The 72089-nt window shown below is 36.1% G+C and overlaps 1 protein-coding gene and 1 long non-coding RNA gene across 2 annotated transcripts; one reads left to right on the forward strand and one right to left on the reverse strand.

Moving 5' to 3' along the window:
* Nucleotides 1-17911: 17911 nt before the first annotated feature.
* Nucleotides 17912-30058, reverse strand: LOC101257977 (uncharacterized). Its single transcript, XM_004242906.3, has 3 exons — nucleotides 29354-30058; nucleotides 20200-20387; nucleotides 17912-18905 (listed from the first exon to the last, which is right to left on the reverse strand). The coding sequence occupies exons 1-3, from the start codon at nucleotides 29877-29879 to the stop codon at nucleotides 18450-18452; spliced, it is 1170 nt and encodes a 389-aa protein (XP_004242954.1). The 5' UTR covers nucleotides 29880-30058; the 3' UTR covers nucleotides 17912-18449.
* An 8930-nt stretch (nucleotides 30059-38988) lies between these two features.
* LOC138337164 (uncharacterized) lies at nucleotides 38989-51806 on the forward strand. The gene is made up of 2 exons (XR_011210648.1): nucleotides 38989-39275; nucleotides 51535-51806. It is a non-coding gene; the product is annotated as an uncharacterized lncRNA (long non-coding RNA).
* The last annotated feature ends 20283 nt before the right edge of the window (nucleotides 51807-72089 follow it).

The following is a 72089-nucleotide window of genomic DNA, read 5'->3' on the forward strand; positions in this document are numbered from 1 at the left end:
TAATAAGGGAATTCATGGGAGATATATATAGGAGATATAGGAAGGAGTACTAATCCTAATAGGACTAGGATTAAGGAGTACTAATCCTAATAGAACTAGGATTAGTACACAGTAAATACTAATACTATCTGTTATTATCCATGATGCAAAAAGTACTTGAATGTAGTTTCAACCAACTCTCTTGCTATTTGTTGGAGTAAATTTAAGTAGGGAAAGATGAACTGATGGAGGTGTTAACTGCCAACGTTTTTATGATGCCTTAATAGTAGCCTAGATTTGTTCCAAAGTTCTTCTTTTTGTCTTAGGTACCATCTTGATAACAACTTAAATTGGTATTGCATTGACTATAGCATACAGAATGAAACTACTTGCAAATAGTGAAACTAATGATGAGAGTTGAAAATTTTGATTGGATTTCTCATTTTTTTTCATTACTTTAGAAATGATATTTGCGACGACTTCTTACCAAAAAAACTTTTGGTCATTTGGAAGTTGAAAATATAGGAGCACCACACTCATATCCCAAACTATTCACTAGATACTTATAGGATATATATGCACGAAAGACAATTCTTAGAACCCTCGATACTAGATTAAGGAATATGATAGGTGAAAATCTAATACCTTGTGAATCTCTCTTGTGAAGGAACTTGAAAATGTAGTAGTGGTCTAAATATAACCCGTTAAACTAAGGATTCAGAAAGTAGAAACTATTAAGTGAAGAAATTTTCAAATAATATCTATAACTAGTCAAATAACTATCTAACTTATTAAGGTATCTTGCTTCTTAATTAGTACTATGTATTAGTTGTTGCAAATTTATTATTTACTTTTATAAGGTAATTTGATAACTTTCTAATAACATGGTAACTTTCTTAAATAACTATAGCTCAATTATTAAACTTGTAATTATTCATGTGTAGTGAAAAAGTTTGAATTTTTTATATTGATCTCTTCAATGAAAAGAAGAGTCAAAGTAGAAGTTGGTGTGTCAAAGACAATCACCTCAATTTTATTCCACAAAACAGGTCAGTGTCATCTTTTTTCCCTCTTGAAATTCGAGAAATGCAAGTGTATTTATGCTCCTATAAAGAACATGAAAATTTGTTAATTGTCATTCATGGGTGATTGAGAGTAAGATGATATGATTCAAATACTCACAAAGATATTAATGTCGATTTTGATCAAATCGTCATTGTTTTTCATTAAGTAATATGTGATTAACATCCATGTCTAAATTGATTAGTTTTAAGGAAATTGTGGTTTGATGCATCGTTTTTTTTATGGTTATGTGGTTTCATTTATGTTACACACTTAGAGGTCATTATTTCAGAAAAATGATGTGCTCTTGTTACTTATTTTTTTAGAAAAGATTTAAAGTCATAAAATGAGTTTATAGTGAGCTCTTGAGCTTTACAATCTTAATGTTATGAACCCCAAGAATCAATAATTTTAAATGAACTTCATCATTTAATAAATATGAGATTGTTCTTGATTGAGTTCAATAAATCTCTCTGTCTTTTATATTTCGAACTTCATACTTAAAATATTCATTTCTTTACTTCAAAAGGCAGCATATGCCTATATTTAATCAAACTATGAAATCATCTAGATTTGTATGTTTTAAAATATTGTCTAACCTCCGATGAATTGTTTTGATCTTGTTTGAAAATTTTGTGATATCCATATTGTACATCAAGAACACTTGAGTGCACGAATTCAAAGTCTTGGAGAAAAAAACCAGTTTTAACTTTTAAAATTGTCAATTGTTGTATTTAGCCATGGTTCAAAGTTTGAGTTCTCTAGTATTTCAAGATATATATGTTGGCAAGTTTATTTGTGTTTCCTACTCCATCTAAATGACAATATTTATACTAATGAAGTTAATGTCTCGGTAAGTCTTGAAAAAACTTAAAACATGAATTTGTCCTTTGATTTATATTAGGAGATAGCATAAGCCTTGATAAATCTCAACACTGACTTGCATACTTTATCATTGTTTTAGAACTGTTTTAACTTTCCTTATTGTGCATATCACTGTTTGTTGTAAATGCCTTATTAGTTGAAGTTCAATTATAAAGAATGTAGTTGGAAAAATTACTTCTTAGAGTTTATTAATCCGATCCACCTATGTGTAGTCCATGTACAACTATATACAAAAGCCCTTAGATACTTGGCATCTCGTTTAAAGAGGGTCAAATGAGTGTCAAAAATCAATACAGTCAAGTATTTCTTTAGAATTAAACACCAATTTGCACTTGTTCTGGCAAAGGTCAAATTAGACCTTGAGTATTTGTTTGCGAATGAGCTAACTCATGTGGTGAATCAGTTTTACTCTCCATCCAGCGAAGGGTGGTTCAGTCAACCTGAATTTTAATATAATATATACCTTCTATATTTCATCCTCACAATTTTCATTTAGAAATAAGCATATTGAAGTCCATTAAATAAAGTAGTACAAATCTATAATCTATTTGAAGTGGCATCACTTATAATTTTCTCCCCACCTAAAACATACGTATTGGTGCAGTATAACTCTTGTATATATAACTTCACATAAGATTCTTTTAGTATAAAATATGCCTACAAAAATGGTACACCTGCCGGTCTTGAACTAGCTGGAATAATTTTTCTTAGTTGAGTGTTCACCATTCACTTCAGGTTATAAATTACTATATTTGTTTTTAAATTTCAAGTGTTGAACACATGTTTTATTATAAAAACTTATTGTTTGTGCAGATTCTTTTTTAGATGGCCAAAAATTATGTGTTGTGGAATTAGAAAAGGCCTCGACCAAAGGTGATCAACGAGCAAGCAGAAATTAAGTGCAACTATAATTATCTTGACACTTTTAATAGTAAATAGAAATGTAAAGATAATTCATGGATAGAAGGACTGTATAAATAGAGAAGCTACACACATAGAGGATTTAGCAGGCTTGTTGGAAGAGCTAGTTTTTTGTTGCTTAAATTGTAACTCTTTTGATTGTTGTTTTAAATATTGTGTTTGTTGGACCAAAAAATTATTGCTTTACGAGGTTTATAAATTATTTGATTTTTTGTATCTCTATTTTGTAGACAAATAATTAGTACAATTAAATTAATATAATTTTCTATATTGAACCATTGTAATATGCCATTTTACTGTAGCAATAGTCTACCAAACTGTTGTAAATGGTTCAAATATCCATTGCAATATGCAAGTTGAACCGTTGCTATACCTTCAAAATCGTTCCCTAAAATGTCATTACAACACATTAGAAACCATTACATTTGGCTAAAAATTTGTTGCTATAGATTGTCCTATGGAATCGAGTTCACATACGTTGCAATAGAGAATCTATGGCAATAATTTACCGATCGTTGTACAAAACCGTTATAATAGATCTATCGTAATGCAATGAAATGGACGATCCCTAAATCGTTGCCATAGATCTATTGCAACTGTTATCTTATCTATACAACGGTTTTAGAATTGTTGCCATAAGACTTCTCCTAGTAGTGACATAATATCGTTAGTGAACTACTATCTACTGGAATTGAAATGATTGACTATGTAAAGTTAAAGGATAATATATCGGATTCACATACAAAAAGCCTAACTAGTGAGGAAGTTGATAGATTATCAAAAGGAATGAGTCAATGGCTGAGGACAAGTCATTGTAGCAATAAATCTACCTAGAAGACTGGAGATCCCAAGATCTAGGTTCAAGGAGATCAAACAAAGTCATTGATGATGGTTCAACGTTGTCAAAATATTTTTATGACCAATTCTCATGATAAGACAATGTTCAGTTAAACAGATAAAGGCATTGGGACTTTTAAATGGTTTCTAAGTTCGATACAAGGTATATCAAATGGTGTATCTACGAAATAACACATTTAGAAATATTTATGTAAGTGTGAAGTGTAAGTCGCTTTAAGGAAAATTTGGTAAGGCCTATTTCTACGCACTTATAAATCAAGACGTGTTCATGACTGAAATGAATAAACAATTAGAACCAAAAATAGCTCAAGGATTGATTGTGTGACTTGTGTATACACCAAAGCTTGATGATTGAAATATATCAAAGCTATCGATTGATAGAGTATATATGATATATGTTCACTATGGAAAGTTCAAAGGGCTCCTATCCAGATGCAATCATCCTTACTTGCGAATCACGAGATTTTTCATGCATATGTTTTAACAATAGTCATTCCTTATTCATGCGGGGAATTGTTGAATTTTAAAGATATTAACATAAATGAATAGTTGTGACTTTGTCAAAAGGTTGTGACCTTTATGAAAGGTTGTGTATTTTGTAAAGGGTTGTGACCGATTGAAAGGTAGTGCATTTTCAAAGGGTTGTGACCTTTCAAAAATGTTGCGTATCTTTAAAGATTTTGTAACTTTTATCCTTTATTGACTATAAGTAGAGAGGCTTCCTCATATTTTTCTTCACTGAATTGTTTCCTTCTTCTGAATACATTTCTTACAAAATAAAATCGATCAATCGTGTCTATGTGTATAATTCACTGTCATTTTGAGTAGTGAAATTATCAAAGTTTGAGATACCACTACTTGTTTAATGATTAATATGTTTTATCTTGAGAGGAATTAATCTACAACCTCAGTTATTTGAGTGGATTAAATTTTTTAAGGACAATGAATCATGTGGACTTGAATAGTTCTTTTCTTTTTATTTTCATCTTTTATTATTTCTGATTTGATAATATGAATATAGGAGTCAACAAACAGGTGTACGTGCACCCTCAAGGACACGTATGGGTCCACCTCTGTCCGCAAAAGACATGTCCATGCATCATATGTTATATAAAAAAGAAAGTCGCATGCTACATGACTTACAGATTACTCACTTTATAGAACACTTGATCATAAATATGTGAACGTTGAGATTACCTCAGCAATCGAGTCACGTATTCTCACAAGTCATAACAATATGATAAAACTACGGACACATTAAAAATGAGGAAATAGATTCAAAAGAACAAAGAGACCATGTTGGATATTATAGAGATTGCGTAGTGGCTATATGTTATCAAATAATCAAGTTCAAGGAGATAATTAAGAATGTGACAATTTTAGATGTTCAATTAATAATCTCTATTCAAAGGGTCGTCAATGTGGTTTCAAAATTAAAAAATTATATATATATATATATATATATATTATAAGAAATGATATGGAGTACGATGATCCCACTACACAATAACAAGGGGGGCATTAAGAATTGTAACAATTATAAGGATATCAAACTGCTAAGATATAGTATGAAGGTCTGGGATAAGGTGGTGGAGATAAGGGTAAGGAGAGGTGTGTCTATTTAAAGATTCAATTCAGTTTCACGTATGAAAGTTCAACTGCAAACGTCATTTATCTGGTTAGGAGACTATTGGATTAGTATAGGGAGAAGAGGAATCTCCACATGGTGTTTATTGACCTAAATGGTGGAGGATAAATGAGGAAAGCGAGACTAGGATAAATTCGAGCAAGTGAAGAGGAGATGCACGGGTGCCTTAGTGCGTTGGTGTGAGAGTAGGCAAAAGAAATAATAGAGAAAGGCAATTAGATAGTACATGACACAATTTTAGCTTAACGAGGATATGACATTAAAATACGATATCATGGAGGACACGTATTAGTGTAAAGGGTTATTTAAATAGTTGAGAGTCATCTCACTTATTCATTCAAACTAGCAGTCTTAGTATAACTATTAGAGTTTCTTGTTATTCCATCTTTGTTATTCTTTATTGTTTCTTGCATTTCGATTATCGTATTGTTTACATGTTTTTATTTTGCATTTTTTACTTGGCTTCTTCTCTCTCATTTTTTTTATTTTTTCAAAATGGTTTGTTATGTTTTTTCTTGAGCCGATGGTCTATTGGATGCAACATCTCTATCTCCAAACGTAAGTATAATGTGTGTGTAAACACTACCCTCCTCAAACTTCACTTTTGAGAAATTTTGTTGTCCAAGTAGAGAGAATTTTTACTTACTTAAAATACTTTTTAGTTTGAAGTGCAACAATAAATGATTACCTATTTGTATCATTAAAAGTGTATATGTAACGACCCGTTTAGTCAATTTGAGCAACAGACTTCAATTCTGGAAAAACTGGCAGAAGCGACGGACCCCACGACGGATCGTCATGGGCACGCCGGACCGTCGAGGGGGTCTCGTCCCAAAATACTTAGAAAACCTGAAATTGGGTACGGAGGATCAACTCTCTGAACTTTGTGACGGAATGGCAGGACGGACCGTCACAGATGTGACGGACCGTCACAGACCCTTGGAGGAAATTTGGGTCTCTGAACTCTGCGACGACCTGCAGGACGGACCGTCGCAGGCACGACGGCCCGTCACAGGTTACGCAAATCCCAGGCAGAGTCGGATTTTTGGTGGAGTTTTAAGGGACGTTTTTGGACTATTCTTTCCTTAATTATAGACTTCGTGGGTTTATGTTAATAACTCATATTCTTGAGGGTTAAAAGAGGTAACCCTAAGCTAATTAGTGGGGTATTATTGCCACCTTTTATTCTTAGTTATATACTAATTAGGGTAAAAGAAAGAGGGGGAATAAGAAAAATAGAAAGAACAAAGAGAGACAGAGAAAGAGAGAGAGAAACGATCGAGAAGAAGAGGGAAAACGCCAAGCTTTGAGGATTAACTTGCTTGATTTCAATTCTTCGGTGGAGGTAGGTTATGGTTTTCATGCTTTCATAGTAAACTCTTAATAGAGAATGATATGTATTGGTAGTATTGTAAACCCTACTATATGCTTAATTGTATGTTTGCATGAATATGATTGTGTGATTGTGATAAGATAAGCATGATCAAAAATATTGAATCCCAAATCTTGAAAAGAAACTTTAATATACATTATTAATGATGATGCCTTGGTATAGAGAAGGCTTGATGATTTACAGAATGATATTTAGTGGATCGGAGTGTCACGTTCCGACACATAGATTTAGTGGATCGGAGTGTCACGTTCCGACACATGTAGGGGATCGGAGTGTCACGTTCCGACACATGTAGGGGATCGGAGTGTCACGTTCCGACACATGTAGGGGATCGGAGTGTCACGTTCCGACACATAGAATTAGGGGATCGGAGTGTCACGAACCGACATAAGAGGAGGAAAGATAATGAATCTTGAAAGATGTTAATATACTCAATCTAACGAACATGATTCCCAAATGAGTATGGTAGTGGGGCTTGAGTCCTCATGTGTGAATTTGATGGTACTTATTGATGATTATAGTACTTGTTGTTGTTACATGTTGAGTTTTATAGTTGATTTATGATAATACTTGATATATACTGTTCCCTATTTTGAGTTGGCCGATGATATCTACTCAGTACCCGTGTTTGTACTGACCCCTACTTTTATTGTTTTCTTCTAGTTTAATTGTGGAATGCAGCAAACGTGCCGTCATCTTCGACTCAACAGTAATTCAAGCCAGTCTTCGTCACACCGGATCTTCAGGGTGAGCTAACACTTCTAGCTTGGACTGGATCTCCTCCGTCACGTCTTGATGCCTTGAACCTCCGGCACGGACTAGCTTCTTATGTATTTTTAGCTTTTAGAATACTCTTAGTTTAGTCATTTGATTTTAGATGTTCTTGTGGTGATGACTTCCAGATTCTGGGGATAATGATAAGTTTTTGAGTTATAGAAGTTGATTATTGATTTTACTAATGAGTTTAAGTCTTCCGCATTAGTTTCTGTTGTTATTGCATTGAAATGTTAAGGTTAGATTTGTTGGTTCGCTCACATTGGAGGGTAGGTGAGGGTGCCAGTCGCGGCCCGGTTTTGGGTCGTGACAAACTTGGTATCAGAGCATTAGGTTCGTTGGTCTCATCACACAAGAACAGGTCTAGTAGAGTCTTAAGGAACGGTAGGGGGACGCCTTTACTTTTCCTTGAGAGGCTATAAGACTTTAGAAAAAATTTCACTCTTTCATTCTTTCTTTCGTGCTACTACTCGAGTCCAATTGGTATCTAGGCGATACGAATTGGTATCTGACCATCTTCACTCTCTTTCGCAGATGGTTAGAACTAGAGCAACGACTACGCCAACACCAACATCGGCTAGACAAGAAACAACTGAACCAGCCACTGGGGCTGTGGCTCGAGGAAGAACAGCGACAAGGGGCCGTGGTAGAGGTCGTGGGAGGACGTCCTCTAGAGGAAGAGAACGAGCACCTAGCCCATCTGATACTAGGGCAGTGACTCCTCCACCGACTGAGGAAGTAATGAGAGAAAGGGAGGATGGGGAAACTGAACAAGTGCGAAGTGAGGAATTGCCACCCCAACCTACCCCAGAGATGATCAATCAGGTTCTCGCCTATCTCAGTGGGTTATCTGATCAGGGCCAGACACCCCCAGTGTTCTCTGCACCAGCACCTTAGGCTCCGGAGGTACAACATGCGGCTACTATGGCTCCCCGCATGGATGTTCCATTGGAAATAGGCACGTTTCCACGTCTGACTACTGGGCCTATAATGACAAGTGATCAGCATGAACTTTTCAGTAAGTTCTTGAAATTGAAACCTCCGATCTTCAAGGGTCCTGAATTGGAGGATGCTTATGATTTTCTGGTTGACTGTCACGAGCTACTAAACAAGATGGGTATAGTCGAACGGTTTGGTGTTGAGTTCGTGAGTTATCAGTTTCAAGGGAACGCCAAAATGTGGTGGCGGTCACATATTGAGTGTCAACCAATAGAGGCACCACCTATGACTTGGGCCTCGTTCTCTAGCTTGTTTATGGAGAAGTATATCCCCCGGACTTTGAGGGATAGGAAAAGGGATGAAATCCTGAGCCTAGAGCAAGGTAGGATGTCGGTTAATGCTTATGAGGCTAAGTTCCGTGCACTATCCAGATATGCCACTCAACTCTGTTTCAGTCCTCAAGAGTGGATTCGCCGATTTGTGAAGGGGTTGAGGTCAGAATTGCGGATTTCGGCCTTACAGGTAGCGGCAACGGCAAAATCCTTCCAAGAAGTGGTAGACTTTGTGATAGAAGTGGAAGGAGTGAAGCCAGACGACTTCACCACAACACCAACATCAAAAAGGCTTCGAAAGGGAGGTGAGTTTAATGGTTCTTACACTAGAGGACAAGGTTCGGGAAATTACTCAGTCCAACCAATTCAGTCTTCACTACAGACTGTAGTTGGGGGACCACCTCAGACCGGTCAACACTTCTCCGAGGGGCCTAGGATTGACTCCAGAGAATGTTATGGGTGTGGGGAGATTGGACATATTAGGAAAAATTATCCTAGACAAAGTTATAGACCCCCAATAGCTAGAGGTAGAGGTGGTCATGGTAGAGGCCATTTTTCTGGAAGGTGTGGTGGTCGAGGTAATGGTGGTCACCAGAACGGCCGAGGTGATGGGCAAACTAGAGCCACCACATCACAACATGGTAGGGGCAACAGACAGACGAACGATAGGGCCCATTGTTACGCTTTCCCTGGGCGGCCCGAAGCGGAGGCATCTGATGCGGTCATCACAGGTAATCTTCTGGTTTGTGATTGCATGGCTTCTGTATTGTTTGATCCTGGATCCACGTTTTCTTATGTGTCTTCCTCATTCGCTAATGGTCTAAATTTACATTGTGAATTACTTGATATGCCTATTCGTGTTTCTACTCCGGTGGGTGAGTCTGTGGTAGTTGAAAAGGTATATAGGTCTTGTTTGGTGAACTTTGTGGGGAGCAACACTTATGTAGATTTGGTTATCTTAGAAATGGATGATTTTGATGTAATTCTGGGTATGACTTGGCTTTCTCCGCAATTTGCGATCTTGGATTGTAATGCTAAAACGGTGACGTTAGCCAAGCCTGGGGCAGATCCGTTAGTGTGGGAGGGTGACTACACTTCCAATCCGGTCCGCATCGTCTCCTTTCTTCGTGCTTAGAAAATGATTAGTAAAGGGTGTTTAGCTTTCTTGGCACATCTCAAGGATGACACTACCCAAGTACCTTCAATTGAGTCGGTTTCGGTAGTTCGTGAGTTTTTGGATGTGTTCCCTGCAGATCTTCCTGGTATGCCACCGGATAGGGATATTGACTTCTGTATTGATCTTGAACCCGGTACTCGCCCCATTTCTATACCCCCTTATAGAATGGCTCCCGCGGAGTTAAGAGAGTTAAAAGCACAACTTCAAGAGTTATTGAACAAAGGCTTCATTAGACCAAGTGCGTCTCCTTGGGGTGCTCCGGTTTTATTTGTAAAGAAGAAGGATGGGAGTTTTAGGATGTGCATAGACTACAGACAACTGAATAAAGTAACTATTAAGAACAAGTACCCTCTTCCCCGCATTGATGACTTGTTCGATCAGTTACAAGGCACTTGTGTCTTCTCTAAGATTGATTTGCGATCCGGTTATCATCAATTGAAATACGGGCAACGGATGTGCCAAAGACTGCTTTTCGAACGAGGTATGGGCATTACGAATTTGTGGTAATGTCCTTTGGTCTAACGAATGCCCCTGCTGCGTTCATGAGCTTGATGAACGGGATTTTTAAACCATATTTGGACCTCTTCGTGATCGTATTTATTGATGATATATTAGTATACTCAAAGAGCAAGAAGGAACATGAAGAGCATTTGAGAATGGTATTGGAAATGTTGAGGGAGAAAAAGCTTTATGCCAAGTTCTCTAAGTGTGAGTTTTGGCTAGATGCAGTGTCCTTCTTAGGACACATGGTTTCTAAGGACGGAGTGATGGTGGATCCTTCTAAGGTTGAGACAGTGAAGAATTGGGTGAGACCTACTAATGTGTCAGAAATAAGGAGCTTTGTAGGGTTAGCTAGATACTACCGTCGATTTGTCAAGGGATTCTCTTCTATTGCTTCCCAATTGACGAACTTGACTAAGCAGAATGTTCCATTTGTATGGTCGGATGAGTGTGAGGAAAGCTTTCAGAAGCTCAAGACTTTGTTGACTACCGCACCTATCCTTACCTTACCAGTAGAGGGTAAGAACTTCATTGTTTATTGTGATGCATCCTATTCGGGTTTGGGTGCAGTACTAATGCAGGAGAAGAGTGTGATTGCTTATGCTTCGAGGCAATTAAAAGTGCATGAACGTAACTATCCAACCCACGATTTGGAGTTGGCTGCGGTAGTATTTGCATTAAAGCAATGGAGACACTATTTATATGGGGTTAAGTGTGAGGTCTACACGGATCATCGTAGCCTTCAGTATGTCTTTACTCAGAAAGATTTGAACTTGAGACAGAGAAGATGGATGGAACTACTGAAGGACTACGACATCACCATTTTGTATCATCCGGGGAAGGAGAATGTTGTGGCGGATGCTTTAAGTAGAAAAACGGGAAGCATGGGAAGTCTAGCTCACTTGCAAACCTCTAGACGCCCATTAGCTAGAGAGGTTCACACTCTAGCTAACGACTTGATGAGATTAGAAGTAAATGAGAAGGGAGGATTGTTGGCTTCTGTGGAGTCAAGATCTTCTTTTCTTGACAAAATTAAGGGAAAACAATTTGATGATGAGAAACTAAGAAGAATTCAAGATAAAGTATTGCGAGGGGAGGCTAAGGAAGCACAAATTGATGAGGAAGGTGTTTTGAGAATCAAGGGAAGGGTATGCGTACCCCGTGTTGATGATTTGATCAACACTATTCTGACAGAAGCTCATAGTTCAAGGTATTCTATACATCCGGGTGCAACCAAGATGTATCGTGACCTAAAACAACACTTTTGGTGGAGTAGAATGAAGCGTGATATTGTTGATTTTATTGCTAAGTGTCCAAACTGTCAACAAGTAAAGTATGAACACCAAAAGCCCGGAGGAACACTTCAGAGAATGCCCATTCCGGAATGGAAGTGGGAAAGAATTGCGATGGATTTTGTGGTTGGTCTTCCGAAGACAATGGGTAAGTATGACTCCATTTGGGTGATTGTTGATAGGTTAACTAAATCCGCTCATTTCATTCCGGTCAAGGTGACTTATAATGCAGAAAAATTAGCCAAACTTTACATCTCGGAAGTGGTGCGATTGCATGGGGTTCCACTATCCATCATATCAGATAGAGGTACGCAGTTTACTTCTAAGTTTTGGAAAACATTGCATGCGGAATTGGGTACTAGGTTGGACCTTAGTACCGCGTTCCATCCTCAGACCGATGGTCAGTCTGAAAGGACGATTCAAGTGTTGGAAGATATGCTTCGTGCATGTGTGATAGAGTTTGGTGGTCATTGGGATAGCTTCTTACCCTTAGCGGAGTTTTCATACAATAATAGCTATCACTCAAGCATCGATGTGGCTCCATTTGAAGCATTGTATGGGAGGAGATGTAGGTCTCCCATTGGTTGGTTTGATTCGTTCGAGGTTAGACCTTGGGGTACTGACCTTTTGAGGGATTCGATGGGAAAAGTGAAGTCTATTCAAGAAAAGCTTCTAGCGGTGCAAAGTAGGCAAAAAGAGTATGCAGATCGAAAGGTTAGAGACTTAGAGTTCATGGAAGGTGAACAAGTCTTGTTGAAAGTTTCGCCCATGAAAGGGGTGATGCGGTTTGGAAAAAGGGGTAAACTAAGTCCAAGGTACATTGGACCATTTGAAGTACTCAAGCGAGTAGGGGAAGTGGCTTATGAGTTAGCCTTGCCCCCAGGGCTGTCCGGAGTACATCCGGTATTCCACGTGTCGATGTTGAAAAGATATCATGGGGATGGAAATTACATTATCCGTTGGGATTCAGTTTTGCTTGATGAGAACTTGTCTTATGAGGAGGAGCCTGTTGCTATTTTAGATAGAGAAGTTTGCAAGTTGAGGTCAAGAGAGATTGCGTCCATCAAGGTACAATGGAAGAATCGACCGGTTGAAGAAGCCATTTGGGAGAAGGAGGCGGATATGCGAGAAAAATACCCCCACCTGTTTACAGATTCAGGTACTCCTTTTCGCCCTTGTTTTCCTTCTTTTGATCGTTCGGGGACGAACGATGGGTAAATTGGTATCTAATGTAACGACCCGTTTAGTCGTTTTGAGCAACAGACTTCAATTCTGGAAAAACTGGCAGAAGCGACGGACCCCACGACGGATCGTCATGGGCATGACGGACCGTCGAGGGGGTCTCGTCCCAAAATACTTAGAAAATCTGAAATTGGGTACGGAAGATCAACTCTCTGAACTTTGTGACGGAATGGCAGGACGGACCGTCACAGATGTGACGGACCGTCACAGACCCTTGGAGGAAATTTGGGTCTCTGAACTCTGCGACGACCTGCAGGACGGACCGTCGCAGTCACGACGGCCCGTCACAGGTTATGCAAATCCCAGGCAGAGTCGGATTTTTGGTGGAGTTTTAAGGGACGTTTTTGGACTATTCTTTCCTTAATTATAGACTTCGTGGGTTTATGTTAATAACTCATATTCTTGAGGGTTAAAAGAGGTAACCCTAAGCTAATTAGTGGGGTATTATTGCCACCTTTTATTCTTAGTTATATACTAATTAGGGTAAAAGAAAGAGGGGGAATAATAAAAATAGAAAGAACAAAGAGAGACAGAGAAAGAGAGAGAGAAACGATCGAGAAGAAGAGGAAAAACGCCAAGCTTTGAGGATTAACTTGCTTGATTTCAATTCTTCGGTGGAGGTAGGTTATGGTTTTCATGCTTTCATAGTAAACTCTTAATAGAGAATGATATGTATTGGTAGTATTGTAAACCCTACTATATGCTTAATTGTATGTTTGCATGAATATGATTGTGTGATTGTGATAAGATAAGCATGATCAAAAATATTGAATCCCAAATCTTGAAAAGAAACTTTAATATACATTATTAATGATGATGCCTTAGTATAGAGAAGGCTTGATGATTTACAGAATGATATTTAGTGGATCGGAGTGTCACGTTCCGACACATAGATTTAGTGGATCGGAGTGTCACGTTCCGACACATGTAGGGGATCGGAGTGTCACGTTTCGACACATGTAGGGGATCGGAGTGTCACGTTCCGACACATGTAGGGGATCGGAGTGTCACGTTCCGACACATAGAATTAGGGGATCGGAGTGTCACGAACCGACACAAGAGGAGGAAAGATAATGAATCTTGAAAGATGTTAATATACTCAACCTAACGAACATGATTCCCAAATGAGTATGGTAGTGGGGCTTGAGTCCTCATGTGTGAATTTGATGGTACTTATTGATGATTATAGTACTTGTTGTTGTTACATGTTGAGTTTTATAGTTGATTTATGATAATACTTGATATATACTGTTCCCTATTTTGAGTTGGCCGATGATATCTACTCAGTACTCGTGTTTGTACAGACCCCTACTTTTATTGTTTTCTTCTTGTTTAATTTTGGAATGCAGCAAACGTGCCGTCATCTTCGACTCAACAGTAATTCAAGCCAGTCTTCGTCACACCGGATCTTCAGGGTGAGCTAACACTTCTAGCTTGGACTGGATCTCCTCCGTCACGTCTTGATGCCTTGAACCTCCGGCACGGACTAGCTTCTTATGTATTTTTAGCTTTTAGAATACTCTTAGTTTAGTCATTTGATTTTAGATGTTCTTGTGGTGATGACTTCCAGATTCTGGGGATAATGATAAGTTTTTGAGTTATAGAAGTTGATTATTGATTTTACTAATGAGTTTAAGTCTTCCGCATTAGTTTCTGTTGTTATTGCATTGAAATGTTAAGGTTAGATTTGTTGGTTCGCTCACATCGGAGGGTAGGTGTGGGTGCCAGTCGCGGCCCGGTTTTGGGTCGTGACAGTATAAGAACCATCTTCTTCCCTCTTTCTATTATACTCCTAAATTCGTCACTGTTTGATACACTTCTTGGTGGCAGGGGTGTACATGTCCATGTTAGTTTGAGTTTTTCAAATACCAAATTAAATTGTTTGTGTCAGATTTTTTAATATATAAGTCAAACTAAATTAATAAAACTCGAGTTTTTTTCGGATTTCTTTGGATTTTTCAGGTTTGTTCAAATTTTTGAGTTTTTTCAATAAAGTATTCATTCAAACATATACTTTAGTTGTACTGCAAATACTTCTTTAGTCCTACGTAAATGCAACTTATCTACGTTATTTCTCAAGAAAATAGAAAAAAAATGATATGATTAATGACACTAAAATATCCACACAAAAAAATTGTGCAAAACAAATATTGTAAATTAATAAGTCATATAATTAAATCATATATATATATATATATATATATATATATATATATATATATATATATATATATATATATATATATATATATATATATATATAGAGAGAGAGAGAGAGAGAGAGAGAGAGAGAGAGAGAGAGAATTCAAGCATATTTATTATTCTAATTAAAAAAAAGAGTGATGTGGCACCTCTCAATGGCCTATGACTACTTATTTTTTTAGTTTATTCATTAATCAATTTATCAAATAATTAAAAAAATTAATCATATTCATTACACATAATTATATCACATGAAAGTTACAAAAAAGATCTTCATCCATTTGTATTCTCTAATTAATTAACATGTCTCCTCAATGTCCCTCTACTTAATTCTTATTATTTGAATCATCTATAAATAATGTTCACCTATGTTGTTGTTGCATGTTCGTTTATATTTTCTCCAACTTCATATTGTTAGTATTATTTTTTTTATTATTTTTCAGCTTTATGAAAAATTAAAGATATATTTTTTAAAATTTATTCTTGTGCTACAAACAAGAGTTTATCAAGATGAAGAAGAAAGTTTGAAGGCAGTTTAAGATTCATCTAAGGTGATTATCAAAAGTTAATTTGCTATAAGTCATCAAAATGAAGAAGAAAGTTTAATGGCGGTGGAAGATTCATCAAGAGTTTGTTAGATTATAATTTGAAAAAGTAGAAGTTTCAATAATTTACAAATATATAGATGCATTTATTGTTAATTATATAATTTTTTTTCAATTAATAATTTATCCATCAAGATATGTACTCTTCAAGAGCAAGACTATATTATAAAGGACATTTTTTATATCAAGGGCAACATGATCTTCAACTGACTATTTTATTGCTCAAATATATTTATTTGTGACATTTTCATCATACATACAAATTTTTGTCTTTTGAAAATACTATCAATGTTCCATCGATATATTTTATGTATATGACATGTTAATATAACATAATTTCTTGATCAAGATTTTATCATCTTTTGTTTAGTTTCATCTGAATTTAGATGTATAACAAATTTTTTTCTTTTATAGAATTTGAATTGACAAAAAAAAAAGATGAAATCCTCTCCATTAAGTTTTTGTTTTGTATTTGTTAGCACTTATGTAAAATTAGTATATATATATATATGATTATTGGAATCAATTTTCGCAAAGCGTATAATTCTTTTAACTTGATGAAATTTTTCCGACTGAACCAAGTTTCTTCTACTAGTATCCAATTGCAATTAACATATTTTCTTAAGTTAAGAAATTCTAAAAATAGAAAAATAATTATACATAAAGAAAATTGATATTTGTTTAATTAAATTGATTATGAAATTGAAAAGATGATTTTAGTCTCTGCACTAATTAATTTGTTTGATAATTAATTTTTTTTAATATTTATTACAACTCATAAAGTACAAAAACCTTTCTTTATTCACATTTTCTACTTAAATGACATATCTCCTCAACTCCTTTCTATGATTCTCTTCATTACATCTACATTTAGTTTTCTCAAATCAAGGTTTACATGTAGAAAATTTTCACGAATGGATATGTTTTTTTCTCTATTTGTGGTTGTAAGCTTTTGATAATAAGATATACTTTAATTCTAATTTTTAAAAAATAAACAGGGAAATAGTATTGTGTTGCGTTGGTTTTTTTATTAGTTGGTTGGTCCATCTCATGACTTACAAAAATCCTTATCTATTTATATTTTTACTTAAGTTACATTATTTGTATAATAATTCTTTGATAACTAGTAAGAAAATTGTATCTTATAAATTAAAACAATTATGATAAACATTTTAAAGTTTTTTACCTAATTATTACTCATTTTACTTGTTTTTTAGTATGTTCTACTTTATAAGAAAAAATTATCACTAAAATAGTTGTTATCATGATCGCGCGAACCGCAAACATGTTGATTAGTTGATCATAATTTAAAGTATTAAATCATGCTAAAATAAGTTTAGTAAGTATTAGTTACGCAATTAAATATAAAAGAAAGTAAAATTAGAACATATATTTTAATTGTCTAAATCTATGTAAAACTAAAAAGCAAATATTCAATATTATTGTCACTCTTAGTGTTGAATTGATCTTCTTTTTGCAATAATATTAATTTAATTTTTATTTAAACTTTATTATAATTACCAACATGTATGGACATAATCTTTAGTAGATCATTGAGAGTTCTAACTTCCAAACATGAAATAAATATATTAAAAGAGAAAAATTATAAAAAAAAATATAAGAGATATTTAAATATTATATCAAAATAAGTATTTTTACGTATAAAATAAGATTTTAAAATAATATATATAATATCGGGTTGATATTTTTAGTTGAAACCAAATCAACCCAAATCTAGTTAATTTTTTCTAACACCAAATCAAGTCAAACCAAACCACTAGTCAAAAAAAATTTCGATTTGACTCGATCTACAATTAAATTCAATATTGGGTTCGATTTTGTACACCCCTACTCGGTGGATGTTTCACTCCGGCTCTCAGGGCTTCATTAATAATTAAAAGATTTTACAAATTATAGACAACTTATACACAAATCTAAATTCTGCATAATTTTTGGCCTTCATGAAAAACAAGCCATCTTATTCTGTTTAAAGTAACAAAACTGAATTGACAAGACTTCATTTTGTCTTTTCCTATATGACATAGTAAGCAGCACCTAGTCCACCATTGCCAATTGGCGTCGTACTTATAGATACTCGATATGGAACAAAAAAATCCCATTCATGGGGTTACCATTTATCCATACCTTACATGGAAAGTTCAATCTGTAACAGGACATTCAAAAGTCTATGCACAGATATAATCACGATTCTGGGAACTAGAAATTATGTGTTTGCCCAGCCAGATACACATGCAACCTCAAAAATGAAATAAATAGAAGGTATATCCAAAGAAAGAAACCCACTTTACAATTACACATGCATATTACAAATTTACACTATGATGCAATTTTTGGCATCTCGCAATAGCTTGCTTGTGACGTTCACGATAAAAGGAAGACCGACATCCAAAAGTGGGACCCCCGAAATGCAACAAGTATGAAAAGCAAGATCGTATATTACTCATGAAGTGTGAACTTCCAAGTTGCCAGAAAGGTTAAGATTCAGCATGATGAGCCTGGGCCATGGAAAAATCAACCACACTTTATTCCCCCTTCAGATGAGGTCATAGCATTCTATGGGTCCAACAAGAATGAATCAAAAGCTCCGGTGAGAAGTACTGGGTGATGCTACCAATTTTCTAAAATAGCTTTGATTGCACTGGCATCGTACAATCAATATCATCCTCAAGATCGCTAAATGAAATTTCCTCCTCATTTCCCGTTAAAATGCCGGTGCCAGAGTAGCACTCTGACTCTTCAATATCTTGTACCCAATCATCCTCATGCTCATCATAATCCAAGAACAATGGTTTAGATGGACCAGCCACCAACTCCTTTTCTAAGATCTTACTAGGAGGATTTTCTACAATAGCCTCATCAATAAACTGGATCTTTGGATTTGTACTCTCAAATCCAAAACTTCTTTGGGGCATAAAGTATTTACAGTGAGCATCTTCGGATGAGGTAGAATCAAAGCTTTTATGTGGTGAATACGTGCTCACCTTCATGAGAAGTGTATTCATACCAAAAAAATCTGAGTCGGGTTTTGTCTTCTTTTGCAGCTCTTGCATCCACATAGACCTTGCTTCCATTAGCTGAAGAACACACAAAATCAATAGTACACCAAAACTAGCTATTACCATATCAAGCCTTGTACATAAGGGAAGGAGGACTAGCAATATTGCAATTACTTCCATCATTTGAACTACTTATCGTGATGCACAATATTCCATTATAGGAAGACTGTTGGTTAAAGCTACCCAAAATTAAGAGAGAAAATTGCTTCTAGCAATGATAACGGGCCTTGAAACAAGTCAAAAGCAGCTCCAGTTCCCCCACTCCCAAATAAAACTCTCTTTTTTTTTAAAAAAAAAAAAACAAACATAGATGGAAGAATAGTTTGCAATTTACACTGCTAATGTACGTGCTCTTCTGTGACTTACATATTATCCTATCATTTTAATGATTTGCACCCTAATCTCCTTAGTTCTTTGCAAAAGCATAAAAAAAAATCATTTTTCAATTATTTACAAGCATAAAATAGAAAAATTAACATATTATTATATTTATTAAGATTGAAAATATAATAATAATAATATAATTAAATTTTTTTCTATCAACAACATAATTGATTGTTCTAGTCTTTCTTTCTTAATACTCGTACAATGAGATATAGAATACAAAAATTATGAAATACTTAAAGATAAATATATATAAATTATAAGAAATTCTCTATAAAAAAACTTATATATATGATTGATTGGTTTGGCCTCGTATTGATATTTTTATTTTAGATAAAACCAAATCAACCCAAAGTACAGTCGGGTTTTTTTCTCAGTACCAAATCAAGTCAAACTAAACCATTATGCAGAGTTTTTCCAATTTGACTCAATTTGTAGTTTGCGGTTCGATTTTGTTCATACTTCACCCCTAAGAAAATGTACTAGAAATGAATGATTCTTTCTTCATTATAATGGAAAAGAAGCGGCAAATGACTTGTCTTTAGTATTGCCTTCATTTTAAATTAAACCACTTTTAAGTTACCAGTTTCAAAAAAATTAAAAAGTAAACCACTTTATTTTTCTTTATATGCAATTTTTTATTTTATTCGTTTCAATAATTGAAAAATGAGACATTTAATGATTCTGTGATTAGAGTGCAAATCATTAAAAATGATAGGTTAAGGTGTAAGACAAAAAAGAGTGCATACATTGGGAGTGCAAATCGCAAATTAATCTAGCTGAAAGCATAAACCTAACAGACTGCAACTCAAACAGCTGCTGCTTTAAAAATCAGAAATTAACCCCAAAATAAGCACCACTTGTTGACTTATCAACAGGATTGTGTAACTCACTTCAGTAATGATCTTACAGCATAGTATTAACATACCTGGGGTGTAGACAAAAGCTCAGCATCATGCTTATTAAGTCTCGTGTGGAGAAGAACAAAATAAACCATCCAAAAGTAACCCTCACTCATATGGACAGGGCAAAGTTCAATTCTGAGAGCAGCTAATCTTGGTGCCAGACATTCAACAGCAAATACATGTTTTTGTTGGGTTTCAGAGATCTTAAAATCTAAATATAGGATAAGGAAATATCAATTATAGTGTTTGGAAGTTTACTACGTTTTCAATAGAAAAGCATAGAGTCAGGATCCCATTAAGTATCAACAATATTTCAAAGATATATATATACACATACATACATATATATTTATACACATGTACTTTTAAATATGTATGTAAACACATATACATAAATACTTTTTGTTAGAATAGAAATAAGTACATACATTCCTACTTAGAATAGGAATATCAATAGGAATAAGAATAGGAATAGGAATCCTAGTTGGAAAAGGATTTCAATGTAGTGTCTATAAATACTCTCAATGTAACAATTTAGATACACAATGCAATAATATTTTTCTCACATATTTCTCACATAGTATCAAAACATTGGTGAGAACAAACAAGTCACCGTATGTCTGTGTCGATTTCCGGTGATTGTCGGGTCTGATTTTATTGTTCTATTTTCTTTCTGTGGGTGTTGTGCGATAACCAACACCACCACGAGGCTCAGAAAGCTCCCGCAATCAAACCCCAGCCAGAACCACTGAATAACATCACCCCACGCGCTCTCACGCGCAATTCGGAGGTGGTAGTTTCCAGCAAGATCTGGCTCACGCGCCGGCGCGTGAGGGCTTTTCTGATCATTATTTTTAAGAATTTTTTGACAGTTGGGGTCGTCCAGCCATTCCGACCAGGCCCATACTGTTTTTACCAGATCCGATCGACGGAATTTGGGTTCCAGCAATTTCCAACGACTTATACTTCGAGATTTGAATTTTCGACAATCAGATATCTATAATCAAGTTTTTTTGTTGTTTTCAAGACAAATTTAGCTTAATGTCTTTTGGGTGTGACATTTTTTGTTCTAAAAATATGGGGATTGGAAGTTCTATCCCTATAATTGTTCAGAACTTCTATTGGGAAGTTCAAACTATTTATCTTAGGCTTCCTCGGTTAAAATGTGGTGCAAGGGTCAAGGTGTCCAAGATCATTTAACGAACAAGACGTATGTTAGGTAAAGACTAGTGATGAAGATGAAAAAGCCAAAGCACAACAGGAGAAAGTAGATGCTCAATTATGTAGTCTCCTATGCCGGTCTATTGATTCCAAATTGATGCCATTGTTTCGCTCATTCTAGACGTGTTATACAGTTTGGGAAAAGGCTTGTGCTTTATACATTAATGACATATCTCAATTCTATGATGTGATATCTTGGTTTGACCAACTTAAAGAACAAGCATTCGATATGTCTACTTACTTAGGACAGGTACAGGCAATCATGGAGAAATTCGACACGTTGATGCCAATTATTACGAATGTGGAAAAACAGCAAGAACACAAACATTGTTTCTAGTTCTTACACTTGCTCGAGTTCCTCCTGATCATGATTCTCTGCGTGTGAGATTTTAGCTAGCCATGCAATTCCTACAATTGATGAATTATTCTCTCATCTCCTTCGTCTTGCAGCACCTCCAGTCACAAAGTAGTTTCATCAAGCACTTTTGACTCATCTCTTCTGGCATCTCAAGCCTTTGAAAAGCTTACATGTCAGTCTATGGAGAATCGATGAGGGGGAGGACGTTTTGGGAAGCCTCGATCCAAGTGTAGTCATTGTAATAAGCCTGGACAGACTTGTGACATATGTTATATTTTGCATGGTCCACCACCCAGTTAAGATCCTATTGTTCTGAAGGAATATATAATGAGTTCCTTCGAAATCTCGCAAGTAAACAGACATCCAATAATGCTCATATTGCTCGGACAAAATATGATAAGTTCCTTTAGTATTGCGCAAATAAGCAAACGTCTCCATAAGTAGTTTCGGTTGCATAACCTGATGTGTCTGTTGCGGGTAATTCTTTTGCTTGTGTGTCGCAATCTAGTACCCTTAGAACATGGGTCATGGACTCTGGGGCTTCTGATCATATCTCTGGTAATAAATCACTTTTATATGATATTATTTATTCACAATCTCTTCCAACTATTACTTTAGCCAATTTGATCCAAACAAAACCAAAAGGATTGAAAAAGCCAAACCCCTATCTTCTGTCACTCTAGACTATATTCTTTATGTCATTGGTTCTTTTAATCTAGCATTTGTTAGTCGTTTGACAAAAGCTCTACATTGTAGCATATCTTTTTTCGATGATTTTTTTCTCATGCAGGATTGCAGTACGGGACAGATGATTGGAACAGGACATGAATCACAAGGCCTTTACAATCTTACCTTTTCAAATTCCTTAATAGCATGCTCCATTATAGGTTTCCAAATCTAATTCACAAACGTTTGGGACATCCGAGTCTATCCAAACTGCAAAAGATTGTGCCTAGTTTATCCACATTAGATTATGAGTCATCTCAACTTGGAAAACACACTCGTGCTACGTTTTCTCGTAGTACTGAGGATCGTTCAGAGTCTATTTTTTCATTAGTTCATTCTGATATTTGGGGTCCTAGTAGAGTTAGTTCCACCTTGGGTTTTATTATTTTGTTAGTTTCATTGATGATTTTTCAAGACGGACTTGGGTTTTCTTAATGAAAGATCGTTCTTAGTTATTTTCTATATACAAAAGTTTCTTTGCTGAAATACAAAACCAATTTGGTGTTTATATTCGTACTTTTCGGAGTGATAATGCCTTATATTACTTATCCTCCTAATTTCAGGAGTTTATGACTCACTTAGGCATTATTTACCAGACAACTTGTCCATACACCCCAACAGAACAATGTAGAAGAAAGAAAAAATAGATATCTTAAATCCATGTTTCGCTGCGTTTTGGGGGGAGATGTAGTTCTTATGTCTTGTTATTTATTAACTAGAATGCCCTCATCTTCTATTCAAAATTAGGTCTCACATTTCATACTGTTTCCACAATCACACTCTCTATTTTATCCCCCTCGTGTCTTTGGGAGCACATGCTTTGTTCATAACTTAGCCCCAGGGAAAGACAAATTAGCCCCCCCCCCCCCATGCTCGAGTTCGAAAAGGATATTATTGTTGTTCACATGATCTTCAATACCTTATGTCAATTTTTGTTACATTCTTTGAGTCTCAACCTTACTGTACATCTTCTAATCATCTTGGTGTATCTTTGGTCTTACCCATACCTCAGGTTTTACCTGTACCAACTATTGAGGAATCTGCGGTTACTTCTACATCTCCAGTTGTAGTGCCACCACTGCTAACTTATCATTGTCTTCCACATCCAGCCCTGGTTCCAGATGATTTATGTCATGCTCCAGCCAAGGAAGAAGTGTATATGGAGCAAACACCAGGTTTTGTAGCACATGGGAGTTTAGTATAACCTTGTATGTCGATTGCGTAGATTACTCTATGGTCTAAAACAGTCTCCTCGATCTTTCTTTGGGAATTTCAGCACAGTATTCAACAATTTGGCATGACTCGTAGTGGAGCTGATCACTCTTGTGTTTTATCAACATTCTGCTCCAAATGGTTGTATCTATTTGATTGTCTACGTTGATGATATTGTTATCGAGGGTAGTGATCAAGATGGTATCACCAATTTGAAGCAACATTTCTTTAAGCACTTCTAGACTGAAGACCTTGGCATATTGAAGTATTTTCTAGGCATTGACGTTGCTCAGTCTAGGTCAGGCATTGTTATTCTCAATGCAAGTATCCCTTAGACATTCTTGAGGAGACACGAATGATGGGATGTAGACTTATTGACACTCCTATGGATCCGAATGTTAAACATCTTCCAGGATAGGGGAGGAATGGGTGAGCTACTTAGTAATCTTGAAAGGTATAGATGGCTTCTTGGAAAACTTAATTATCTTCCAAACCTGACATCTCTTTTCCAGTAAGTATTGTAAGTCAGTTTATGAATTCCCTTGTGATAGTCATAGGGAAGCAGTTGTTCGTATTCTGCGATATATAAAGTCAACTCTCGGTAAAGAACTCTCTTTGAGTATCAAGGTCATGAGCATATCCTTGAATATACAAACGTTGATTGGGCAGGATCACCCTCGGATAGACGTTCGACATTCGAATATTGTGTTTTAATATAAGGTAATTTGGTGTCATGGAAGAGTAAGAAACAGAATGTGGTTTCTCGATCTAGTGCAAAATCAGAATATCGATCAATGTCGGCAACAACTTGTGAGCTAGTTTGGATCAAATAGTAGTTGCAGGGAGAACTACAAGTTGGCAAAATCGATCAGATGAAACTTGTGTGTGATAATCAAGCAGCCCTTCATATCGCATCAAATCCAGTGTTTCATGAAAGGACTAAGTACATTGAGACTTTGTCAGAGAAAATATACTCTGAGGAGATATTCTTACGAAATTTGTGAAGTCAAATGATCAGCTTGCAGATATCTTCACTAAGTCCCTTACAGATCCTCGTATTAATTAAATCTGTAACAAGCTAGGTACATATGATTTGTATGCACCAGCTTGAAAAGGAGTGTTTAGAATAGAAATAAGTATATACATTCCTACTTAGAAAGGAATATGAATAGGAATAAGAATGGAATAGGAATCCTAGTTGGAAAAGGATTTCAAAGTAGTGTCTAAAAATAGGGTCTCAATATAACAATTTCGATGCACAATTCAATAATATTTTTCTCACACTTTTTTTTATCGGTATACCAACATACTCTTATAAATGTATGCATACACATATACATACATACTCTTTTGGATTGGTATACCTACATAATCTTATAAATGTGTGTACTTATGTCCTTATCAAAAATAAATAAATATGTACTTATGTATGTATACCAAAGGATGCTTTCATGGTAACCCTCTATATTCTAACATGATAAACAAAGAAAAGAAAGAAGAGTTTCGACCATCCAAATGAGGCAGTGATCTTTGAAGAAAATTAGATGCTCCCTCTGATCAGAAGCACAAAGTTTCACTGCATTAATGTTTATGTTTCTGTCAGCAATTTAAGCACAATTAGGAGTGGCTTTAAATTCAAATTAGCTTTTTTTTTTTAATAACAATGGTGTCCGAGCCAGCTTGCATGCACCTCGACTAATTCCACAGGACACTTGGCACCTCGCACCAGCAGCAGGTACCAGGCAATTAGTTTCTCTTCTGTAATATTCGTGAAAAGTCAACTAGGTCGATCAATTAGAAATGGAAAGAGACAAGTGTTATCATGAGCTGCCATAATTTCTCTTTTTACTTTAGTAACCATAGTGTCCAGGACAACTTGTGCGCACCTCGAATTGTAAGTTTTTCCTTCATCTTTTTTTTGGTAAAATATTTCCTCTGATTATTTTCCAAATCACCATTCCTTTTCTTTATTACGACGTTGCACCAGCAATGTCCCTTTCATATACATGCATATAGGAGAACAACAATGACATAAAGAGACTAATGAGGTATCAAAAAATAGATAAACACTGAGTCGATAGAAACTAAGTTGGTTGAAAGAGTCTAAGGACAGCACAGCACAATCTCTTCCAACTTGTTCGGAACGCTTGTTTGGACCATAAATTGGTAGCTTGATATATTTATACGTCAACTTATGCGAACAAATAGAGTTTTCATTAATCATTGATGTATAAAAAGTTACAATTTACGTTGAGAACCAGTGTTTATGATCACGGACATCTAAAAAATCTCTAGCTAAACCCTAGCGAAACCCTAACACATAAGACCACAACAATGGCCTCACCAGCCGGGGGCTAGTCAACTCTGGTGGTTGATCAGCCTGCTAACCATCTCCCAACAACATCCAAACACGCAGCAGCCCTAAACACATTCACAAGTACGTTCAAAAGTGTAATCCTGTTGACATAAAACCCATTAGGTACTTGAATGGAGAACCTACGATTACTTGCACAAAGTAGGAACTTAATCGACTGTGCATTAGAGAAAATCTATAAATACACAGTTAGAGCCAAATTCTCGTATCGAAGACCAGAGCCGTATGAACTCAAATAAAAGTATTCCTACACAGTTTGAGATTAAAGGTTCATTGTAATATTGGATAGTGACATATTTTGATTGAAATGAAGATTATGCGATGTTGATGTCGCATGTATGGGAATCACGAGTCAAAAACAGAATTTTCCCATTTCGATTCTTGAGTGGAATCTTTGGTTTCATCCGGAAGAGGAAACAATAACTGCACTAACATAGATATTGTTTCCAAATTTGCCTACCAATCAATTTGATAAAGAACCTCCGTTTTTATGGCAAACGTAGTAGGTTCCCAGCTAGTAATTTATAAGGCTTCAAATAATCATACACAACCTAGTCGCACAAGAGTAAAAAGGGAATTGGATTTGCTGAAGAATCTTGATAAATGGATTCAAATCAACTGTTTGGATGTAGAAAACTAGAGAAATTAGATCAAAATGGCAGGTGATTCAATACGACTATTTGCCAAAAGATTGCATGAAGTGTATATTGCAAGGACATGATCTGCAAAATGTTGTATATTGCATCAAGAGTACAGGCCATAAAAAGGAAAACAGAAAAAACCAAAAAAGGAAGATGAGGAATTGAAGAACAAAACAACTGCTAATGGAGAGATGGAGGAATCAAGTACAGGGAAAAAACCTCTGGTGAAGTTTTTAAGTAAGGGAAGACTTTTGGCAATGTGAATGATCTAAATAGCTGGAATGTAGTGAGCGACAGGAGGGTGAGAGGAATGCCGAATTGCCAACAAAAAATCCAGGAAGGCAAGGTTAAACAGGTAGACAAGAAGGATAATGCCTACATGAACAGATTGGAATCAGACACAGAAACAAGCAATGAGTTTGCTACTCAGATGGATTGGAAAAGGAGAAGAAAGTAATAAAGACAAATAGAAACAAAAATAAAAAACTATAGAAGGAAAACACAATGCTTCAACAAAGAAATGGGTTGAGTCATCTTTTGCGAAGCAGAAAGGAATAAAAGTTGATGTAAACAAGAGCTGGTGGCATCTGAAAGCACTGATCAGGAAAGCAAAGGCAAAAACATGGAGATTATGGAAAACAATGATAAAAAGGACAAGGTGGAGATCAGCAAACCGAAAAAATATGGAGGAGACAAGTATACAGCGAAAAGAAGTTCAAAATACAGGGGAAAAATAAGCGCAGAAGGAACCAATAGAGATACAGGACACTGAAACTTCAGTAGCTGAACATCAGGATGAATAAGACAGATATACAAGAGAACCCTCCTGATGATATCTCTAATGTGGTTACACATGAAAAGTATAGCAGCAAGGAGGGAGAAGATTATCCTTAACACATATAGAGCATCACACTGAGGAAAGGGTTCAGAAAATAGATAATGGGGACAATACACCGGAAAGAAATGATACTGGGTATCAACCAGTGAAAAATACAACTGGTAGAGAAGAAGACAATGAAGAGTCAGGCTCTCAAATATACAGGAGGAAAAGATCAATGATGCTGGAAAGGAAGATGACATTGGAGATGACAATGAAGTAGAGAATGTCAACATGTCCTCAAGCACTTTGATAGAGCAAACTATTAGATATTTATCTCCAAGATAGACAACAAAAGCAAGGAAGGAAGGGAGACAGAAGATGCTGGCAAGGGAGAAGAGTGTACCACCTAAGGCAGTTGGGGCATACAACAAGGAAAGCTTATGCCTACGGAAGTTTAAAATGGCTCACTCATTTGGAAAATCAGGTCTGTAAATACTCAGTAGGCCTTTGAGAGAGTGGCCATGATGAATAGAAAAAAACAGTTCAACTATATGAGCTTTGATGGAACCATTTCAGCATTTTAGCATATCAGGAGGCTTTGATACGTATAGATTGTGGCTGGGCTTGGGAACTGCATGACACAATATTAATAGAAAGATTAGGGTGTCTGCAAATGAAGAATACCAAGTAGAGGTAAAAAGATACTGAGCAGCTTTTAACATTGACTCTAACTAATCTGGATTTTGACCAAATGATTATCGTTACATTGATTTATGCAAGTACTGAAAGGGCTAATGGAGTTAGCTTATGGGATGATTTATATGACATATCCTCAAACATGGATTACCCATGGATAGTAGGAGGTAATCAAAATGTAATTTGGGATGAAGCTGAGAGATTTGGAGGACTGCTAGTGCATTATGATGAAGTAGAAGATCTTGGTCATTGTCTGAACATATGTCAATTGAAAGATCTGGTATATTCTGAAAGCATATATACCCAATGGAATGGGATATCAGACAAAGCATGTATCTTTAAGAGATTGGACATATGCTTAGAAAATCAAGCTTTTCAGAGCACTTCCCCAGATTTTGAAGTGGAGAATGCAATCAAGCAAGGGTTGTTTGTCCAGTTTGTCAATAAACCTGTTCTCCAATAAGATGATTCAGAGGGAAAGTTGTTCCTAATTTCTCCAACGACTCCAAGTCTGAAGGCATCCCCTAGAGTTGTACACACTGTAACCTTGAAGGCTCCTAAAGCAGTGATGAATCATCCACTTTAAGAACATCATCCCACAAACTGAACAATCAATTAAATATGACTCAATCTGAAACTAATTAAGGTTGCAATATAATAAATCATTCATTTGCATTTCATTCTATTCCAACCTTTTCGATTCTAAGACTAAATAATTTATCATTTAGGGCTGAGTGTGGTATGAAGGAAATATTTTTCATGGAAACGATTTGGTAGAGAATGTTTTGTTGGAAAATAAGAGTGTTTCTTACTTATTTTTGGTATTTGAAGCAAAAAATATTATCCCAAAAGCATTAACATGTAATCCAACAAAACATTATACGTGTGGGTACTATACGGGCGGGATAAGGTAGGGAGTGGGGTGAGAATTGGAGATATTGGGGGATGAAGCGGAGACAATGAAGTTAGAATGTCAAAATTTGTTTTTCCTACTAGTTTTTGAGTAAACAAGTCATTTTACTCAAATATTTTGAACATGAGAAAGTTGGAAACCAAGTAGGAAACAATGTCAAATATATTAATAAAAACAAACAATGGCAACGTAAAATTCAGAAGGAAGACAACATACCGTCAAACTCCTCTTCCTCTAAGGAAAAATCCAACCATGTCTCAGGATGATGAGCTATATTTCTAGCGAAGGTTAACGCTTCATTAGTTACTCCAACAGCATCATAAACACTATCCTCCACTTCCTCATAATTCGAATATCCTAGATAATCCCCCATATATTCCTTCTCTCGTTCACCACATAAATTAGATCGATCTACCGACTCTATCCGGTTCAGATCCAATTTCACTCTCTGAACAACCGGCACCGGCGGAGGAGGAGGAGGAGGTGGAGGTGGAGCAAGAAATGAAGCCACACCCCATAGTTCACGAGTTAAAGTTTGTTTCAGTTCCGATAAATCTTCCTTAACACCACCACCTTCGTTAATATCAAAGGAATTATCAATTCGATTTTCTAAATCCATTTCCCGGTAAGTTGAATCTGATAACTGGTAGTTTTGGGTTTTGTCCTTGTCTCCTTCTCCCTCTTCTTCTTCATCATCATGGAGACGGAGAGAGTTGGCTAAAGAACGAGGGAGCCACGACATGGCTACTTGTAATTGTTATTATAATGAAGATTTAAAATTGATTGGATCGAGGAAGAAGAGGACATTTGAGAAAAGGATTTTCCTCTCAAAACTCAAAACTTCATTTACTTCTTTTCAGGTCATTTAATCTAATTCAGCTTAACGTGGGATTTGTTTGCATAATACAATTCCTCAAGTTCAAAAAAATAATCGAATTTAATTTGAAATAGAGTTTAAGAGAAAAAAAATTAGTTTTACTGTTATAATTAAAGTTATATTAAATGTATCAAAAAAGATAAATAATATTTTTTTAAAACAAACTAAAAAAAAAATAGGTCATTATTTTTTAAATAGAGGGAGTATATTTTTAATTATAATAATAATAATAAGATGATGATGATTAGATTCACACATACCAATCATTATATGATACGTGTTAAATTAATTAAAATGTAATTTTTTTCATTTTAAGTTTTTTTTTACTCCTTTCTCTTACTTTTGACTTATTTTAATTTTATTTTTTTATGAAAAGGGAATTCATATTATTTTCTAGGCTTTATTGAATTATTGATAACAAAACTAATTATTTTTCTAAAAAAAATTATAATTTTGAAGGTATCATTAATTACTCTTTTTCATATAACTTCAAAATTAAAAATGATAATCTTAAAATAATCAATGAATTCTCCAAAATTGAAAAAAGTTAATTGAAATCGAATAAAAATACTTTATGATATTTCCTAATAATCTTGAAATCTAATTGGTTTATCAAATTGTTTGAAATATAAGATAATATTTAGATAAAGCTTTAAAAGTAAAGAGAGTAAAACAAATAGTAGTAAAAAGGAAGGTAAAATTGTAACATTGAACGTGAAAAGTTTCAACAGAGAAGCGTCTAAAATACCATTCAAGTATTGAGAATAGAACAAAAATACTCTTCCATCCACTTATATGGACATATATTACCCTTTCTGATTTTTTAAAGGAATAATTAATTCTTTCGTTAATGACGTGACAACTTTTAATTGACTAAAATTCAAATCAATATACTATCTTTAGTAATACAAGTTCTTCATCTATTCATCCATGGGTAGTAACAAATTAGCATTCGTAGATTCTAGAATTAAAGGAAAATAGAGGATCAAAATAATTACCAAAGGAAATACACAAATGGGGATCTTTAAATCTCTTACAAAGTATCTTTGATACCCACGTAGCTGCTATACTAACACATTGGGTTCCCTAACATTAATTCGTAAATCCAACTAGTAAAAAAATACAATAGCTTACCATAAATAAGAGCAGTGTAGTTTGTTGTGTGAAAATATTAACAAAAATGTCATCATTAGGAATTCAAATCAGGAGCTCAACATCCATGACATAGTAACAAATTAGCAAAACTTCGCTTGTAAATTTAAGAAATTCGATAACCCCCAACAACAAATCGCACCAATCAAGTGTTCGGTTCAAGTATTTTGAGAGTTTCTCTTTTTAACTACTTGATGTTTTTATATTGTTATCTTTGGTAACAAGTGGAGAATTGACCATTACTCCTTCACTCTACGCAGGCAAATATTCTTGACATAGAGAAATGCTTGGATATAGTTGCTATTTTGAAAGCTAAGATGGACAACAATGAGGTTTGTCCCAGTGCTACATCTTTTTCCGAGGAATGGAACTTTATTGAAGCACTCTTAGATATTTTCATTTTAATTGATTCTTGATTAGTAGACTATTTTCCTATTTTATTTAATTAGGTCTATATTTGATGGAAAGGTAAACATTATGAAGAGTAGAGATTTTTGAGCTTTTCTTTATTGAGAAGAAGCTGCGCTTGAAGAGTATGAAGGTGAGGAAACAACATTAATGGTGAAGAGTATTTTGCTATTTTTAGTTAATTAAAACTTCAGTCAATTAAAGGTCGTCACATGAATAAATTATAAATTATTACTTTTTAAAAATCTGTTAAGTGAAAGTTTAATATAGGTCTATATAGGTGCATGGAAGGGTATTTTGGAGCCCAAAGGTGGAAGGAGAGTATTTTTGTTTCATTTTTTATGCTTGAAGGGTATTTTAGTCCCTTCACCAAAGTTTCAGTGGAGATGACAATGATTCTTTGAAAAAGAAAGAAGAAAGAAAGAGAAAAAATAAAAAGGAAAGAAGTTAAAATAATAAGAAAAATAAAAGAATATACTTTATAATAAAATACTTGTATAAATAAAATTATATTAGTTATTTTGGGTTGCTTACTCTTTTTAAGAGAGTGCACACACTCTCTATGTCATGTGGACGAAAAAAGATGTAGTAGTATCAGTTCAATATTGTTTAATGGGATAATAGGTCGCCCGCATAGTTAAGGTGTACTTTTAAAAATTTGAAACAAGTTTAGGCTCACTTTATGTTTTTTCTCTAATAACAATAGATATAATGTTACAAACTATTATGGTATGAATGTCCACTACAGCAAGAAGTTACTCTCACTATATCTCAATTACTTTCCTCCATTATGTAAATAACCTCCACCTTTATGACCATCATTTTTGTAATCTTTCACTAATGTTTATGAATAAACTTTTGTATGCCTCTATGTTACACTATTAATAGAGACACGAGAGTTCATATATACACACTTGAAGTTTTGGTGAACAATTGAATATTTAGAACAATAAGAAAAACTCTCATCTCCTATCTTTATATTTCTATTATCATCTTGTATATTTCCTTTCTTATTTTGCTTTAGTTTTACAACACGTTATCGTCATGAGTCTCTAAACTCATTTCAATATCATCTCCAAGCAGAGTCCAATTTGATTTAGTTAGTGGTGACCAATTGATGTCACTAACTTGAACCCAATACAAGGTAAGTTATTAACATTATTGAGATTGTGTTATTTTCTTTTCGAACAAGGTGCATGATTTATACTATTGTTATTTTGCCTTTTTTTTCACCTATGACTATATACTTTCTTTTGCATGTGAAACTTATTTATTTTTTATTTATGATCATGTCACTGTTTTTGTGTAACACTTCGGAAGTCCAAGACATAATCTAGAGCTTCACATGAACAACTAAGACTTAGAACATTGTTTATAGGTCTAAAATAATATATATAAACTAGTTAGGAAATATTAGAGTCTAAGCATTAAGAAGTCCATGACGTCAAGTGAATTGTGAAATGTGCACTAGTGTGCCTTCACATATTTCAATGGGTTTTAAGAGTAGGAAATTAATAAAAATTGGAAGAAAGGTGTTAAATAGGTATTAGAGTGTGTTTAGGATCAAAACGTCTGTATACGACTTCCCAAGGACTACCCTAAGGGTCCTTTGAGGAGACCTTTCCACTTGACCAAAAACTGTCAAATTGATAGTAGCCAAATGACGAGCCCGTCGATTGATCGATGATCCATCGATGGTGGTTTTTGGAAAACAATTAGATTTGTCCAAAAGGGTCCAAAAACATAGTTTCCGATCGAATCGACGCTTGAACGGTAAGGTGGTATCGACGGACCTACGGATCGTAGGTCGAGGTCTCATAGGTCAGGGTCTGTTTTAAATGTCCAAATTTTAGGAGAGTGATTTAATAGTTAGGTACTTAGGCCCTTAATTAAGGGTTAGGGGTTCATTAGTTAAGTTAGTTAAGTGATTATATAAGACCTAAACCTCATTTAACTAACCTAACACTCTTCAATTCCTAAACTCAAATCTCTCTACCTTCTCTCTTCTTTCTCTCTCTTTCCCAACGAACACTATTGAAGATCAAGGCTCAAGGTCATTAGGGTTGCAAGATTTCAACTTCTCTCCATAAATCTTGAAGGATTGTTAAGGTATAGGAACTCTTCACTCTTGGGATCTCTTTCCCCAAGAGGCTCCTTCAAATTGATTCTTAAAAGATGTCAAAAACATGAGTTCCTTTCCAATTTCTTGATTTTTCTTTTGATTGGATTTAATATTGATCTACTTTGATTATTAATGAAAGAATATGATTGTTTATGCGTTAATTGTTGTCCATGACATCCGGAAACTAATTCAAGGAGGTGTTAACGTTCCTTGGCCTATTTGACTAGCTTTTAGGAGTAAAAAATTCATGAAAATTTGTGGAAGGGTGTCTAACACGTATTGGAGTTGATCATGGTCGAAACATTCAGGTACGACTCCCCAAGGGCCAAACAAGGTCCCTTGAGGAGGACCCTTCCAAAAGTTGGCAAAAATCGTCAAAAGACAATGTCACCAATGGATGCCACAGACGGGCCGTTGGTGAATCAACGGGGCATTGATGCTTCCATCGATGAAGACTTATCCAATTCCTCAAAGGAACAATTTTGCACAGTCTCGGAATCAAACTACGGATGTGCAGCATAGAAGGGGTTAGGAATCGTCGACACACAGACGGACCGTGGTTGAGGTCTCGTCTGTGAGGAGTCCAATTTTCTGCACATTTTGATGAAGTCCTAATTAATTAATTTAAAGGTTAGCTTGTTAGTAAGGGGATTAGAAAAGACTAACTAAGTTAATTAATGCCCCATATAAAGACCCCAACTCCATTAGACTAATCACAACTCACAAAAACAAAACTCTCTTCCTTCTCTCTTCTTTCTCTCTCTAGTGAAGAACACCATTGAATACCAAGCTAGGGGAGGGATTAAGGGCTGCAAAGGTTCAATTTACTCCAACCGACATTAGGAGTTTCTTGGGTCTAGAGGGTTATTATCGGAGGTTTATGGATGGTTTTGTGTCCATTGCATCTCCCTTGACTACTTTGACCCAAAAGAGTAAGAAATTTGAGTGGTCGGAGGCATGTGAGATAAGCTTCCAAATCTTGAAATATAGGCTTAATTCCGCTCCGGTGTTGACTTTATCGGAGGGTACAAAAGTTTTGGTTGTGTATTGTGATGCATCGCGAGTGGGTTTATGGTGTGTGCTTATGAAACATGGGAAGGTAATAGTATATGCTTCCAGGCAACTTATGGTGCATGAGAGAAACTATCCAACTCATGATTTTGACTTAGCGGCCGTGGTATTTGCCTTATAAATCTGGAAGCATTACTTGTATGGAGTACATGTTGATGTGTATGCCAATCATAAGAGTCTTTAATATGTGTTTACCCAAAATGAGTTGAATCTCTAACAAAAAGGTGGTTAGAATTGTTGAAAGATTACGACATGAGTATTCAATATCACCCAAACAAGGACAATGTGGTTGCGGATGCTCTAAGTCGTATGACCATGGGTAGTGTGTCTCACATAGAGAAAGACAAGAAAGACCTAGTGAGAGATGTTCATAGGTTGGCTAGATTGGATATGAGATTGGAAGATTCTCCGAATAGTGGTTTTATGGTCCATCATAACTCCGAGTCATCCTTGGTGGTTGAGATGAAGTCTAAACAACACCTTGATAAAACCTTCATGAAGTTGAAGGAATCGGTTCTTGGTAAGCTTAATGAGGCATTCTCCTTAGGAAAGGATGGTGTCTTGAGGTATCAAGGAAGGTTGTGTATTCCCAATATAGATAGGTTGAGGAACCGGATCCTTGAGGAAGCCCATGGGTCCCGTTACTCCTTTCATCTAGTTCGGCAAATATGTACCATGACCTTAGGGAAGTATTTTTGTGGAAAGGTTTTAAAAAGGACATAACAAAGTTTGTTGTTGAGTGTCCAAATTGCCAACAAGTGAAAACCGAGCATCAAAACTTGGGTGGCTTGCTACAAGAAATCCAAGTTCCTACTTGGTAGTGGGAAGACATTAATATGGATTTTATAGTACGTTTGCCTCGGACTCAAAGGCAATATGAATCTATATGGGTGATTGTGGATAGGTTGACCAAGTCCGCTCACTTTATTCTCGTCAAGTCTACTTATTCGGCGGAAGATCATGCAAGGATCTTCATAGATAAGATTGTGTGTCACCATGGTATTCCGTTATCCATCATATCAGATCGGGTTGCACAATTCACATCTAGGTTTTAGAGGTCATTCCAAAAGGGGTTGGATACTAAGGTAAAGTTAAGTACCACTTTTCATCCCAAACGGATGGTCAAGCGGCGCGTACTATTCAAACCCTTAAAGATCTGCTTAGGGGTTGTATTTTTATTTCAAGGGAACTGGGACAAGCATTTGCCTTTGTTGGAGTTTGCTTACTATAAAAGTTTTCATTCATCCATATCCATGGCTCCTTATGAAGCCTTGTATGGTAGGAGGTGTAGGTCTCTTACTGGATGGTTTGAAATGTGTGAGCCTTCGCTTCTTGGTTCTGATTTGATTTATAAGACTTAAAAGAAAGTTCATATCATAAGGAACCGGTTGCAAACGACCTATAGTCGGCAAAATTCTTATGCCAATCATTAGGAGAAGGATTTAGAGTTTAAAGAAGGTGATAAAGTGTATTTGAAAATTTTGCCTATGAAAGGGGTGGTTAGATTTGGCAAGAAAGAGAAGTTGAGTCCTTGATATGTGGGTTTCTATGAAATCTTGTAAAAAGTTGGTAAAGTTGCCTGTGAATTGAAGCTTCCTAGTGAATTGGTTTCGGTTCATCCGATTTTCCATGTTTCCATGCTTAAGAAGTGTATCGGTCACCCCGAGTCTATTCTTCCTATTGAGGGTATTGGTGTGAAAGATAAACCTCTATTATGAGGAGGTTCCATCTCAAATCCTTGATAGTAAAGTAAAGAAAATTAAGAATAAAGAAGTAGCTTTCATAAAGGTGTTATGAAAGGATCACCTAGTTGAGGGTGCAACATGGGAGGCCGAGACCGATATGATGTCCCGTTACCCTCATCTATTTGATAACTAATTTTTGTAGTTCTTACTAATAATTAAACTAATGACTAAAAATTAAAGTTTCTCGATTTTTGGTGAACTGTTGCAACATGTGCATTTTGTATATTGTTACAGTGAAGCTATAGTAAAACATGCCTAATTATCTTGAAAATTGTCAATTTTGCTCTTTGGCTTGTTTTGAGTTATGTTGTGCATTTTTATATGGTAAGTTTATGAAATTATATGTAGCATGATGGTAAAAATTGAACTTTGGCATAATTGACTTATAAATGCTATGTTGAACTCTTGTTGTTGTGAGAAAGATATTCCTCATAATGTAATGTTGAGCCTTATGTGTGGTAATTTAAGTTTTGAATTGCCTTGTGTAAGTGATATGGTTGATGTTGTTATGTAATTGATTGTTGGTTGGGCTGCTAGTCCTGAGTCTATTCCTTCCTTCAAAAAATTTTTAGTGTCATTTAGGGACGAATGTTCCTAAGGGGGGATAATGTAACATTTCGAAAATCCAAGACGTGTTCTAGAGACTAACATAAGTTTCCTATGGTCTAGGCACTGTTTTAAGGTCCATTTTAATTAATATAAGTCATTTAGGAAGTCTGAAACCAAAACGTCCAAGAATGTCCATGACGTCCGTAAACTAGTTCAAGGAAGTGCTAGCGTGCCTTAACCTATTTGACTAGCTTTTAGGAGTCGAAAATTAATGAAAATTGGTGAAAGGGTGTCTAACACGTATTAGAGTTGATTCATGGTCAAAACGTACGGGTACGACTCCCCAAGGACCAACCAAGGGCCCTTGAAGATGACCCTTGCAAAAGTTGGCAAAAACTGTCAAGAGACAGTGTCACCAACGGATGCAACAGACAGGCCATTGGTTGATCGACGGGGCATTGATGCCTTCGTCTATGAAGACTTAGAAAATTCCTTGAAGGAACTCTTTTGCACAGTCTCTAAATCAAACTACATATGTGCAGCACGGAAGGGGGTAAGAACTGTCTACTCACAGATGGACTGTGGTCGAGGTCTCGTCTGTGTGGGGTCCAATTTTCTACACGTTTTGACTAAGACCTCATTAATAAATTTAGAGGTTAGGTTGTTAGTTAGGGGATTAGGGAAGCCTAATTAAGTTAATGAATATTCCATATAAATACCCCAACCCCATTAGACTAATCACAACTCACAAAAACAAAACTTTATTCCTTCTCTCTTCTTTCTCTCTTTAGTAAAGAACACCATTGAAGACCAAGCTAGGGGAGGGATTAATGGATGCAAAGGGTCAATTTCCTCCATTAATCATCATCAATTAGTGACATATGTGATCTAATTCACCTTTGAGACCTCTTTCCTCAAAGGGTTCCATCAAATTGATCTTCAAAGTTAAGTATTCAAGTGGGTTTTCATCCAATACGAAATTGATGTGATGAATTAATTTGTTTATGATTTCTATTGGATATTATGAATATATTAACATGTATTCTAACCTAATTATGAGATATCTTGATGGTTTCGTCTAGTTTGTAGAAGATGACCTATTCCCCTTAACCATAAGTTTTGATCTTGATGTGAATTAGGTTGTATTAGTTCAATTGACTTGGTTATTGGTTGAATTACTAGTAGCTGATGCTATTAAACTAATCATGAATAAGGGTGATTTGTAGTCTTTCATGCTAGTTCTTGATAAGATGATCTAGGCTATGAAGTATATTATAAATTAACCTAAGTATCTTGTATTAAGCTATGATCTAGTATTGAATTATGATTTAGTGATTCTTCTAGATTTTTTATCACGTCTGTTATTGATTTATGATGATGTATTACCAAAATTGGCTTGAATTGAGGTTTTGTGGTAAGACCTTGATGATGGATTATGAAGGAGACTTGGTAAGTCTTATGATCCCTATGCTTTACTTCAAATTGTGGTTAATTGTGATTAAGCCATGATGTTGTATTGGAGTATGCCATGTGTTGACACCCAATTTAGACCCTCCTCCGTTTAAATTAATTCTCGAGCTCCTTGATTTCCAAACGAGTTAAAATAATTGATGTTATAAAATTTAAAACCTTTTTAGTCATTAAAAAGAGATTTTTTTTTGCTTTAGTTGGTTTTCTCAATTGTAAATAATATATATGTGTATGTGTGTGTATGTTTTTATATGTTTTATATAATTAATTATTTTATAAGTATTCGAAAATCATCAAAAGATGTTTGCTTACATCAAATATCGAGTTAATTTTGTTTGATAATTCAAATGTCCATATTTAAGATTAATTGATTCATAGTTTAGTCAATTATTTTATTTTGTTAAAATAAAAAACGTTCGTTAATTTGTTTATTTATTTTATTGTCGGCAAAATTTATTTTACCCACTTTTGTTAAGAACCCAAGGTTAGGCCATTTGTTTTTCATATTCCCTCTTTTCTATAGCATCCCAAATACATCAAATCAAGCCTTGCCACTAGAGATCAGCCCACTCCTTCCAATTCTCCATGACCCAACGCGTCAAGGGCTTCGATTCCGACCCGCGAATTCAATTGCGCGTGGGCAATCCACTTCAAAACGTGACTGGACGGGAAAGGCATAGGATGACTCGTTTCTCTTTGTCGTCTTCACCCCCCAACGTTCATTTCTCCGTACCATCGCAGCAGGTGCAGGTTCACGCGAATTCATTTGTTTGTTCTTGATGTGGAGTTGAGTTTCGAAAGACTTGTTGGAGTCTGTTTGTTTTCATCACTCTGAGCAGTAGTGTTTATTTTGTTTTGAAGATGTTATCACTTGTTTAAGCATGTTTCCCATATTCATTTTGGTTTGTGCATTTATTAAGTGTGTTGGTGTTGTTTTATTCGTGTTTCGTCGAAGATAGCAACTTTGTTTTGTCGAGTGACTTAAAGGTGTCAAAAGACCGTTTCCTTTTTGTGTTTCGTGTACTCTATCCTGTCTCAGAGTCTTAGATCGATCTCTTGTTTAGATAGCGGAATCTAGTTCTTGTCATTAGCTGTTTTTTGGTATGATTTGTCTGATAATTTGTTATCCCTGTTGTTCATGTAAGCTTGTTTTGCTATCCCCATGCCTATTTTTTTGTCGTCATGAACATGTGAAAAAGTTTGTTTTGATGACAGTCATCCATCTCAAAAAAAAATTAATGGAGCATGACACTTTTGTTTGGAATTTCTAATATTTCATATTTGAATCTGTGGTCAATAGTCGGTCGTGTTGATTTCCTTTTCTGTTATGTTCTGCCTTTCTTTTTGCATAACGTATGCTTTCATGTTTAAAATGTGTACTCAGTATAGGCGTCCCCCCCCCTTAACCCCTTGTTTAGAGTTGTCAAAAGCTTAAAAATCTCGTGTTGACTCTTCTCAGCTTGTCAGTTACTTATTTTCTTTAGTGTTTTGGGTCTTAAGCCTCGTTCAAGAACACCCTTTTGACTGTTGTTTTGCTAGCCGTCATGGCTGAATCGTGATTGCCTACTGAAAAATGAGAGATTAACTCGTGTGCAAGCGTTTTTTTTGTTGGCTGCCTTGTCTTTCCTATCGAGACGTGTTAGATTCTGCTTTCCTTGCTGTCCGGGAGCGAACTATTTAGCATCGTTCTCGTCTTTTGATTTGAGTATTCGACAAATGGCTCATGCTTTTGAGGAGGGATGTTCTGTTTTGGTTAGATAAAAATTTAAATCATGTTAAAATCATCCTTACGATCATACTGTAAGCATATTTGTGATATTTTAATATGGTTTTTGCAACTTAAGATAATTTCATTTGATTATTCTATGGACCATTTGTTAGAAGTTAAATGTTTTCTTTATTTATTTATCCCATTTCAGTGAAAGCAACATGTGAAACCTGCCCTCTTTATTTCATTGATAGTATGATTTTCCTTATAATAGGAATCAGTAGCATGCGTATTAACTTGAGAGTATAATGCCTCCACATGGATGTCATGGGTGTATTTGTTTCTCTAAAGTCTTGTCCATTCCTCTAACTATAAAACCTTATCAAAATGATAGTTCATTTTCCTTGTTGCTAAACTGCTTCCAATAATGAAATCTAACAATGTTTTATTTCTATGCCATGGATGAATATTAATCCTTTTATTTTTCTCCATATTCGCATGTGAATATATCCGAGTTCGCTATGAACTCCCACCTTCTCTTTACATTTCGAGAGAGCCATCAAGGCTCAGAATTTCCTTATCAAATCAACCAGCCAAAATTCGACACACATATCCCTAAATTCAAGGATATAAAGATGACGGAGGAGTTGAAGTTTGTGGGATCAAGACCCACATTTTTTTACCTTATGTTGTGTTGTATTTATTTTGGTCCTTGGTCCTTGGTCCTTGTTGTCTTTTATTTTCCCTATTTATTTATTATCATTGTATTGTTAGTTTAGGACATGTGCAAAAGGAAATGGGTCAAAACCCCCAAAATAAATGGGTCAAAAACCCAAAACAGGTGGGTCCAAAATTCTGGTCAAGGCGGACAAAAAAGTCGGATTTGGACCCAAATATCTCTCCCTCTCTCTTTACATGATCTTAGTTATTCGTCGTTTGATTGTCGTTAGTCTTAAGTTAGAAAATCCGAATCCCCGTAGAACGTCTCAATGTTTAGCGACTTAAAATTGAATCAAGCTTAAGTGGTTTAAAAATACTAATTTTTTGCAAGTTGGATTTTTCACTTAGATAAAAGCTAAATTTCCATTTCCCAAACAACTCTAAATAATTTCTATTTCAAACAATTCTTAACCAAATAGTTAGTTGCCAGATAACCATATTAAGTGAAACGTCTTATGAGCTTTCAAAACGTTCCTAGGACGTTAATAGGAATCCCCTAACCCCTTTAAATATTTTCAAACGATTTTTTTCTATTTAAAGTCTTTTGAAAGTAAAAGTTTTCGTAATTTTCTCAAAATTAAGTGGTGACTCTAAAAAAGTCGAAATTTCTTGAAACCAATATTTTTCGATAAACCACCATGTATAAGGATTGATAGGGTGGTATGATGTTGAATTGAAATGTCTTGATTATGATTGTGAGGTGTTGGCTTAAGACATAAATTTTATAAGGATGGTGAATGATTTACCATTGTGCCTTATCATGATATGAGAATGTTAATGTGCTAACCTCACCTAAATGAATAGTAATGAAAGAACAATTACTCATGCAATTCTTATTGAGCTATGATAAGGATGATGTTATATAAGGGTTAGACCCTATGACCTACAATAAGCTATGATGATTAATAAATACATTAAAGACATTTCAAAAAGGGACTTTAGCTTAGCACCGAGTGAACTAGAGTGAGGAGTGTCCCTTCCCACACAGGGAAGGTAGGATCATTAATGTACTCTTGAGAATGGAGACTATATGCATGTAGAATAAAGAGGGTCCCAACTATATCTCCTAGTTCTTGAACTACGTCTCCCCTATTTGAATACTAGCTAGTGGATCCACGTAGTTGTTATGTACATGTTTTGGTATACCTTGCAAGTAGTCCTCCTTCTTTCGGTGTAGGGTTTCATGACATTGGATTCCACACGAGCTCATGTGGTCTATGTCGGTTAGGGCAAGGTGTTCCTAAAAGGTAAAATTAACTAAAGGATTAAACTCTACCTAAGATAACCTAAGGGGTTTAGCTTAGTCTAGGTAAGGGTATGATGCTCTACCTAAGCATTGCACTAGTTAGCCTTGAAGGGAGTCTTAGGAGGATGTTCTTATGTCTGAAAATTCTTATAATGTTATAAGATATGTATCTGATGAACTTGCACATTGTTGATACTACAGGTTGAGTAGTTTCACTTACGAACGTGTGTTGGTCTATATGGTTTAAGTAACATGATATGTATTCTTAAACATTATGATATGTGAAGTAGGATGTTAGTCATGATTCTTGTTGGGTTACTTGATTGAGTAAGGTTATGGAGCTTTGCTTGGTCATTGCACTTGTTGACTTGATAGGGGTTCATAGGTTATTGTCTTGCTTTGGTGATGTTGAAATGTATTCTTATTCATGCTTGTTGATATTATGACTTGATGATAGAGTTTCTTTGCTATGTGTTCAATCATAGTAAAGGTATGTTGACTTGACTAGTTTATGATGTTGGTCTTGTGATGTACACACTTATGACTTAATGAACATGTTATATTGGTTGGTATGGTCTTATTGAATATGCATAAAGGGTTTTAAATGAAAAGTTCATACTTTATGAAATGTCCCTTTTCTTAGCATGATTTCAAAGTATGTGTGCATATGGTCTCATACTTAGTAAAAGTGGTGTACTAACCCCATTTCTTCATTTTCTGCAACATTTTGAATTCCAGTCATTGAAGTGCTTTTGTATACGACTCAAAGAAGGCTTGGGTCTCTTGATCATCTAAGTAGGGTAGGTCCTCACTTTTCGACGGAGATGCCACTATTTAGAAAATGGAGTTGCTTTAAGTTTAAGACTTCTATGCTTCTTTCTTTTTCATTTAATATGAAACATTGTATAGCCCATGTCAGGCATTCTTACTTTGATGTATGAGTTATGCCCAAGTTATTACACTCTTATTAGATGGTTATGAGATGAAACGACTATTATGACTATGTTATATTTTATATACTTATGTGCAATAAAAGTAGAAGACTAAATAATCTTCCTAGATGAAGGATATATGTATACTCGATATACATATATTCTATGTGTATGTAGAGGTCTATGTAAACCTCCGAGTAGATGTAGTGAAAAATTATAAATTTTCCGCTAAATTTGACCTATGGATGTAATAATATAAGCTAAGAGGCTAGTCTTAGTCCTCAATAGGACGACGACACTGATTACGTCTAGGGGCTTTTCCCTGATGTGACGAACTTGGTATTAGAGCATGATGTTATATATCTTTGAGTTGATGTCTCTCAACTATGTCTATGTAGGTTCATATTCATAATTGTGAAGCGCGCCACACTTATGTATAGGAATCTATGAGATGCTTAGGAAACTTTTACTTTCTTGGAAGTTCAATTCGTGCCTTTAGAGTGTTAACTCTATGTGCTTTTTGCATCTAATCCTCTTATTGTGATTATAGACAATGAATACTAGAAGGAATACGACATAAATACTTAAAGAAGAGATTGCCAATGCGGAATTTCCTCCCCATGGTGATCAAGTTCCTCTTCTTGAGGAAGATGTGAATGATGACCAAACCCCCGTGCATCCTCCTGCTTTGACGGATGAGAACATAGGGGCAACTCTCTTCCAAATGGCCCAATCCATTACTACCCAAGCCTAAGTTGCCACTACTCTAGCCCAAGCCATCATGACCCAAGCTAATCGGGAGGTTGTACCCCAAGGTCATCAACAAGTTTCTACCATGGCCTCTCGTCTAAGGGATTTCACTAGGATGAACCCTCCTACTTTCTATGGTCCAAGGTTGAAGAAGACACCCAAGAGTTCATCAATGAAATTTATGAGATCATTTATGCTATGGAATTGTGTACTAGTGAGAAGGCCGATTTTATCCACCTATCAACTCAAGGATGTGGATCAAGCATGGTACGTCCAATGGAGGGACAATAGGCCTTTAAGAGGTGGACCCGTGACTTGGGAAGTGTTCAAGAAGACTTTTCTTGATCGGTTCTTTCCTAGGGAGAAGAGGGAAGCTAAAGTGGTGGAGTTCATCGACTTTAGTCAAGTAGGTATGTGTGTTCATGAATACTCCTTGAAAATTCATTAAATTGTCAAAATATGATCCTTCTTTGGTTTCCCATCCTAGAGATGAAATGAGCCATTTTGTGATGGGGTGTCAGATGATTTTCAAGAGGAGTGTCATTTAGCTACGTTACATGACAACATATACATTTCTCGTCTCATGGTTCATGTCCAACATGTAGAAGAGGCAAGGGCTAAGAAGAAGAGTAAAGAGGCAAAGAAGGCAAGATCATTTGATAGAGGTTCTTCAAATGGAAGGCTTGAGATACAAGACAAGCCTAGGTTTAAGAAGCGGGTTTCTAATCAAGTCCCTTCTAAGTTCCCTAAGGCTAGGGATGATAGGGTGTTTAACCCTAAGCCTAAAACGGGAAAGGGTACTAGTTTACCAACCGAAAAGCTGTGGAAAGTGTGGCAAGAAGCACTATAGGGATTGTCTTAAGGAGACAAATAATTGTTTTGGTTGTGGTAAAATTTTGTACAAGGCTAGGTATTTCCCTAATGTGAGGGGTCAAGAGAAGGGTAGTGTTCAATCTCAAGCAAGTGGTTCAAATGAGACTCCAAAGAAGAACCGCTTTTATGCTCTCTGTGCTTTAGGGGTGAGCAAGAGACTTCTCCTGACATGGTGACCGGTATGTTCAAAGTCTTACTTATTGATGTATATGCCTTACTTGATCCCCGTGCTACCTTATCATTTGTTACTCTTATAGTAGCTAAAAAGTTTGACATTTTTGCCTGATATTTTGCATGAATCTTTTATAGTGTCTACTCCGGTGAGCGAGTCAGTTGTTGCAAAAAGGGTGTATAGAAATTTTCCAATAATGTTGCCCAATAGAGTTTCTTACGTTGAACTAGTAGAACTTGATATGCTTCTATTTGATGTAATTTTGAGTATGGATTGGTTGCATGCTTGCTTTGCCTCTATAGATTGTAAAACGCGGGCGGTGAAGGTTAACTTCACAAATGAGCCCCTTTTTGAGCAGAAGAGGGGAAATTCTATTCCTAGAGGTGGTATTATCTCTTGTCTGAAAGCATGCAAATGATATATAAAGGGTGTTTATATCATATAGTAAGAGTCCAAGATCTAGACTCAAACATTCCTCCCATTGAGTCGGTCCCCGTAGTAAGGGAATTTCTAGAGGTCTATCCTAATGATCTTCCCGGTATTCCTCCCGAGCAGGAAACTGGTTTTGGTATTGACTTGTTACGAATACAAATCCTATTTAAATTCCTCCTTATCGGATAGATCTGGATGAATTTAAAGAGTTGAAGGCTCAACTCAAAGATTTACTAGACATGGGCTTCATTAGAACAAGTATTTCTCCCGGGGGTGCTCCAGTTTTGTTTTTGAAGAAGAAGGATAGGTCCGTTAGGATGTGCATCAGATTGATGACTTGTTTTATCAACTCCAAGGGGCAAGCTACTTTTATAAGATTTATTTGAGATTGAGGTATTATCAACTTAGGGTAAGAGATGAGGATATATCAAAGACGACATTTCAAACTCGATATGGTCACTATGAATTCTTAGTAATGTCCTCTGGTCTCACAAATGCCCTGGCGACGTTTATGGATCTCATGAATTAGGGTGTTTCGAAGTTACATGGATTCATTTGTCATTGTTTTCATTGACGACATCTTGGTATATTTGAAAAATGAGGGTTATCACTTGAACCATTTGAGGGTGGTGTTACAAGTTCTTAAGGAGAACCAATTATTTGCTAAGTATAGAAAGTGTGAGTTTTGGTTGAGATCGGTGGCATTTCTTGGTCATATCATCTCTAGTAAGGGAGTAGAGGTTGAGCCAAGGAAAACCAAGGCGGTGAAAAATCGTCCTAGACCATTGAATCCAACCGACATAAGGATTTTCTTAGGTCTAGCGGGTTATTATCGGAGGTTTATGGATGGTTTTGCGTCCACTGCATCTCCCTTGACTACTTTGACCCAAAAGAGTAAGAAATTTTAGTGGTCAGGGCATGTGAGAGAAGCTTCCAAATCTTGAAAGATAGGCTTACTTCCATTCTGGTGTTGACTCTACCAGAGGGTACAAAAGTTTTGGTTGTGTATTTTGACACATCCTGAGTGGGTTTATGGTGTGTGCTTATGAAACATGGGAAGGTGATATCCTATGATTCTAGGCAACTTAAGGTGCATGAAAGAAACTATCCAACTCATGATCTTGAGTTAGCGGCCGTGGTATTTGCCCTAAAAATATGGAGGCATTACTTGTATGGAGTGCATGTTGATGTGTATACCGACTAAAAGAGTCTCCAATATGTGTTTACCCAAAAAGATTTGAATCTCCAACAAAGAAGGTGGTTAAAATTGTTGAAAGATTAAGCATGAGTTTTTTCTATCACCTCGGCAAGGCCAAAGTGGTTGCGGATGCTCTAATTCGTATGACCATGGGTAGTGTGTCTCTCATAAAGGAATCCAAGAAAGACCTAGTCAGATATGTTCATAGGTTGGCTAGATTGGGTGTGAGGTTGGAATATTCTATGAATGGTGGTTTTATGGTCCATTATAACTCCGAGTCATCGTTGGTGGTTGAGGTGAATTCCAAACAACACCTTTATCAAACCTTGATGAATTTGAAGGGATCGTTTCTCGGTAAGCTTAATGAGGCATTCTCCTTAAGGGGGCACAGTGTCTTGAGGTGTCAAGGAAGGTTGTGTGTTCTCAATATAGATGGTTGAGGAATCGGATCATTAAGGAAGCCCATGGGTCCCGTTACTCCATTCATCCAAGTTCAATAAAAATGTACCATGACCTATGGAAAGTATTTTGGAGCAGAGTTTTTTTACTAAGTGTCAAAATTGCCAACAAGTGAAAGCCGAGCATCAAAAGTCGGGTGGCTTGCTACAAGAAATCCAAGTTCCTACTTGGAAGTGGGAAGACGTCAATATAGATTTTGTAGTAGGTTTGCCTCAGACTCATAAGCAATATGATTCTATATGGGTGATTGTGGATAGGTTTACCAAGTCCACTCACTTTATTCCCATCAAGTCTACTTATTCGGTGGAAGATCATGCAAGGATCTTCATAGATGAGATTTTGTGTCGCCATGGTATTCCGTTATCTATTATATCGGATCGGGGTATACAATTTGCATCTAGGTTTCGGAGGTCATCCGAAAAGGGGTTGAGTACTAAGGTAAAGTTAAGTACCGCTATTCATCCCTAAATGGATGGTCAAGCAGAGCGTACTATTCAAACCCTTGAAGATATGCTTAGGGCTTGTATTATTGATTACAAGGGAAACTTGGAAAAACACTTACCTTTGGTGGAGTTTGCTTAAAATAATAGTTTTCATTCATCCATATCCATGACTCCTTATGAAGCCTTGTATGGTAGGAGGTGTAGGTCTCCTATTGTATGGTTTGAAGTGGGTAAGCCTTGCTTTTTGGTTTCGATTTGGTTTATAAGACTTTGGAGAAAGTTCATATCATAAGGAACCTGTTGCAAATGGCCTATAGTTGGTAAAAGTCTTATGCCGATCATAGGAGAAGGGATTTAGAGTTCGAAGAAGGTGATAAAGTGTATTTGAAAATTTTGCCTATGAAAGGGGTGGTTATATTTGGCAAGAAAGGGAAGTTGAGTACTCGTTATATGGGTACCTATAAAATCTTGAAAAGAGTTGGTAAAGTTGCCTTTGAATTGAAGCTTCTTAGTGAATTGGCTTCAGTTCATCCGGTTTTCCATGTTTCCATGCTTAAGAAGTGTATCGGTGGCCCCAAGTCTATTCTTCCTATTGAGGGTCTTGATGTGAAAAATACCTTCTCTTATGAGGAGGTTCATATTCAAATCCTTGATAGGCAAGTAAAGAAATTGAGGAATAAAGAAGTAGCTTCCGTAAAGGTGTTATGGAAGAATCACCTAGTTGAGGGTGCAACATGGGAGCCCGAGGCCGATATTAAGTCCCGTTTCCATCATCTATTTAATAACTAAGGTAATTAGTTCTTACTAATACTGAAATTAATATCTAAAAATTGAAGTTTCTCGATTTTTGGTGAAGTGTTGCAACATGTGCATTTTTTATATTATTACAGTGAAGTTACTGTGAAACATGCCTAATTAACTTGAAAATTTTCAATTTTGCTCTTTAGCTTGTTTTGAGTTATGTAGTGCATTTTGATATGGTGAGTCTTTATGAAATTATATGTAGCATGTTGGTGAGTTGAACTTTGGCATAATTTACTCATAAATTCTGTGTTGAGCTCTTGTTATTGAAGGATATTGCTCATAATGTAATGTAGAGCCTTATGTGTTGTAATTGAAGTTTTGAATTGCCTTGTGTAAGATATATGGTTGATGTTGTTATGTAATTGATTGTTGGTTGGGCTGTTAGTCTTGAGTCTATTCCTTCCTTCAAAAGATTTTGTGTTATTCGGGGACTAATGTTCCTAAGGTGGGGATAATGTAACATTTCGAAAAACCAAGACGTGTTCTAGATACTAACATAAGTGTAGTAAAGTCTAATCACTGTTTTAAGGTCCATTTTGAATGAATATAAGTCATTTAGGAAGTCTAGAAACTAAAACGTCCAAGAACGTCTATGATGTTCGGAAACTAGTTCAAGAAGGTGCTATTGTGCCTTAGCTTTTTTGACTAGCTCTTGGGATTTTGAAATTCATGAAAATTTTTGGAAGGGTGTCTAACATGTATTAGATTTTATTCATGGTTGAAACGTCCGGGTACGACTCCCCAAGGACAAACCAAGGGCCATTAAGGAGGACCCTTGCAAAAGTAGGCAAAAACTTTCAAGAGACAGTGTCACCAAGGATTCCACAGACAAGCTGTTGGTGAATCGACGGGGCGTTGATGCCTCCGTTGATGAATACTTAGCAAATCCCTTGAAGAAAATCTTTTTCACAGTCTCTAAATCAAACAACGGATGTGCAACATGGAAGGGGGTAGGAACCGTTGACTCACAGACGGACTGTGGTGGAGGTCTCATCTGTGAGGGGTCCAATTTTCTGCACGTTTTGACTAAGTCCTAATTAATTAATTTAGTGATTAGGTTGTTAGTTATGGGATTATGGAAACCTAATTAAGGTAATTAATACCCCATATAAAGACCCCAACCCTATTAGACTAATCACAACTCACAAAAACAAAACTCTCTTCCTTTTTTCTTCTTACTCTCTCTAGTGATGAACACCATTTAAGACCAAACTGAGGAGGGATTAAGGGCTTCAAAGGGTAATTTTACTCCATCAATGTTCATCAATTAGTGAGGTATGGATATAATTCAACTCTGAGACCTCTTTCCTCAAAGGGTTTCATCAAATTGATTTCCAAAGTAAAGTTTTCAAGTGGGTTTTTAGCCAATACAAAATTAATGTTATGAATTGATTTGTTTATGATTTCTGTTGGATATTATGAATAGATTAACATGTATTCTAACCTAATTATTAGATATCTTTATTGTTTGGTCTAGTTAGTAGAAGATGACCTATTCTCCTTAACCCTTGGTTTTGATCTTGATATGAATTAGGTTGTATTGGTTCAATTGACTTGGTTATTGGTTGAATTACTACTATATGGTGTTGTTACAATAATAATGCATTAATTAGGGTTATTTTTTAGTCTTTCATGCTAGTTCTTCATAAGATGATCTTGGTTATGAAGTGTATTATAAATTGACCTAAGTATCTTGTCTTAAGCTATGATCTAGTATTGAATTGTGATGTGGTAATTCTTCTAGACTTGTTGTCATGTATGTTATTTATTTATGATAATATATACCAAAATTGGATTGGATTGAATTGAGGGTTTGTGGTAAGACCTTGATTTTGGATTATGAAGGAGACTTGGTAAGTCTTATGATCCCTATCCTTTACTTCAAATTGTAATTTATTGTGATTAAGTCCTGATCTTGTATTGGAGTATACCATTTATAAGGATTCATAGAGTGGTATGATGTTGAATTTAAATGTCTTGATTATGATTTTAAGGTGTTGGCTTAAGACATAAATGTTATAAGGATGTGAATAATTTTTTAATGTTCGTTATCATGATATGAGAATATTAATGTGATAACCTCACCTATATGAATTGTAATGGAAGGAAAATACCCATGAAATTCTTATTGAGATATGATGATGATGATGTTATAGAAGGGTTTTAACCTATAACCTACAATAAGCTATGATGATTAATAAATACACTAAAGACATTTCAAAAAGGGAGCTTAGCACCGAGTGAACTAGAGTGAGGAGTGTTCCTTCCCACATAGGGAATGTAGGATCACTAATGTACACTTGATATTGGATACTACAATACATGTAGCATAAAGAGGATCCCAACTAAATCTCCTAGTTCTTGAACTATGTTTCTTCCATAGGAATACTAGCTAGTGGATCCATGTAGTTGTTATGTTCATGTTTTGGTACTACCTTGGCAAGTAGTCCGCCTTCTTTCAGTGTAGGGTTCTGTGACATTGAATTCTACATTAGATCATGTGTTCTATGTTGTTTAGGGCAAGGTGTTGCTAAAAGATAAAATTAACTAAAGGATTGAACTCTAACTAAGATAACCTAAGGGGTTTAGCTTAGTCTAGGTAGGTGTATGAGACTCTACCTAAACATTGCACTAGTTAGCCTTGAAGGGAGTCTTAGGAGGATGTTCTTATGTATGAACATGCTTATAATGCTAAGTGACATGCATATGATAAACTTGCACATTTTTGATACTACATATTGATTAGTTTCACTTATGACTATGTGTTGGTCTATATGGTTTAAGTAAGATGATATGTACTCTTAAATGTTATGATATATGAAGTAGGATGTTAGCCATGATTTTTTTTGGGTTACTTGATTGAGTAAGGTTATGGGGTTTTTCTTGGTCATTGCATTTGTTGACTTGATAGGGGGTCATGGGTAATTGTCTTGCTTTGGTGATGTTGAAATGTATTCTTATTCATGTTTGTTGATATTATGACTTGATGATAGAGTTAATTGGTTATGTGTTAAATGATAGTATAAGTATGTTGACTTGACTAGTTTATGTTGTTGGTCATGTGATTTACACGCTTATGACTTAATGAAAATATATAATTGGTTGGTATGGTCTTGTTGAATATACATAAAGGATTTTAAATGAAAAGTGCATAATTTATGAAATGTCCCTTTTCTAGCATAATTTCAAAGTATGTGTGCATATGGTCTTATACTTAGTACAAGTGGTTTACTAACCTCATTTATTTCTTTTCCCCAACATTTTAGATTCTGGTCGTTGAAGTGCTTTTCAAGATAACTTGAAGAAGGCTTGGATCTCTTGATCATCCAAGTAGGTTAAGTCCTCACTTTTCGAGGGCGATGCCGCTATCTAGCAAATGGAGTTGTTTTGAGTTTAGGACTAATATGTTTATTTATTTTTCATTTAATATGAAACATCGTATAGCCCATGTGAGGCATTCTTAGTTTGATGTATGGGTTATGCCCATGTTATTACACTCTTATTAGATGGTTATGAGATGAGACGACTATTATGATTATGTTATATTTTATATACTTATGTGCAATAAAAGTAGAAGACTAAGTAATCGTCCTATACGAAGGGTCTATGTATACTCGATATATATATATATATTTACAATGTGTATGTAGAGGTCTATGTAAACCTTTGAGTATATGTAGTAAAAAGTTTTATATTTTCCGCTAAATTTGACCTATGAATGTAATGATGTAAGATAAGAAACTAGTCTTAGTCCTCAAAGAGGATGACGATGCCGGTTACGTCTAGAGGATTTTCCCGGATATGACATTAGAGGTGTTGACTCCTTATAGAAGGGAGATTAATTAAACATTCTCATGAGATGCGGGCTCAATTGCTAATGGGCATGTAGAGGGTTCAAGACATATGTCCTAGTTCCTTAACTATGTTTCCTCCACAGGTTTACTAGCTAGTGGATACACCTAGAATGCTATGGTCATGTTTTGGTCCTACCTTGACAAGTAAACCACCTTCTTTCGGTGTAAGGTTTCATGAAACTATATTCCATGTTTAGCTCACATTGTCTATTGTCGGTTATGGTGATTGTTCCCAAAAGTAAACTGGAAGTAATAAAGTTAACTCTAACTAGGGTAACTTTGGGGGGTTTTTCTTAGTATAGGTATGGGTAAGGGACTCTACCTATACATTTTACTACTTGACCTTAGGGTAACTTCTAGGAATTTATTCTTATGCTCTTATGACTTGAATGATATGCATATGTTGACTTTACATGTTGATTATCCTATATGATGTTAGTTTCACTTATGAACATGTTATTGGTCTATATTGCTATGTATGATGAGGACTGATCATGATATATTATATGAAGTTAGACATTACTTATGATCTCTTTCCTTGTTTACTTGACTATGTGGGGTTATGGGAGTTCATATAGGCATTGCACTTGTAGGCTTGGGAAGAGGTTGTGAGTAAGGGTCTTGTGTGTGATGTGATGATATGAACTCTTGTACATACTTTGTTATCGTAACACTATGTTCGAGTTTCTTTGGTCATATGACCTTGATATGCTACTATTTATGTGATATGGCCTTATTACATATGGACTTCTATTAATGAATATGTGAACATTAGCTTGTATGTGTTCTTATTTATACATTAAGGCTTTGCAAAAGTGACTTAGCATGAATTTGAACAAAATTTCCCTTTAAGTATGATTTCAAAGATTATATTTGCATATGTTTTCATACTTAGGACAAGTGGATTAGCTAACCCATACTCTTTTTCTTTTTCCAAACAATGTAGGTTTGGGCCGTTGAGGTATCAAGGTCGATTATAAGAAGACTTGGAGTTTCCCCCAAGTTTTGGTAGGTTCTCTAGTTCGAGGATGGTGCCACACACTCTACCTTATTAGTATTGATATAGTCTAATGGCATACATTACTCTCCTATTGTTGAAGAGATTGTTGTAAACCCTAAGTGGCAGTTATGAATTTATATTAAGGGTTATGCCCGAATGTTCTATTTCATTTTAGATGATTTAATGTGAGACGATATTACTAGAATAAATTATTATATATTGATCATTTTGTCTAAACGAGAAGCCTATGTAAGCTTCATATGCGAGGAGTCCAAGTGAACTCCATAAGTAGTATGTGAGAGGTCTATCTAAGCTTCAATATATCAAAGTTTTAATTTTTCCGCGTTTTAACCTATGATATGTATTGACAAATGCTAAGATGCTATTCTTATCCTCTCCGAGGATGATGAAACGGTTACGTCTAGGAGGTGCTCCTTGGTCATGACAAACTTGGTATTAGAGTGTGAGGTTGAATTAATCTTAGTATTGATGTCTCACTAAACCACGTCTACATAGAATTTTGTTCATGGATGTGAAGCGCACCACACTTATCAATGAGAGGCTATGTGATGTTTAGGAATTCTTACTTATTGGTAATCTTGAAAGTCGTGCCTTATGAATGGTAACTCTATGCATCCTTTTTTCTTATAATCATTTGCTTATGGATATAGGAAATGACTATGAGAAGGGCAGTCGCGAGGAGAGTTGAGGAAGATTTGGCTAATGCGGGAGTTCCTCCCTAAGAGAACCAAGCCCCTTCACAAGGCAATCAAGTGCTTCCACACGACCAAAATCGGATCATTCCACCACCTATGATGGATGGAGATATAAGGTCAACATTTGTGACTTTGGCTCAAGCCATGACTACCCAAGTTCAAGCGGTAGACACTTAAGCTCAAGCTATGAGTACTCAAGAAAATAGGGAGGTTGGACCCCGTGTTCAACCAAATGTTAGTACGATCCCTTCCCGCTAGAGAGACTTCACGAGAATGAACCCTCCTATATTCTATGGATCGAAAGTGAATGAAGACCCTCAATACTTCATTGATGAGGTTACAAGCTTCTTTATGCTATGGGGTTGGCTTTGAATGAGAAGGCCAAACTAGCTTTCTATCAACTCAAGGACATAGCTCAAACATGGTACACCCAATATAGAGATAACAGGACCTTGCTAGCGGGTCCTATCACTTGGGAGGTGTTTAGAAGGGATTTTGTCAATCGGCTCTTTCCTAGGGAGAAAAGGGAGGCAAAAGTGGAAGAATTCATCAACCTTCGTCAAGGAGGTATGAGTGTGAAAGAGTACTCCTTGAAGTTCACTAATTGTCCAAGTATGCTCCTTCCTTGGTGTCTAATCCTAGGGATGATATGAGTCTCTTTGTGATGGGGGTGTCCGATGACTTAGTTAAAGCGTGTGTCGGCGATGCTACATCACAATATGGATATCTCTCGATTGATGGTTCATGCTCAACAAGTTGAGGAGACTATACTTAAGAAGATAAATAAAGAGTTTAAGAGGAGGTACTTCCAAGGGTAGGCTTGAGATTCAAGTCAATCCTAGGCTCAAGAAGAGGGTTTCCAACCAAGTTCCTTCCAATTTCCCTAAGACAAAGAATAAAAAGGGAGTCAAACCATAAGTTTCAAAAGGGAAGGAGTAGAAATTCACCAAGTGACAAACCTACTTGTGCAAAGTGTTGTAAGAAGCATATGGGTGAATGTGTCACGACCCACAAGTACACCCTAGAAGTTAGATCATTCTCGAGTCTCTCCATACGACACATGAGACTTTGAAAAGTCTCACTTAATCCACTCGTATCAATTATCACTAATATACACTCTAAAATGAGTAAGAATTTAAAACTTTCTTTACAAACGAAGAACTCTTTCATCATCACGCAAGCGGAAGACTTTCTTCTCATTGAACCAACTATACTTTATATATACAACAGTTGGGACTTATCCGATATAATACATAAAAATAAAGATTAATACATAAAAAGGAACATGTGGTTATTGTCCTCCAATCGATGAGGACTCACCAATACTTCATCTTCAACCCTTAGAAACTTATCCATCCTCCATGGCATATCAAGACTTCAAATTCCCTACACTTTAGTCAAAAAGGGAAAAGAAGGGGTTAGCAAATTGAATGCACTAAGTATAGAAGTCATGCAAAAATCATGAAAAAGGGACATATAGTAAAGAGTGCTTTCATGATATCTTGATATAAAACCTTCATCAAATAGTTTAAGAGACATCAAACAAGTCAATAATCACAATATAAGACACATTCCAAATTATACTCATTTTAATGCAACATACAGTAACATTATAGTGACTTCAAAGTAACATCACATATAACTTACATATCACAAGAAAGCATAAAGAATACATCAAAACACATAAGCATATTCACATGGAACCCCCTAAAAAGGTTATCCTAAGACTCACCTAAGTAAGTTATGAAGTGACCGTCCATACAACCCATTCACACACACCTAGATGATCCCTAAGACAACCTAAAGTAAGTTATTCCGGTACATCACATATCACACCAATTCACATAAATGTGAGACCCTCTACCAAAGGTGATTCAAAGGTTCACTTGATTGAGTTATGAAGCGACCGCCCATACAATCCCTTCACACACACCAAAGAGATCCTTTAGACTACCTAGGATAAGATTATTACCATTTCGTAAATCAACCACCCTACCTAGATTTATTCTAAGACCCACCTAGGCAAGATAAGAAAAGAACGCCCATACACCCTCTCCAAGACTACCTAAGAAATTCTCAAAACTACTCTAGATCGATACCTTTTCAATTAATGTGTCTATCCCTAAGTCAATAAATTCATTAGATCATTTAGAATAAATTCAACATTTAAGTACATTCAAGTAATGGTATCGAAGAAGACCTAGGGTACTCACACACTAAAATCTTCAAAGACTAATTGTGCAATGTCTAAATAGTGTCCCATTCCACTACCTCAACTTCATAGAACTTATCCAACACTAGCATGTATCCCACATGATGATTATAAGCAATAACTGACATAGACCATGGTAGCTAAGCATGGAATCCAGAGTTATAACCTACTCCGATAGAGGGTGTTCTACTTTCCAATGGTAGAACAAGGATACATCCCATGTAGGCACATGGTTAAGGAATATGAAGTGTTTGGTTACTCTCTAATGTATTCTTATTTAGAGCAACTTCCCAAGCCATACTCACTCGGTGATATCCTTTGTTCTCATAGAGTATTTCAATAAAGGAGCATATAAAGGGGTTCCATATCAAGTTCACAACCCAATCATATTACACCTTACTAAAGAGGATCCACTAAGGCTACCAACAATGGTTAAGAGGATAGCTCAATGATTTTACTAAAGATTATTCATGCTTTTCCATCCAACCAATCTTAATTCTACCATTCACACAAGAAGGATACCATTACGTCTTTCAATTTCAATGATATCATAACCTTCTTTCTAAAAGGTTCCAAATTAGTGACCTTTTTTACTTATTTGAAGAACACATATCAATCACACATACAAGACTAAGAAGATTTAACATACTAATTCAAGAAGTCATATTCACATCTCACATGTATCAAGTAAGGGACACAAGTCTACCTAAACAAGACATATACATACTTCACATATCACATATAGCATATCATTCAAGAAGCACATCGGTCAACTAAGCATACTTACAAGTAATCCTACACACTTCCATAACATCATCAACATAAGTAATCACAAGTCTCATATAGTAAACTAGAAAGATTCACACTTCATTCTCAAGTATGCATACATAAGGCACCACGATACCCTAGCATGATCACATATAATTACATAGAAGAACAAATGTTTCAATTTAACATATATATACAAGTCAAGACATTTTCAATTATCACATATACAAGTTATACATGATAATATCATAGTTCATAAAGTTATGCCGACGACGCCACATTGTTTTACAATTCATAAAGGAATGCCGATAAGGCCACATTATTCACAATTATATCACATAAGCACCGCCACCATAAGTGGACCATACCAATCATAATTATAATACAATATATATACTACATAATATCAATAGAGTTAGGGCAACATACCAACAATCCAATCTCAAAACTTCGATCCATAGCCTATTCAACCAACACAATACTCAAAGGCTCTTCCCAATGGTCATGATCACCAATTTAATCCAATAATCATAATGTACAATGAATCCAAAGTAAATAAATATGAGTTCATAAATTTATTACAACATACTCATGTCTAATATAATTCCTTCTTAGTTCAATAGCCCTAATGAAACTACATAATAATTCAATAGTATAGAGACATGATCACATCACCCGTAGCATAGCCAAATATAGAGATTTGAGAAGGTCAAGGGTTCGTGGATATTTTCATTAAAAAACATCAATTATACATCAATAATATCTTAATGTTTGAAAATATTTCATGCAAGAACCCATGACTTAGAGTAGAAATTGGACTTTTCATCTTTTTGAAATATTTGAAAATCATCTTTGAAATTGACTCTAAGGTGATAGTAAGACTTAGATGAAGAAATACCATACCTTATTAGAATAATAAAAATATACTTGAAGGATAAACTCCATTAAAGATTTATCATCAAGCTCCATCTTTATCTTGAGCTCTCATGGAGGTTTTTGGAGATACTTTGGGAGGGAAAGGGTTTTAATCTAGGTGATAGGGTCTAAATGAGTTTTAAATGTCTTAAATACTCTTAAATTACCCATACACACCTAAAACAACTGTATTTCTATTATATGAGACTTGGGGTGATTTACGAAAACACCTAATGCTAAGGTAGTGAAGCAGGCAGATTGCAGGTGCCATCGATGCCCCTTATCCAACTGACCGTGGACTCGCCTATGCCCCATTGATTGTGGTATATTGGTTAGTTCTGCAACTCCCAAACCTATAGTCCATATGGCTCCATCGATATCACTCATCAAAGGACCATCATTTGACCAATTAGTTGACGTTTGGGGGGTCGTGGATTGCCACTGCCAGGCAGTTTGCACCCTTGAGTTAGGGTCCTTCTCTAGGGCCCCTTGTAGGTCCTAGGTGGAATAATTCCTGATGTTGTACCCCTAAACATGCACGTCTAGGTCTTAGGAACACCTCTAATAAAATTCAATGCAAATGAACACATAAAACATAATAAGACACACATTAATACACAAAAACATCCAAAGGCTAACTTTCGAACATCTTGGACATATGACCTCCTAACCTTACCAAAATCAACCTGATTCCTTTAAAAAATATTATTAACCATGTAAAGACCTCATAATCCCATGACACACACATAAGCACATGCAAATTGTCGAACGTCTTGGTCGTCCCTTGACATTTAACTTCAAACTTAACCGGATTGAATTCAAAGCTCATTGACACATTAATTAAGATATTTATAAGCCTTTAGAATAGTAATGAATCTCTAGATAAACCTATTTCATTCTAGGGTTGTTACAGAATGCTTGGTGGGAACGAGAAATTGATGTGGTTGTGGAAAAGAGGGCCATAAGGTTAGGGATTGTCCTAATATGAGGAGTCTAGAGAAGGGGAGTGGTCAAGATCAATAAAGTGGTCCTATTTCCAATGCTCCAAAGAGGAACCACTTTTATGCTCTCAGCTCTATGAGTGAGCAAGAAGAATTTCTTGATGTGGTAACCGGTATGTTACAAGTCTTCTCTATTAATCTTTATGTTTTACTTGATTCCGGTGTTACATTATAATTTGTAACTCCTCTAGTATCTAAAAGGTTTGATGTTCTGCCCGATATTTTGATTGAACCATTTTTTGTCACACCCACGGTGGGTGACTCCATTGCATCTAGAAGAGTCTTTAGGAGCTGTCCTATATCTTTACTCAATAAAATTAAGTGGGTGGGTTTGGTAGAACTTGATATGGTTGACTTTGATATTAATTTGGGAATGGATTGGTTCCATGCTTGTTTTCCTTCCATTGATTGTCGTACAAGAGTGGTTAAGTTCTATTTTCCTAATGAACCTGTCATAGAGTGGAATGGGATAACTCAATTTCTAGAGGTCATATAATTTCTTGTTTGAAAGCTTGTATAATGATCTCTAAAGGGTGTCTTTACAAAGTTGTAAGAGTCAAAGATCTTGAGTTCGACATTCCTTCTATAGAGTTGGTCCCCGTAGTGAAGGACTTTCCGGAAGTCTTTCCTGACTTGCCTGGAATTCCTCCCGAGTGGGAAATAGACTTTGGTATTGACTTGTTACCGGATATGAATCCCATTTTAATCCATCCTTAATGGATTAATCTAGTGGAGTTGAAAGAGTTAAAGTAACAACTCAAAGAAATATCAGACAAGGGTTTCATCTAACCTAGTATTTCACCATGGGGCGCTCCACTGTTGTTTGTTAAAAAGATGGATGGGTACCTTAGGATGTGCATTGACTATTGTCAACTCAACAAGGTCACCATTAAAAAAAAGTATCCTCTCCCTCGGATTAACGACTTGTTTCATAAACTCAAAGGGCAAGTTACTTCTATAAGATTGACTTAAGATAGGGATATCACCATCTTAGGGTGAGAGGTGCGGATATACCTAAAATGACATTTTGATATACGTATGGTCACTATGAGCTCCTAGTAATGTCCTTTTGTCTCATGAATGCCCCGACGGATTTTATGGACCTTATGAATAGGGTGTTTCGAAATTATCTAAATTCATTTGTGATTGTGTTCATTGACGATATCTTGGTATATTCAAAGAATGAAGGTGAACCTATGGACCATTTGCGAAAGGTATTGCAAGTCCTTAAGAAACACAACTATTTTCCAAGTGTAGCAAGTGTGAGTTTTGGTTGATATCGGAGGAGTTTCTTGGTCATATTATCTCAAGTGAAGGTATAGAGGTCGATCTAAAGAAAACCTAGGCGGTTAAGAATTGGCCTAAACCATTGACTACAACCGACATCAAAAGTTTCTTGGGTTTAGCCGAGTACTATAGAAGGCTTGGGTTTGCATCCATTGCTTCTACTTTGACGACCTTAACCTATAAGAAATTTGAGTGGTTGGAGGCATGTGAAAGAAGCTTCTAAATTTTGAAAGATAGGCTTACCTCTATTTTTTGTGTTGACTTTATCGGAGGGTAACAAGGTTTTGTGGTATATTGTGATGCATCTTGAATGGGTTTTTGTTGTATCCTTATGCAACATGGGAAGGTAGTAACCTATGCCTCTAGACCGGGGTCTATACCGTAGCGAAAACCGGCGTCGTTGACCTCTTGGTGGTCGTAGACAAGACTACATAGGTCAACATTACATCGCATAGGTTATTTGTAGCAAAAAATTTAGAACTTTTTTTTTGCTTTGAAGTATATATAGACTTCATAGTAAGAAACAATGTACGCGTATAAGATTTGAATTATATCATATCAGTTCATAACAACCATCTAATAATAAGATATTCAAATAAAGGAATTAGTTCATAATTGTATTAATATAAAGTTGCCAAAATGGCACCAATACGACGTCTGAAAATAAGTAAAAAAAACGCTAGTGGAACTTCCTCCACTACCTTATGCCTACGTCTAAGATAGAATATAAGAGATAAGCATCCTCGAAAGCATAAGGGCCTACCCTGTCCGGATGGATGCTCCACATCCGGATAGCTTCAATGTAGTCTCGTAAGCTCTAGCGTCCACCTGCACCTGCACCTAAAAGTAGAGGGTTGCAGTATTGGTGTATGCAAGTACACACGAAGGACATGCATGATCAAGAAGAGCTCTCTCCTAACGATATGAGTTATGGAAAGCCAAGTCAGTTGGACTTGCCAAATCAGATTATAAAAGTCATGCTATGAGAGTGACATGCATCATCATTCTTTTCATATTGCACACAACACACATTTAGCACATACATATATCACATATGTTTCATTCATATATTGTGAGACCTTGGAATCACGAACTTAACATTAGGACTTCCCAAATGAGGGCTCAGCATATGGGACCTCAACTAGGAAGCCTTGTTTAGAAAATACAAAGTCCTCTTCATTCATTCACACATACTTCATTTTCATCCATTTATATACCTAGAATGTTGTTTAGGACTCTCATCGGGTTCACTATGCAATGACCAAGAATGACCTAGTGTCATTACTTGAGTCTAGTTCACCTCTTGATTATCCTATCCAAACACTTTTGGTATCATTCATTTCATTGTGTGCATTACATGAGGTTGGCCTCATTCTTTCTTTGGGAACTTTAACTTTAACTAAAATAGATCATGTTAGCTTCATGAAATCTAGTGTTTACCCCACACCTAAAAGAGATGGAATCACTGGCCAAAGTGAAACTAAAACATGCTAGCGTATATAGGGAAATAAACCCTGCTAGAACCCTATGTTAGCAGTATAGGTTCAAAGACTAGGATATATGAGGCGATCCAAACCCGCCTAAATGGACAGTCTTATCTCATGAGATTTACACGAACCCTTGCCTTCCAAAAAGAAGGAATTGCGACTCATAGCTACCCTATCGGTGCTCAATATAAAGTTCCATTACATTCATCTCATACATTATAGAAGTTGGATTCTAGCATGAGGGCATCATTGCTCATTAGATGATTTCTCATCTCATCATTAGTATTAAGTGTGCATTAATCTCAATACTTTCATTAGAGTGTTTCTTAGAGACTGGTGTGAGTATGGTTTTTGGTAACACTTATTAGGCTCATTTAAGATTGATATCATCTTTCATATTAGCCTCTTATCATTTTGTCACCGCATTCATTAACTTTAGCATATTAGCTCTTCATAATTACTCACCCCATTACATTAATGTTCATTTCGTCATATGCCAATGCACTTAGCCCTTTTAGTGTGTTTCACACTCTTATTTAACCCTCTTGGGGTTACATCATTTCATCCCACACATCTTAGGTTCAATTATTTTTAAACGTACGCTGGACTTATGAACCCATACGTACAAGCCATAAGGCTTCGTTCATAATTCTTTTAAGTGACTTATACTTACCCAAGATTATGTGGTACAAAACTTATGCATCTTGTAAGTATGCCTAGGTCTCGAGTTCGATTCCTGTAGGCGGCTTTCATTAATTGTTTATTCACGTAAAAATTATGTATCAATATGAGACTGGGCAAGGGAACTCGATTTCAAATCCCTTGAGCAACACTTAGTCTTATATTAATTTTTTTATTTAAAATTTTGGCTTGGGAACCCGTGGTCGAGCCCCAATGCCTACACTTCTTTTTTTGTTTATTTTTCTTTCCTTCCTTTTTTCATTCTTTCCTTCCTTTTTCGTTTGAGGCCGAGAGGGTATGGAATCGATCCCCCACAACCTCATTTTTACTTTTCTTTAATTATTCTCCTAATTTCCTCACCTCTCCGATAGGTTGTGGGTTATATCCCCACACACCTCATTTTATTTATTTTTCCCTCTTTCATTTCTTCACTTGAGCCTTACATCATTTCGAAGCCCCCTTACCTCATTTTTATTATTGAATTTTCAGTAGCTTACATATGGTGAGGTCTCGGGTTCAATCCCTGATGACATCACACATTAGATTTTGAAACCCAAATCCTCAATGCTGCCTATGCCGAGACCAAATTTTCAGATTTCTAGAAATTTAGTCACGTTTTCAATCCACCTTTTCTCAACATTTATACGTTAGATTCTAAGGCAATTCGCTGGATATTTTGTACATTATTATGTGCATTTTTCGTGGTTACATTTGGCCAAGAGTTTTCACTCAATTCATCAACATCACACACCCCATAAACATCATGATTTCTACAAGTAATTGCATACAAAAACGCAAGGATTTAACATGCCATTTGCACATAGTTTCGGAAAAGACATACTTAACAATCACATAAATACGAGCATATATACATGAACATAATCATCACGAAAACTCGTTACATCCCTAAATTCTACCAACAAACATACCCAACCTACAAGAATCGATGCGAGCTAGTGACAGGGACATATAAAGGGGAAACATTCCTAGTTTTTGGATTAGAATACGACTGAATCCTAGGGATCTCTTGGGAAAGAAACCAAGAGGAAGAAACCCATACCTTTTATGTCGTTCAACACTGTTTCAAAACTGATCCAATGCACTGCCAACTCCCACGAAATCAATGCCTCAACACCTAAACCTCAAGCACAAGTCGTCAAAAAATTTGCTTTTGCTTTTCGTTTTTAGACTAGTTTTTCTTTTGCGTGTTAATGTTCAAGTTATTCAAGAGTGATGAACTATTAATTTCTGTTCTTTTACTGATAAAATAACGTGAGAAAGAGAGTGGAGAAATGTGAGAGTAAGTTTAGGAGTAGGAGTTTTAGGTGAAGACTTAGTCAAACTAGGACTCCCTGTCATTTAAATAAAAAAATCTGATTTTCTAAGGCTTAAGTGAGATGAATAACCTACCCTTACTTAAATCAGATAATTAAATACCATTAAATTCAACTTAATATTTCTTCCACCAAGGATCAAACTCGGGTGAAGCCTAACTCCCAAAACTGGTCAATCTAGGCCGACCCGACCCAAACCATCTATTAATTACATTAATTAATTAAATACTTAGGGTAATTACGATACTACCCCTAGCCTGGAAAAGACCATTTTATCCCTAGACCCTCCAAACCTAAGATTACCCCTTTCAAGTTCGATTAAGACTCATCCGGGTGAATCTTAATATTCGTGTGCCCTACATTGCTAGACCCAACCTTGTGTAGCTCAACTAACTCACCAAATTGGTTGGCTTGGGTGTTGCATAGGTTCTGAGGTATGGTTCCATGCACATCAAACCGTGTGAACCCGGTTTAATCTAGGCATTCTAGGTTCGTTTAGGCATTACTTCGCATAGTCATTTTTGGGTTGTTACAGTAACACTGAAAATCAAAGACGTGTCTTAAAGCTATAAGTTTCAAGAGGTATAAACACTGTTTTAAGTCCTATATCAATAAATATATAGGTCATTTAGGATTTATAGGAACCAAAACATCCAAGAACGTTTGGAAACTAGTTTTAGGATGTACTAGCGTGCCTTAGTATATTTGACTTGCTTTAGGCGATGGAAATCCATGAAAATTTGTGGAAGGTTAGATAACATGTGTTTAAGTTAATTCATGGTCAAAGCGTACGGGTACGAATCCCCAAAGACCAACCAAGGTCCCTTGAGAAGTATCCTTGCACGTTGGTATCATCACTACTTAGGTAGTGTGCAACGACAAGAGGCCATCGATGATTCATGTGTTGATCGAAAGGGAATCATTTCCAACCATAGTACAACACATATAAAAATGTTTGGATCCCTCTCCTGCACAAATCTCTAAAAAAACCACGGATGTGCATCACGGAGGAATGCTTGATCCGTCGATTCACCCACGATCCGTCGATCGTAGTGTCGTCGATGGTACTGCAATTTCGTGCATATTCTTAATTAAGTTTCAATTAGTTAGTAAAGAGGTTAGGTCGTTATTTAGGGGATTAGGGAAGACTAATTAACTTAATTAACTCCCCATATAAAGACCCCAACACCATTAGTCTAATTACAACTCTCAAAACAAAACTCTCTTCCTTCTCTCTTCTTTCTCTCTCTATTGGATGACACCATTGAAGACTAGCTAGGGGAGGGATTTAGGGGATGTAAGGGGATTATTTCACCATAAAATCTTCGCCAAACATTGATGTAAGGTATCTAATTCACCTTTGATACCTCTTTCCTCAAAGGGTTTCTTCAAAGTATTTTCGAAAGTTGGTTTTTATTATGGGTTCTTCCCAATCTCAAAAATTATGTTATGAATTGGTTTGTTTATGTTTTATATAGGATAATATGAATAGATTAATAGTTATTATAACTTAATTATGAAATATCTTGATGTTTTGTTCTAGTTTGTAGATGATGACCCTTAACCCTTAACCCTAGCTTGGATATTAACACGAATCATGTTGAAATTGGTTCAATTGACTTGGTTATTGGTTGAATTGCTATTAAATGATGTTGTTACATAAATCATGAAAAATTTAGAGGGAAGTGTGGTCTTTCATTCTAGTTCTTGAGAAGATGATCTATGTTAGGAAGTTTATTGACCTAGGCATCTTGCCTTATGTTATGATCTAGTATTGAATTGTGATGTGGTGATTCTTCTAGCCTTTCTATCATGATTATTATTGACTTATGATTATGTATACCCAAATCAGGTTGAATTGAGGGTTTATGGTAAGACCTTGATGATGAAGACTTTGATGATGAACAATGAAGAAGACTTGGTAAGTCTTATGATCTCTATCCTTTACTTCAAATTGTGGTTAATTATGATTAAGTCATGATGTTATATTGGAGTATTCCTTGTATTAGGATTGATAGGGTGGTGTTATGTTGAATTTAAATGTCTTGATTTGATTGTGACGTGTTGGCTTAAGATGTAAATGTTATAATGAGGGTGAATGATTTCCTAACGTCCCTTATCATGATATGAAATGCTAATGTGCTAACCTCACCTATATGAATTGTAATGAAAGGAATTATACTCATGCAATTCTTATTGAGCTATGATGATGATGATGTTATGCAAGGGTTAGACCATATGACCTAAACTAAGCTATGATTGATAATTAAAGATCAAAGATATTTCAAAAAGGGACTCTTGCTTATCACCGAGTGAACTAGAGTGAGGAGTGAACCTTCCCACATAAGAAATGTAGGATCACTAAAGTACTATTAATATTGGAGACTGAAATGCATGTCACATAAAGAGGGTCCCAACTATATCTCCTACTTCTTGAACTATGTTACCCCCACAGAAATACTAGCTAGTGGATCCATGTAATTGCTATGTTTCATGTTTTTGTACTACCTTGACAAGTAGTCCGCCTTCCTTCTGTGTAGGGTTTTATTACACCGGACTCCACACTAGATCATGTAGTCTATGTCGGTTAGGGAAAGATGATCCCAAAAGGTAAAATAAATTGAAGGATTGAACTCTAACTAGGATAACCTAAGGGGTATAGCTTAGTCTAGATAGGATTATGTAACTCTACCTAAGCATTGCACTAGTTAGACAAAAAAGGAGTCTTAGGAGGATGTTCTTATGTATGATTATGTTTATAATGTTATATTATATGTATATGATGAACTTGCACATTATTGATACTATTTGTTGATTAGTTCACTTATGAATATGTGTTGGTTTATATGGTTAAAGTAATATAATATGTATATCTAAATGTCATGTTATGTTAAGTAGGATGTTATTCATGATTCTTAATATATTACTTGATGGAGTAAGGTTATGGGGATTTACTTGGTCATTGCACTTGTTGACTTGATAGGGTTCATGGTAATTGTCTTACTTTGTTTATAATGAAATGTACTCTTATTCATGCTTATTGTTAATATGAATTGATGATAGAGTTACTTGAGTATGTATCTACTTGTATGGCATGAATGGTTGAGTTGACTAGACTTGATATTGTAGTATTGTGATGAACATGCCTATGACTTAATGAATATGAAATATTGATTGGTATGGTCTTGTTGAATGTGCATAAAGTTTTAAATGAAAAATGCATACTTTATGAAATGTCCCTTTTTCTTAGCATGTTTTTCAAAGTATGTGTGCATATGGTGTCATACTTAGTACAAGTGGCGTACTAACCCCATTTCTTCTATTTCCACAACATTTTAGGTTTCGGTCGTTAAAGTGTTCTAGAAGGCGACTTGAAGAAGGCTTAGACCATTTGATCATCCAAGTAGGGTAGGTCCTTATTTTTCGAGGGAGATTCCAATATCGAGCTTATGTTGTTGTTTTAGTTCTAAGACTCCTATATTCTATCTCCTTTCATTTGAGTACGGATTGTATAAAGCTTATATGTGGCTCTCTTTAAATTGGTGTATGGCCTATGCCCAAATTGCTAATCGTGTTAGATGGTTATGAGATGAGACAATCTTTGAAGACTATTTTCTATCTTATATATATTTATTTACAATAAAAGTAGAAGGATATGTAACCTTCCTATACAAAGGGTCTATGTATACTCGATACGTATATATATTATGTGTATGTTGAGGTCTATGTAAACTTCAAGTAGATTTAATGAAATGTTTTAAATTTTCCACTAAATTTGACCTATGAATGTAATGATGTAAACTAAGAGGCTAGTCTTAGTCCTCAAAGAGGACGACGATGTCAGTTACATCTAGGGGGTAAACCAGAATGTGACAAAATTGGTATCAAAGCATGAGGTTGAATTATCTTAGATTTAATGTATCTCTAAACCATATCGATGTAATTTCGTATTCATAATTGTGAAGTGCGCCACACTTATGGAGAGGACCTACGTGATGCCTAGGAAACTCACTTTCTTGGAAATCTAATATCGCGCCATTAGAGTATACTTATGGTGTGCTTTTGCATATAATCCTATTGTTGTGATTATAGTAAAATGAACATTCTAAGGAATGAGGGACGAAGACTTGAAGAGAATATTGCCAATGCGGGAGCTCCTCCCCATGGTGATCAAGTTCCTCCTCTTAAGAAAGGGGAGAATGATGACCAAGCCCCGGTGAATCCTTTTCTTTTAACGGATGAGAATATAAGGGCCGCTCTTCTTCAAATGTCCCAAGCCATCACTAATCAAGCACAATCCGCCATTTCTCAAGCCCAAACTATGACGGCCAAGCTAACCGGGAGGTTGTACCCTGTCCAAATCAACAAATTGCTACCATGGCCTCCCGTCAAAGGACTTCACTCGGATGAAACCTCCTATTTTCTATGGTTCTAAGGTTGAAAAAGACCCCTAATAATTCATCGATTAAGTGTATAAGAACTCTTGGATATGGAGTTTTCCACAATAGAGAAGGCCGAGTTGTCCACTTATCAACTCAAGGACGTGGCTCAAGCAGGGTACATCCAATGGAGAATAATAGGCCATTGAGGGGTGGTCTGGTGACTTGGGAGATTTTCTAAAAGGCTTTTATTAATGGGTTCTTTCCTAGGGACATGAGGGAAGATAAAGTGGTAGAGTTCATTAACCTTCATCAAAGAGGTATGAGTGTTCATGAATACTCCTTAAAGTTCACTAAATTGTTGAAATATGCTCCTTCTTTGGTTTTCGATCCTAGAGAAGATATGAGCACCTTTGTGATGGGGGTGTTGGATTATTTGCAAGAGGAGTGTCATTCGGCTATACAACATGACAACATGAACATTTCTCGTCTTATGGTTCATGATAATCATGTGTAAGAGGCAAGGGCTAAGAGGAAGAGTAGAGAAGCTAAGAGGGCAAGATCTTATGATGGAGGTTCTTCAAAAAATAGGCTTGAGATACAAGACAAGCCTAGATTCAAGAAGCGGGTTTCTAATCAAATTCCTTCCAAGTTCCCTAAGTCTAGTGGTGATAGGGTTTCTAACCATATGCCTAAGAAGGGAAAAGGTACTAGTTTACCAATCGAGAAGCCCACTTGTAGAAAGTGTGGCAAGAAACACGATGGTGATTGCCTTAAGGGGATGGACAATTGTTTTGGTTGTGATAAAAGTGGGCACAAGGTTGACTAATGTGAGGGGTCAAGACGAGGGTAGTGGTCAAGCTCAAGCAAGTGGTTCAAATGAGGCTACAAATAAGAACCGCTTCTATGCTCTCCACTCTAGGGGTAAGTAAGAGACTTCTACCGACATGGTGACTGATATTTTTAAAGTTTTCTCTATTTATGTATATGACTTACTTGATCCCGGTGCTACTTTATCATTTGTTACCACTCTAGTAGCGAAAAAGTTTGACATTTAGCCTGATATTTCGCATGAAACTTTTATAGTGTCTACTCCGGTGTGTTAGTAGGATGTTGCAAAAAGGGTGTATAGAAATTTTCCTATAATGTTGCCCAATAGAGTTTCTTATGTTGAACTAGTATAACTTGATATGATTGTTTTTGATATTATGTTGGTATGGATTGTTTGCATGCTTGTTTTGCCTCTATTGATCGTAGAACAAGGGTGGTGAAGTTTAACTTTCCAAATGAACCCATTGTAGAGTGGAAGGGGGGAAATTTTATTCCTAGATGTCGTATCATCTCTTGTCTAAAATCATGGAAAATGATATCTAAAGGTTGTCTATACCATATTGTAAGAGTCCAAGATCTAGACTCCGAAATTCCTCCCATTGAGTTGGTCCCTGAAGTGAGTGAGTTTCCAGAGGTCTTTCCTAATGATCTTCCTAGTATTCCTCCCCAACGGGAAATTGATTTTGGTATCGATTTGGTACTGCATACAAATCCCATTTGAATTCCTCCTTATCGGATGGCTTCGACCAAATTGAAAGAGTTGAAGGCACAACTCAAAGATTTACTAGACAAAGGCTTCATAAGACCTAGTATTTCTCCATGGGGTGCTCCTGTTTTCTTTGTGAAGAAGAAGGATGGGTCCTTAAGAATGTATATTGATTACCGCCAACTCAATAAATTCATAATAAAGAACAAGTATCCTCTCCCTCTGGATTGACAACTTGTTTGATCAACTCCAAAGGGTAAGCTACTTTTCTAAGACTGACTTGAGGTCGGGGTATCACCAACTCCGGCGGCATTTGTGGACCTAATAAATAGGGTGTTTTCAAGTTACCTAGATTCAGTTATCATTGTCTTCATTGACGACATCTTGGTATATTTAAAAAATGAGTTATCGGATGAACCATTTGAGGGTGGTGTTGCAAGTACTTAAAGAACATCAATTATTTGCCAAGTATATCAAATGTGAGTTTTGGTTGAGGTCGCTGACATTTCTTGGTCATAAAATCTCTAGTGAGGGAGTTGAGGTTGATCCAAGGAAAATAGAGGCGGTGAAAAATTGGCCCAGACAATTGACTCCAACCTATATTAGGAGTTTCTTGGGTTTAAGGGGTTATTATCGGAGGTTTGTGGAGGGTTTGTGTCGATTTCATCTCCCTTGACTACCTTTACCCGAAGTGTAAGAAATTTGAGTGGTCGGAGGCATGTGAGAGAAGTTTTCAAATGTTGAAAGATAGGCTTACTTCTGCTCCAATTTTCACTTTACCGGAGGGTACAAAGGGTTTTGTTGTGTATTGTGACGCATTCCAAGTGGGTTTAGGGTGTGTGCTTATGCAACATGGGAAGGTGATAGCCTATGCTTCTAGGCAACATAAGGTGCATGAGAGAAACTATCCAACTCATGACCTTGAGTTAGCGGATGTGGTTTTTCCTTGAAAATGTAGAGGCATTACTTGTATGGTGTCCATGTTGATGCCTATACCGACAATGAGTCTCCATATGTGTTTACCCAAAAGGAGTTGGAATCTCCTACAAAGAAGGTGGTTATAATTGTCGAAAGATTATGAGATGAGTGTCCTTTATCACCCTGACAAAGGCTTATGTGGTTGCGGATGCTTTAAGTCATATGACTATGGGTATCTCACATAGATGAAGCCAAGAAAGACTTAGTAAAGGATGTTCATAGAATGTCTAAATTGGGTGTGAGGTTGGAAGATTCTCTGAATTGTGGATTCATGGTCCATCATAACTCCGAGTCATCATTGGTAGTTTAGGTAAAGTCCAATTAACACCTTGATAAATCATTGATAGAGTTGATGAATAAGTCCTTGGCAAGCTTAATGAGGCTTTCTCCTTTGGGGGGATGGTATTTTAAGGTACCAAGGAAGTTATGCGTTCCCAAGGTAGATGAGTTGAGGAACTGAATCCTTGAGAAAGCCCATGGGCCCCGCTACTCCATTCATCCGAGTTCGACAAAATGTACCATGACCTTAGGGAAGTATTTTGGTGGGAAGTTTTAAAGAATAATATAGCGGAGTTTGTTGCTAAGTGTTCGAATTGCCAACAAGTAAAAGCCGAACAGCAAAAGTCGGATGGCTTAGTACAATAAATCCAAGTTCCTAATTGGAAGTGGTAAGACATGAATATGGATTTTGTAGTGGGTTTACCTCGTACTCAAAGGAAATATGACTCTATATGGGTGGTTGTGGATAGATTGACCAACTCGACTTACTTTATTCCCGTCAAGTCTACATATTCAAGGAATACTATCCTAGGATCTTCATAGATGAGGTTTTGTGTCGACATGGTATTCTGTTATCCATCATATCGAATTGGGGTCACAATTCACTTCTAGGTTTTGGAGGTCATTCCAAGAAGGATTGGGTACTAAAGTGAAGTTGAGTACCACTTTTCATCCCCAAACGGATGGTCAAGCGGATCGTACTATTCAAAACCTTGAGGATATGCTTAGGGCTTGTATTATTGATTTCAAGGGAAATTGGGATAAACGTTTGCCTTTGGTGGAGTTTGCTTATAACAATAGTTTTCATTAATCCATTTCCATGGCTCCCTATGAAGACTTGTATGGTAGGAGGTGTAGGTCTTAATTGGATGGTTTGAAGTGGGAGATACTTCACTTCTTGGTCCCAATTTGATTTATAAGACTTTGGAGAAAGTTCATATCATAAGGAACTGGTTGCAAACGGCCAATATTCGACAAAAATCTTATGACAATCATAGGAGAAGGGATTTGGAGTTTGAAGAAGGTGATAAGGTGCATTTGAAAATTTCACCTATGAAAGGGGTGGTTAAATATGGCAAGAACGGGAAGTTGAGTCCTCATTATTTGGCTCCCTATGAGATCTCGCAAAGGGTTGGTAAGGTTGCCTATGAATTGAAACTTCCTAGTGAATTGGCATCAGTTCATCCAGTTTTCCATGTTTAAAAAGTGTATTGGTGATCCCGAGTATATTCTTCTTATTGAGGGTCTTACTGTGAAGGATAACCTCTCTTATGAGGAAGTTCCGGTTCGAATTCTTGATAGGCAAGTCAAGAAGTTAAGGAATAAAGAGGTGGATTCCGTAAAGGTGTTATGAAAGAATCACCTAGTTGAGGGTGCAACATGGGAGGATGAG

Source organism: Solanum lycopersicum, chromosome 7 (genome assembly GCF_036512215.1).
Source record: "Solanum lycopersicum chromosome 7, SLM_r2.1".
NCBI lineage: Eukaryota > Viridiplantae > Streptophyta > Magnoliopsida > Solanales > Solanaceae > Solanum > Solanum lycopersicum.

What these genes read in the sequence shown, in the direction of transcription:
- LOC101257977 (XM_004242906.3), bottom strand. Translation starts at nt 29,879, where the DNA reads ATGTCGTGGCTCCCTCGTTCTTTAGCCAACTCTCTCCGTCTCCATGAT. An exon ending in AGAGGAAGAGGAGTTTGACG is followed by an intron (nt 20,388 to 29,353) that starts GTATGTTGTCTT and finishes TCCTATATTTAG; the next exon opens with ATTTTAAGATCTCTGAAACC. An exon ending in AGCTTTTGTCTACACCCCAG is followed by an intron (nt 18,906 to 20,199) that starts GTATGTTAATAC and finishes TGTGTTCTTCAG; the next exon opens with CTAATGGAAGCAAGGTCTAT.